The following is a 72,089-nucleotide window of genomic DNA, read 5'->3' as shown; positions in this document are numbered from 1 at the left end:
TGACCTCCCACTGTAGATCTGAAATTCTTGCTCACAGTAATTGTTGCTTCTTTTGGAAACTTCGATCTCCCTCAAATAACCTTCTCCTCCCTTTGCTTGCCTTTCCTTGAGTCTTAGGACTAATGAGACACCCCAAGAGACCTTCTCTTTCCTTTCCTTCTCTTCTTCTTCCAAGATCGAACAAGAGATAGTCCCAACGTAGAAACCCTAACTTCGACCTTCTCAAGAAAGAGAGATCTACCCCAAACACTTTGACTTCTTCGACTTCCTCTTCTTCGTACCCTCTTGTTTGACTTCTTCTCTTCCTCTTCTTCGCATTGAATGAGCTGAGTGAATGTGTACAATGGAGGACGAGTTCCTCTCTATATATAAGCTCTTTCAAGGGGTAGACGTGGCTCTTCATGTAGGCCGACTTGATCTTGGAGGTATTTTGACACTTTAAAGACAAAATAATTTTTAATTCACAAGATACAATGTGCCCATAAGGTCCTCAATATATGTAAATGAATCTTTAACCTAGGACAAGCCCTAGAAGCACTCAATGGGTGCTTGACCTATAAATTAAAAGAACTTGATCATGAAACCCATGCTCCAATAATAATTTCTTTTCATTTTATTATTTACAAGAATACATTTCATACTTATGAAGACCGAACCTAGTTACACATTTTTCAACGCTACCTCTTAATTAGGGAGGTATTCATAATATGTACATGGTCATTTTTAATCTATGTGAATCTCATAAAAAGAGTCAAATTGGTAACCCATCTTTCTAGCATCATATCAACCAGCGTTGTTACATAGAAAGGCCTTGACTAATAACTCTATCCACCTTATTAGAGCAAAATCCTGGCTAGACCAATGATTCATAGACACCATAATCATTGACTCACAAGGTTCATACTCAACACGGGGGTTCACAGAGTATGACCTTCCTTTGGATTATTCTTATCTTTGATAGCTAGTCCTCACAGAATATTGGTCCATGACTACTCTTGTCTTGAATTCCCTACCACATTCTCAAAGAGTATCGAATGCCATATGATTACCCAATCCTCCATTCTTTCTTCCCAAGTGAAGACAAGAATGTAATGTCTATATCTCCCTCTCAATTAGGGAGGATACATCGACCAAACCAAGCTTGTCCCTCAAATATGTAAGCTTCTTGCTTGGAAGTGACTTTGTCAATATGTCAGCGACCTACTCATCAATGGAGATGTATTGTAGCTTTAACACACCATTTTGTACTAGCTCTCGGATATAGTGATACTTGTTGCTTATATGCTTTGTCTTTCCATGAAACATTAGATCTTCAGACAAATGTGTACAACTGGTGTTATCACAACGTATCAATGTAGGGTTCATTGGTCCTTCAAACAGATTGTATAGCAGCTTCCTCAACCATATTGCTTCTCTGCTTACTTCAGAGGTTGCAACATATTCAACTTTAGCACTACTCAAATCAATTAAGTCTTGTTTTCTACTCATCCATGAGACTATGGAGAATCCCAAACTAAAACATCCTCTTATAGTGCTTCTTCCACTTGCTCATTGCCTCCCCAATTGAAATCTGTATATCCAACTAATTGGACATCATTCCTTCTATCATACTTTAGACGATAATGGATGGTTCCTTGTAGATATCTTAGGATATGTTTTGTTGCTACCCAATGATCATGCTTCAGCTCCACTTGGAATTGCCTCAGAAAATTTACTACAAAGCATATGTTTGGATGAGTATTCACAAAGTACATCAATGAGCCAATGAGTTTCCTATACTTGGAAGGATCCACAAGGCTAGATTCGGAACTCGTTAGTCTCTTCAAATTTGTGATCATCGGAGTAGTCATAGGTTTGTAGTCCATCATGTCAAACCTTTTTAGTAACTCGATCATGTACTTTCCTTGACCCAAATAAACTTCATTAGGTCCTTTCCAGACTTTTAGTCCCAAAAATTAATGCATCAGCCCAAGATCCTTCATGTCAATTTTTTTTGCTAGTTGCTTCTCACATTCTTCAATTCAACCTTCTACACTTATCAAGAGAAGATCATCTACATACAGAAGAATGATTACCAGTTAACCATTTACAACCTTAATGTAAAGGTTAGAATCAATAGAGATTTTTGTGGAGCCTATCCTTTGAAGGTATGCATCAATTCTAGCATACCATGCCCTTCGTGCTTGTTTGAGGCCATATAGTGCTTTCTTTAGTTTGCAAACATATTCCTTTATATATTTGACTGTGAACCCCAAGGATTGCACTATGTAGACTTCTTCACCTATTATGCCATTCAGAAACGCAATCTTTACATCCATTCAGTGGATGTTCCATCCCATCGATGCTGCCAGAGAGACTAATGGTCGAATCACTGTATATCTTGTTGTTGGAGAAAATGTCTCTTCATAGTCGATGCCTTCTAGTTGATTGGAGCCTCTAGCCACAAATCTTTCTTTATACTTATCTATAGTTCCATTCGCTGCATGTTTGATCTTATAGATCTATTTGGAAGTAACCAAGATTTATCTCCAGGCCTAGGCATGATCTCCCAGACTACATTTTGCATTATAGATTGATACTCTTCATTCATGGCATCCTTCCATTCTCGATTATTTACAGCCTCTTGAAAGGAGAATGGTTCTGCTTCTATAAGTTTTGTCATGAATGCAACATATCCGAAATATCTCTTCCGTTTCTTGCTTTCTCTAAGTGAGCTTGTGACTACTCCATGACCTTTTGCATCAAGTAGTGTAGATTTCAACCAATTTGTTCTTTTCCTTGTTTCAGGGATGACCATAGGTTGAACAAGTTCCCAGGGACCTTCTTCTTCATGGTGTGATTCTTCTTTTCCTTGTTCAACTTCCTCCTCAAATATTGGAAGTCCTTCATCATCAAAATCTATGGAAAGTTCCTTTGATCTCTTGAATGTTATGCTCTCATCAAATATGACATCACAACTGACTTCTATGTGATGTTCATCTCTCAAGTAGATCCTATAAGCTTTTAATGAGTTTCTATACCCAAAAAATGTGCCCTTCATGCCGGAAGGATCCAGCTTCTTTCTTTCGTCCTTTGGTATATGGATATATACAAGACACCCAAAGATTTGGAGATGATCTACATATGGTTGCTGTCCAGTGAACACTTCTTCTAGAGATTTTTTATCTAGAGATCTGTGGGGACTTTGATTCAGAATGTAGACAGTTGTCTTCGTGGCTTCTCCCCTCAAAAACTTAGGTAGATCTTGATCGTGTAGCATTGATTTTACACTTTCTTCAATGAATCTATTATTTCTTTCTGCAACTCCAATTTGTTCGAGATTATATGGGATTATCTTCTCCCTCTTAATCCAGAGTCCTTACATAATGCTATAATCTCATTGGATGTATATTCTCCTCCATTATCATATCTTAGCATCTTTATTCTCCTTTCTGTAAGGTTCTCCACTTCAACTTTGAATTCTTGAAATTTTGTGAATACTTTGTCCTTGGTTTTCATTAAGTAAACCCAGGGATTTCTTGAATGATCATCTATAAATGTGGCATAGTATAGATGACCTCCAAGTGATTTAGGAGTCATAGGACCACATTCATCAGATTGAATGAGATCCAAGATTTCTTTTGACCGTGAAGCACTGCTTCCAAATGGTCGCCTAGTATTATGACGCAATGCACATCCCTTACAGACAGCTTTGTAATCCTCTTTTCAGATTAGGAATTCCATCTACTATGGAACATAAGGTTGGAAGGATTTTAAAATGTAGATGACCCAATATTCGATGCCAAAGTTCACATGGGCTAATTTCAATGTGAACCAGTGCTTGAGCCACAGGAGACATCAATATGTAGAGTCTTCCTTCTCAAATGCCTACAAATTTGGCTTGATCTATACTTGAGTCTTTTCCCAAGACAATGACCTTTCCATCAATGAAGGAGATTGTATCACCCTTGTCTTCTAGACTTGAAATAGAAAGTAAATTCTTGTGCAAACCTGGAACAAAGAGAATGTCGTTGAGGTGGATGTTTCTTCTGTATTCTAGTTTTATGGAGGTTGATCCAACACCTTTTACGGGATATCTCTTGTTGTCTCCGAGTTTCACTGAATAAGCAGACTTTCATTTTGATAATTTCTTCAATCTATTGGAATGGCCATTCATGTGCCTTGATCACCACTGTCAATTACCCAAATGTCTTCATCTTGAAATGGGTCAGAGAGAGCCAAGAAGAGACCTCCATCCCTTTCTTTGATTGATACCTTCTTTGTAGAGAATAAGAAATTCCAATCTTCCTTAATATCATTCTTGAGATGGCTTGCAATCTTCTTGATGAACTTCTCCACTATAGAGGAGATGTTCATGATGCCCTTAGATAACCTTAGCTATGATAACATGTTGAGAATTCAATAGGGTAGTAAGTAGGATAATTCTCTTAACTTGATAATTATTTGTGTTACCTTTTTACTTCTTAGATTTGTTCCTTATTATTACAATGTGTGATACATCAAACATCTACCAAAATAATAAGAACAGTGACATAGAATGTAGCATAAATACTGTGGTTGAAGCAAGAAACACTGATAGCTTGAAAACTTGAATGTAAAAATACACATGGTATTTAATAATAATAACTTATTAATATATAAAATTGTATAAGATGATATAAGATGATTTGAATGTTACAATGAAGCCCTGCTTTTATACCTCAGTAGGTAACCTTTCGTGAATGTGCATGTCTTTTAGACATGCCTTTTCACCTAACTTATGACTATTTAACCTGATTAATATTTAATTATTTAATATTTATATTTATTTATTTATTTAATATTTATATTTATTTATTTATTTAATTGTTATGAATTATATTCATAACATAGCCTCTTCCTTCGGAAGCTTTGTCCTCAAAGCTTTAACGTTGGGGGTTTTCTTCACTTAGTGTATGTCATCTCGATGTATGTAACGTGACCTTCCTCTCGTCTTATAGCTAATCAGTGATATTCCTTTGGATTTTTTTTTTAAGTCTAATTTTTTTTAACTCTATATTTTTTTATTTTTATAACTCTATAATATTTTTTTTTTATAACTTCAATATTTATTTTTGTAATATAATAATTATTTTTTTCCTGATTTTTTTAATATAATTTAATTAATTAAAATATATTAATTAATCAAATTATAATTAAATAATATATATGTTATATAATTATATGATATATAAATAACTATATATATAAATATAATCATATAATTAAGCTATATATAATTAACTATATATATATATATATATATATATATATATATGAACCAAAAACGCCAACGCAACGATTTGGTTTTGACACGCCTGCTAAGCGAGATGCCTGTTGATCGAAGGGTTATGCCTCTTGCTCTGGTGGAGTGAGTTCATTCTAATGTTGAAAATCTTCGCACATTTTGCTTCTTCTTTTGTCATGCTTGCACATCCCCTTGTCATGAAGTTGTTGCTTTCATCTCCCTTACTATCGATTTCCTTTTGACATGTTTTAACTTCTGCACATGAGTTTTCTAAACGCTGAAATGCTTCTTGAATTTTTACTAAATTGTTCAACGTAATCAGGGTGTGAACATAATGGCACATTGTGTGGCGAACAACGTTCAAAGACTTGCATGATTATATCGTGTGCCATGGCTCTGATACCACTAAAGCATAAAAACTATGGCTGAAGCAAGAAAAATTGATAGCTTGAAAACTTGAATGTAAAAATACACGAGGTATTTAATAATAATAATTCATTAATATATAAAATTGTATAAGATGATATCAGATGATTTGAATGTTACAATGAGGCCCTGCTTTTATACCCTAGCAAGTGATCTTTCCTGAATAGGCATGTCTTTTAGACATGCCTTTTCACCTAGCTTAATGACTATTTAACCTGATTAATATTTAATTATTTAATATTTATATTTATTTCATTTATTTAATTGTTATGAATTATATTCATAACATAGAATATAGGTGAAAGTCAGGGCCAAAACCCTTCCTCTTGAGGGAAAACCCATAAATCTCTTATCTTCTTATAGATTTTTCAATTAATGAATACCATGACCTAGTGACTCAAATAAATATCCTCCAAGATCAAGATCAACTCGGCCTCCTTCTGTAGTGACTTTGACGTCCCGCTGTAGATCCGAAATTCTAGCTCATGGAAATTGTTGCTTCCCTTGGAGAATTCGATCTCCCTCGAATAGCCTTATCCTCCCTTCAATTTCCTTTCCTTGAGCCTTAGGGCTAATGAGACACCCTAAGAGACCTTTGATTTCCTTTCCTTCTCTTCTTCTTCCAAGATTGATCCAGAGTAAGTCCCAGTGCACAAACCCTAACTTCGATCTTCTCAAGAGAGAGAGAGAGAGATCTAGCCCGAGCACTTCAGCTTGGTCGACTTCCTCTTCTTCGTACCCTCTTCTTTGACTTCTTCTCTTCCTCTTCTTCGCATTGAATGAGTTGAGTGAATGTGTAAAATGGAGGACGGTTTCCTCTCTATATATACGCTCTTTCAAGGGGTAGACATGGCTCTTCATGTAGACCGACTTAACATCTCCTTATGCCGACTTGATCTTGGAGGTATTTTGACACTTTAAAGACAAAATAATTTTTTATTTACAAGATACAATGTGCCCATAGGGTCTTCAATATATGACAATGACTCTTTAACCTAGGAAAAACCCTAGAAGCACTCAATGGGTGCTTGGCCTATAAATTAAAAGAGCTTGAGCATGAAACCCATGCTCCAATAATAATTTCTTTTCATTTTATTATTTACAAGAATACATTTCATACTTATGAAGACAAAACCTAGTTACACATTCTTCAATGCTCCCTCTTAACTAGGAAGGTATTCATAATAGGTACATAGTCATTCTCGATCTGAAGAGATCTCATAAAAAGAGTCGGATTGGTAACCCATCTGTCTAGCATCATATCAACCAACATTGTTACATCGCAAGGCCTTGAATAATAGCTTTATCCACATGATCAGAGCAAAATGTTGTCGAGACCAATGATTCATAGACACCATAATCATTGCCTCACAAGATTCATACTCCACTTGGGTGTTCACAGAGTATGACCTTCCTTTGGACTATTCTTATCTTGGATAGCTAGTCCTCACAGAATATTGATCCACAACTACTCTTGTTTTGAAGGCCCTACCACATTCTCAAAGAGTATCGAATGCCAGATGGTTACTCAATCCTCCATTATTTCTTCCCAAGTGAAGACAAGAATGTAGTGTTTATCTCTCCCTCTCAATTAGGGAGGATACATCGACCAAACCAAGCTTGTCCCTCAAATATACAAGCTTCTTGTTTGGAAGTGACTTTGTCAATATGTCAGCTACCTGCTCATCAATGGAGATGTATTGTAGCTTCAACACACCATTTTGTACTAGCTCTCGGATATAGTGATACATGTTGTTTATATGCTTTGTCTTTCCATGAAACACTAGATCTTCATACAAACATCTACAACTGGTGTTATCACAACGTATCATTGTAGGGTTCATTGGTCCTTCAAACAGATCGGATAGCAACTTCCTCAACCATATTGCTTCTCTGCTTACTTCACAGGCTGCAACATATTCAACTTCAGCACTACTCAAAACAATTGAGTCTTGCTTTCTGCTCATCCATGAGACCATGGAGGATCCAAAACTAAAACATTCCCTTTTAGTGCTTCTTCTATCTTTCTCAATGCCTCCCGAATCGGAATTTGTATATCCAACTAACTGGACATCATTCCTTCTATCATAGTTTAGACAGTAATGGATGGTCCCTTGTAGACATCTCATAATATGTTTTGTTGCTACCCAATGATCATGCTTTGGCTCCACTTGGAATTGAATATGTTTGGACAAGTATTCACCATTTACATTAATGGGCCAATGATTTTCCTATATTTGGAAGGATCCACAAGGCTAGATTCAAAACTCCTTATTCTCTTCAAGTTTGTGATCATAGGAGTAGGTATAGGTTTGCAGTCCATCATGTCAAACATTTTCAATAACTTAATTGATGAGCCTCAGTATTGCAGCAAGAATGTTGCAACTCCTAGTGTTACCAAATTTACTTTATCAACCCAGCGTTTCATACAAACTTGGAGGTGAAAGTGTTATATACACAACAGATGCATCATTCTACTCATGTCACTTCTCAACTGGGGCACTTGGACATTCAAGTTCCATACCATTCCTCTATTGGACTACAGGGATTCTAACTACTGACATTGGAATGTAAAATTAGTTCTAGTGTAGGAAAAGTAAATGCTTGTCAATTCAGGAAATGAAAGTTGCTAACTTGTAAATGCTATGAAATGACACAAATCGCTTGCAGGAAGGAAACTATGCTAACCTTTCACTTGATCATCTAGTTACCATAACTTCTTGAAAATAGGACGTTATTCTATCATTTCAAAATCCAAACATGCATGCATTAATTATCTCATTCACACTTGCAGAATAGATAAAAAGTCCTAATTGCTAAATTCAGAAATATAAAAGTTAATTCTATCTGATCTTGCGGGAGGGAAAGGAATGACAAGGTTGGTCTAGGTGGCACTTCTGGTCATGGAGTCCAAGATGAGGGGTTAACCTACACCTACACTAGGCTATACTACCATTTCAGGTCAAAACAAGAAGATGCAGGTTTGCTACAGGAAACTACTACAAGATGTCTTGTACTGCTATAGGAAGTTGGTTGATAGTTTTTGGAGGACAAGAATGGTGAGATGAAGTGTTGGAAGGGTGCATGAAAGTTGTGGAAGGTGTAGGGAAGGTGAACATCGCCCAAGGCCAAGCCCAACACTCCCAGAAGGTCGACCTGCCTAAGACAGCGTGCTCATGGTGGCTGGAAAACAGAGGTTTGGAAAATGGCTAGTGTACATCAACAGAAGGTATAGGAGACCTAGGTAGAGTTGGTTGGAGGTGTCCCTTCCTGCTGATCAAAACTTCATGCAATAAAACTGTCTCTCTTTTCATTTACAAATTATTACATGTCAACATGGAAAAGATGAGTTGAATTTAGAAAGTCTAATCTAACTATTGTTAAAGACTAGATCTGTGGAATAGACTACCTTCTAAGATACAACAATCTTAAGAAGCAACCTAACAACTGAAAATATTTCCAAGGAATCATAAACAGTTATCTAGCTAAGAATGAAACTTAACCTACACAATGAATAAAAGACAAACTTTGTTTTTGGGCTGTGAGAGTGGGGCCCCTAATCATGATCCCATAACGGAGATGGGATAGAGGTCACTATCACAAGATTTTCTGGTAAATTTTCCTTCACTAGACTATAACACTAATCTACTCTTTAAGCTAATGAAAGCATGGATAAGCAACAACTTTGATCAACTTTCTAAGCTAAACATAAAACAGAAATAAACTTCAACAGTAAATCAACATTCTAAGCTAAGAATACATATACAAAAGAGAGGAACTTTTGCTGCTAAGGTTGGGCCCTAACCCAAGAGCTTCAGCCCTCTGAGTCAACTTAGTGCTAGATCAAAACAAAATTTCTCATTATCATAAAAATGTCAAATACATCATAACAATAACAGTCAAATGTGCCTCAGTTTAATGGCCTCGAATCTTCCACTGATTTAAGGAGTTAAGGAAGGAGACCACTTTCTATAATCTCTCTTTCTGCACTCAAGTCAACTCAAAAACTACTCCAATTTCCTGCATTTAACAAACATTAGGCCATAGGACATAGTAACTCACTTTTATTCTTCTCACTAAGGAAAATATAATAAAATCTATAAATAAATGTGAGAAAACACAATTTAATAAGCTGGAGAGTGTAAGGATCGCGAAGAAGCATGGAGGTTGCGAAGTAGGGTGATCTGGCTGCAGGAGGGAGATGACAATACAAAATTCTATCATAAGTATGCAAATGGCCGGAAAGCTATTAATACCATCTGGCAGCTCTCGAATGAGCAAGGCCTCCCTATAAACACCTTCCCCCAGCTGGCATCTTTGGCGTCCTCTCATTTCAAACAGATCTACAGGGCCCCCCTAAATGTAAATCTGGCCGAAATCATTCAAGTAGCCCAATTATTCCCTCGATTTGTGGATCAGGAGGAGGGAAGGGAACTGACTAAGGAAGTCACAATAGGCGAATTGGAAGCCACCCTCAAATGGTTTAAGAAGGACAAGAGCCCAGGGCCAGATGGATGGTCGATCGAGTTCTATCTAGCCTTCTTCGAAACCCTAGGGGCAGACCTCCTCAAGGTAATTGAACACTCCAGAATAAATGGTAAGATACATGAATCCTTCACCTCTACTTTTATCGCCCTCATTCCAAAATCTGACAATCCATCCACCTTGGACGATTATAGACCTATATCCTTATGCAATTGCATCTATAAGATCATGGCTAAGATCATAGCCAATCGAATGCGGCCCATTCTATCCACCCATATATCACAGGAGCAATTCGCCTTTCTACAAGATCGACAAATACATGAGGCAGTGGGAACTACCCAGGAGGTCTTGCACTCTCTGCACTCCAAGAAAATCAAAGGTATGATACTAAAAGTTGACCTCTCTAAAGCCTTTGACAGAGAAAACTGGTTGTATATTAGAATGCTTCTAACCCACCTAGGGTTTCCTTTTGATTTCATTAAATGGATCATGAGTTGCATCTCTAACATACCATTTAGTGTTCTAATCAATGGAGCGGCTTCACCTTTCTTTCATTCTGAAAGAGGCCTTCGACAGGGCTGCCCCCTATCTCCACTACTTTTTCTCCTGATAATGGATGGACTCAGCAGGCTTGTCAAAGAAGAGTTCAGAAGGGGAAGACTACAGGGGATAAAGATCACGGAAGGGTGCATATTGACTCATCTGCTATTTGTGGATGATGTCTTGTTATTTCTTAATGGAAGCATAGGGGATTTGACAATCATGAAGAACACATTCGCACTATTCCAAACAGCCACTGGTATCGCTGTAAACAGCAACAAGTCGACGTTGACAAAGGTTGGATGTTGCCCATATGAAATTCATTATGCACTGCAAAGGTTCCAGTACACTCTCCTTAGATTGGAAGAAGGGCTCAAATACTTGGGCTACAAGCTGAAGCCACTGGGGTATAAAATAGCAGATTGGACATGGCTTATTTCCAAGATGGAGAAAAGACTAAATATTTGGTACTACAAATACCTTTCCAGGGCGGGCAGACTCATACTCATTAAAGTCGTCCTGGAGGCCACCCCAGTCTATTGGATGTATCTGGCATGGATTCCTAGAGGTATACTCTCCATAATCCAAGCCTTCTGCTGCAGATTCCTTTGAAAGGGACAATACACTGATAAAATATTTGCAAGGGAAAGTTGGAGGCCCTAAATTTGCACAAGAAATGGGGAGATTGGGGCATCAAGAAATTAGAGGATTTCTCCACTGCTCTGGCAGCGAAACTTGGGTGGCGAGTTGTTACATCGAACGGTATATGGACAAGGGTGGTTGTATCAAAATACATTACCCCTTTAAACTTGATGGACTAGCTAAGCCAACCACAAAGGCTTTGCTCAAGGGTATCAATTATATGGAAGGTTGTAATAAAATCTCTGGACATTATCAGAGTTGGCATCACATGGAAAATATAGTCTGGAATGTCTATGAGGATTGGAATGGATCCATGGATTGGATGCAGGAATGCACACAGGTTGCCAGATGAACTCAGATCCTTTCTCAGGGATATCAATATTACCCATATCGGCCACATAGCGGACCCTGAACACACCACTCTATTTCAGCAAGCCTGGAAATCGGCCCAGAGAATTAACATCCCACAACAATGGACACAACAGTGGAATGCCTTCATCGGGGCCCTCACTGAGGCTCACATTCGGATTGGCGAAGGAGAAGATGAGGTTATATGGGCGCTCTCGAAAGCTGGTAAATATACCCCAAAGGATGGATACCTTGTGTTAGCCGAAGAACGTCATCCACAAGCCATAGAGTCATGGTGGAAGCATTTGTGGAAGCTTAAGCACCCCCCCAAGAACAGACTCCTCATGTGGACCATACTGAAAAACAAAATCCCCACTGGGGACAACCTTCTCAAGCGAGCCCAGCACGGCCCTTTTTGGTGCCACCTCTGCAAATGTAACAATGAATATGCCTCACACCTATTTATTGAATGCCAGGCCGCCCAAGACCTTTGGCAATCGATATTAGCCATGATTCCATCCCCGACCAGGTGGCAAGGTTCGACTGTAAAGGAGGCCTGGACATCCTGGTGGTCATGCGCTGCCCCAACAAAGCTCCGGAATCTCCCTTTACTCATCTGTTGGGGACTATGGATCGCCCGCAACAAACTCATTTTCCTGAATACCTCTCCACACTGGCCTTCCATTGCATCCCGTATCCTATCCGATTACTCCATCATCCCTGATGACGAGGAGACGGCTCGACCCCGAACCATTGTACCCGAATCCATAAATCATTCAAAGCCCTGGGCTTTCTTTGACGATTCTGCACAGGAGGAAGGATGCGGTGGAGGGGCCATTCTACACCTCACAGCTTCCCATTTCTACCATATACAAATGGGATTAGGTTGGGGTACGAACAACTTTGCAGAACTATCCTCTGCAAAATTCCTGATACAATTTGCCCTGGAAAACCAATGTCGAGATCTCCAACTCTTTGGGGACTCAAAAGTTGTCTATGAATGGTTAAACAAAAGAACTAGATGTTCTACATATACTTTGAGACATATTCTGGATGAGGCTCATTGACTTATTACATCTTTTGACACATTTTCATGCCATCACATTTACAGGGAACGAAATGCAGATGCTGACAGATTATCCAAAGAAGTTGCGCACAGGCCATCCGACACTTGGATGATCCAGGAACATAGAGAGGGGGCTTTCTACCAGTACTACCATCGGCCTTTCATGGACATAGATGTTTATTAAGCTCACAGGGAGCTTGGCTTATGTTTATAATTTTGCTTTTAAATTTCCATCTGTAAATATTCATATGTTTCATTTACAGCAAGACCTATATGGACACGTTACATGACTACAGTTATTTTTTTTGAAAAATAGTATGTTGAATACTTCAGAAAATGATGCCTCCCTACGTGGACACAAGGCATCAACATTAGATCTATTCTGGAACCTTATTTATCTGACAGGCATTTCCTCTTACAGCATATGCTTTTTGCATATACAATATGTAATTTTCTCACTTAATGAAAATTATGCTTTTTCCAATGGGAAAAAAAAATAAGCTAGAGAGTGGCATTGTGACCCATATAGTTTACCTATTGATGAGCCTCGTCATCACCCCCTACTGACATCACGACTGACTTCTATGTAATGTCCATCTCTCATGTAGATCCTATAATGTTTTAATGAGTTTCTATACCCAACAAATGTTCCCTTCATTCCAGAAGGATCCAACTTCTTTCTTTTGTTCTTTGGTATATGGATATATACAAGACACCCAAAGATCTGGAGATGATCTACATATGGCTTCTTTCCCGTGAACACTTCTTCCAGAGATTTGTTATCTAGAGATCTATGGGGACTTCAATTCTGAATGTAGACAGTTGTCTTTGTGGCTTCTCCCAACAGAAACTTAGGTAGATCCTGATCATGTAGCATTGCTTTTACACTTTCTTCAATGGATCTATTCTTTCCTTCTACAACTCCATTTTGTTCAGGATTATATGGTTCTATCAGCTCCCTCTTAATCCCAGACTCCTTATACAATGCTATAATCTCTTTGGAAGTATATTTTCCTCCATTATCGTATCTTAGTATCTTGATTCTCCTTTCTGTAAGGTTCTCCACTTCAGCTTTTAATTCTTGAAATTTTGTGAATACTTCGTCCATGGTTTTCATTAAGTAAACCCAGGTCTTTCTTGAATGATCATCTATAAATGTGGCATAGTATAGATGACCTCCAAGTGATTTAGGAGTCATAAGACCACATACATCAGAGTGAATGAGATCCAAGATTTCTTTTGTCCGTGAAGCACTAATTCCAAATGGTCTCTTGGTATTCTTACCCAATGCACATCCCTTACAGACACCTTCATGATCCTCTTTCAGATTAGGAATTCCATCTACTATGGAACTTAGGGTTGGAAGGATTTTGAAATGTAGATGACCAAATATTTGATGCCAAAGTTCACATGGGCTAATTTCAATGTGATCTAAGGCTTGAGCCACAAGAGACATCAATCTATAGAGTCTTCCTTCTCAAATGCCTATAAATTTGGCTTGATCTATACTTTAGTTTTTTCCCAAGACAACGACCTTTCCATCAATGAAGGCTATTCTATCACCCTTATCTTCTAGACTTGAAATATAAAGTAAATTCTTGTGCAAACCTAGAACAAAGAGAATGATGTTGAGGTGGATGTTTCTTTTGTATTCCAACTTTATGCAGGTTGATCCAATACCTTTTACGGGGTAGCTCTTGTTGTCTCCAAGTTCCATTGAATAAGCAAAATTTCCTTTTGATAAGGTCTTCAATCTATTGGAATGGCCAGTCATGTGCCTTGATGCACCACTGTCAATTAACCAAATGTCTTCATCTTGAAATGTGCGAGAGAGAGTCGAGAGAAAGAGATCAAGCAATGAGGTTGATGATGTTAAGGTCTCTTGAGTCTAATGTCTATGGGTGAGGGGGGCGAACTAGGCACTAGTTCGTTGTCAGAGTCTTCTAGAACCCTCTACAAGCTCCGCTACATGATTCCGGGGGGAATGCACGGACAAGGATGCTCCTAGCATCTAAGGTCGAAAGAAGGAAACTATGAATGGATCTCTAGTAGCTCCTCTAGATCTGGGAGGTAGCTAGACAAGGGAGAGGTGCTCTACACTGGATCTTTCTGGAGTTGATCTCTCTAATGCTTTAAGCATGTGTGGCATAATGTATAGACCGACACATTCGAGTTGGTCTCAATATTATAAAATGGTCTCCCAGAGGGGGAGGCTAAAGAGAAACTCGGGGTCTCACCATCTTGTTGTCCAGTGCACTCTAGAGCTCTATCTATCCTTTGTTGCCTTGATTTAATGAATCAACAAAGGAGTATGAGGTAATAAACCTGGTCATCCTAGGATGAGGCAAGTTGTGCAAGAGCTAAGATCTATGGCTAAAAATCTCCCTTGATGAAGAGGGCTAAGCATACGTGATCCAGCTACCAAAAGAAAGTAGAGATGCAACCTCCCAAGTCTTTAGAGGTAGTGATAGCATCCCCTAATCTCATAGTATAGGGGACACCAAAAATGAGGTGCATCTTGATCTCTGACTCCTGAATGTGTTGCACCTAGTAGATCCTATCAAATGGTATATGGTGATTTGTCTCTAACCAAAGTCAATGGGAGCCGACATGGCGAGTGCATCCAATGTGTGCATGTATAAGGGAGGAAAACAATGATTCCATCACGCAACTCTAAAAAATGCTCTAAGTAGAAAGACATCTTCAAGCCCAGACTCCTTAGAGATAAGATTCAACTGACTTGACTATAAAATCTATAGATATACTCTCTAATACCTTCATTTAGTATCCGTCTAGTCAACAAGAGATGGCGTGGTGCATCAAGGAAGAATCTGAATAGGGAAGGAATCTAGGGAGATAATAATCGACTGAAAAAGCCAAGACACCTTCAAGAACAAACCTCGCACTTAGCCAATTGAAGGATCCGAAGTAAGAGCCCCTGAGGAGAAAAGTGCAAGGTAGGGGTATTGCTCTCGCCTAGTGGCACAATCTCAGAGAAATCACACTTTATGAAGGAAAGAAACCAAGCAAAAAATAACCTTGAGGTGAAGAGGGTGGATGCCAAACTCTATCTGAATGATGGGTTGTTGAAATATCCGCTTACATCAAATGATGCACCTAAGAAGCAAGGTTTATGCTCTCTCCGGCCTAGTCCAAAAAGAGTGTAGCAACCTTTGTACACAAATCTCGAAGCCATAGAGAAATGTGGGTCTGATAATCACCTTCATGAGACAGGATTTAGTTGAGATGTCGTGAAATTTCCCGTCTCTCAATGAAGGCAAGAGAACCATGCCCTTTACTAAGCCAAGGTTGGAGCACTTGTCGCAAACCAAAACGACGTTCCCTAAACTGTATTCCCAAATAAGTGTAAGATGTGGTGATCTCAATCTTTGTCCCCCATTCATAGAAATGTATATATGTAAGAGGGTTCTTCAAGCAATGAAAATGAAAACCTTAGTTTTACTCAAGTTGACCTTCAGTCGTTGGAGGTCACAAAAACTGTCGAATGCATCGATCTATCTCTATAAGCCCCCAAAGTAGAGGCCAACAAGACCAAGTCATCAATGAATAAAAGCAAGTAGATCAAAACACAATGTAAAAGACAGCCATCGTCCTCCAGGATATGCTGCTGAAGGAAGGACTCTAGCACATCAATATAGATCCCAAAGAGGGTCGGTGAGAGAGGACACCCATGTTTTACCACGATGTTACTCTAGATGAAGTTGGAAAGGCCATGTGCCATCCTAAGGCATTTGAAAACTGCCTCGTACAATATCAAGATGGCTGCCAAAAGGGTCTTAGATATGCCCATGTCGTGTTGTCTGTGGAATAATGCCTCCCTCAAGACTATGTCAAATACTTTTCAAGAGTCTACAAAACAATTGTAAACCTTCAAATAGTAATGACAAGCCTCCCCAATAATGGTTCGAAGTGTGAAGATGTGATCAATCGTCCACTAGTTGGGGCAAAAACTTGCTTGTCCTCTAGCCCTAAGATGACAGCTCTCTAGCTCCTTGGAAGGCCAGTGTAATACTATGGCATAAAGTTTAGAGAATGTATGTGATCCTCCATGACAGTCCAGTAGTTGTTTGGGTAAAAACGACTCCCTGGTTTTTGGAACGAATGAACAATGTGTCTGACCTGGCAGGAGTGGGGCACGGAAGCCTGAACTGCCACATGATTAGATAAATCAGCAATATCAGAAACAAAGGACTAGATTCCCTGCTTAAGGAATTTGACCTATATTCCTTCCTCATCAGCTACTCTATTGATACACATAGCTCTCACTGATCTCCTAATGTTCTAATCAAACAAAAGGTGGCAAGTAGAGGGGTGAGGAGACGTGGGTGGGAGGTTGTCCAAGAATATCATAACAGGAATTGGTCGGGGAAAACATGGTCTGGGGTAAAGGTCAAGTGAAATGGTATGGGATCGAGGAAAAAGGGTACGCCAAAAGGCTTTCTGGGAGTGGCACAGAGCATCACAAAGTTACAGTCACCTCCAAGAGAGAAATGCAGTTCTTCAAGGCTTGTGCGTGCTCAAAGAAAAAGGTATCAATGTTGTGGGGGACTCATCCATTGTTATTAGAGCCCTATCTACACAGATTGCACCTCAAAATATTGTTCTGGTCGGTCTCATTCAAAGATCATCATCTCTGGCCAAAGATGTCACCAAATTAGTATTCTTTCAAGTGTTAAGACCTCAAAATAAAAATGCAGATCACCAAGCCAATGTTGTGTCCAAGTGGAAGAAGGTTTATTGGTGTCACTAGAGGCAGAGATACAACATACAAAGCTATCCCATGACACTGATCAACCAAAATTTGAGCTTCTTCTTGAACAGGTTTAAGTGCATGTATGTTGGAAGGGCAGGTGAATTACTACATTATTAATTCCCCGCCAGCATATGAGGCAATGAGGCACAGGGAGATGGTATTGCCTCCTGCATGTAGGATTTCATCCTGACTTTACGGGCAAGTCTTAGTGCATTGATCATTAAATTCTTGTTTGGATCTTGTAGTTATGTAGTGCTAAGACGGGAAACCCAAAGCCACAAATGGCAGGGAAAGGCTCTGCATACTGTAAATTTGCTTATCCCTCCAGCTAGAACAATATGCATTGGATGCAAGTTAGTGGAAAACATGGCTCACTGCAACTGTGCAAGCAAATGCTGTGTGCTTTTTGAGTTGGCAATGGTGAAATGAGGAATGAAGAATTGTCATAGCTAAAGAGTTCTGTGGTGAATAATTCTATGAAATGGAATAGATGGGAAGAATATTGGAATGAGAGGTGACAAATTAGAACAGAGAGAAAGGCAGAAGCACAGTGCAAACCACCACACAACTGATGACTCTCCATGAGTTTGAAGTGGAAGTGATGGTGCTTATGCACTCACAGCGACAGAATTTAGAGCTGGAACTGATGCGGCAGTCTTTGGTATCTCCAGTTGACAGATTGACAGTAAGTATAGCATTTGTGCATCCGTTACACTATCTCCTCCTTCAGCTTTCGTCGCCACTGGGGAATCCTCAACTTTTCTTTCTGCTGGGGTCAAAGAAAAGGCCAGGCATATCATGAGCAGGCATCTGTTGAGACTTTCATTTGCTGTGAAAAAAACTTGCCCTTTGGGATAGTCGGACATGGAAAAGAGCACTGGTGAAGCAGATATGTTTTGCTGCACTATTTTTCTTATGCATCGGTTTGTAAGGAAGTACACCTGTCAGATATGAAGAAATAAAAATAGAATAGGCTTAGGTTATAGTATTTTGTTGGACAAAATTTACAGTTTTCTTCGAAGGTTTTGGCCAAAACTCCATAAATTATGTATTACAAGGCTATTCAGTTTATCACAGCTGCTTTTCCAAATACAAATATATGTCTCCAAAAAAACTTGTGTCCTGAAGAAAAAGTTCATATATTTAACTTCAACGTAACCTAACATGTATGTCTCGCATCATATGCAAGTACACTGCCCACGTCGCCTGTTTATTCTGCACCAGGTGCTATAAAACCCTCCCTTGTACCATACCCAAAATGCCTCTAGCAGGACACAATTTAATGCTTTCCACTGTCACCCAAAAAACAGTATAGGTTAAAAATGAAATTTGAAAATGCTTCCCAAAATATTGCATCATAATTAATTTGATTTCTAAAACATTGTATTTGTTCTGGTAATAATGCAACTCAAAACTTGAAAGATTTCATGATCATGTTGACCCTAATTTTACTCCTGTAACCTGTTTTTTCACTTTCTGTTTACATCATATCGCTGTTGAGCAATCGTTAAGATTGGATTTTACTAGGTTCATTGCTACTGATTTTGAGGTGTTATGTTTGTGCAGGGAATGATACCAACTGACACAGACAATTAAAAGGTTTTTTTTAACAAATTCCATGACATAAGAAATTGAGAGAGGAACACCCAATGATTATTAAAAAAGCATATAAACAAAAATATAATTAATAAAGGAATTAATGAGAATTGAACCTAAGCTGCGTGGGCTGTAAAAGAAGCCTTGACCGGAATGAAAATCCAAAACCCCTCTGCATTTCTTGGAGCTAAAAGTTGTCTGCATACTCTACTTTAATTCTGCACCATGTAATGCAAAACTGTAGAAATATCTTCACGAATCATAGCGAGAACAACTATGCAAACTACATGCTGCAGTGCATGTTCAAAACTATTCATGCAGTATTAATTTCAGGAACATTTGAGCATTGCTTGATTAGTATATCTGAATATGTGAAAGACTTTGCTGAGTCGTGACATTTCACAAGTATAGACAATCAGACTCATAGGGTTGCAAGAATGTTCTAGAATTTATTGAATATAAAGGCACGTGAAATGACCAACGACCTATCAGCACAAACAACTTGGATGGTTGGACATGTCACTATTTTGTAACACTGCGTGGATTCTATTCTACAGAACCTTGGTTCTTGGCTTCGAATACATTCTAGCCATTGCAGCCCCATCAAGAATTAGAACACCTGCAAAAGTTTAGCAAGTTTCTCTCGACATTTCAAGAAAATTTGGATCAAAATGGATACAAAATAAATATGAGCATATCGGAATGGTAGACACCAAAAATTTAGGACAGCAATCACAAGCAAGAACATGTGCAAAAGTTTAGCAAGTTTCTCTTCACATTTCAAGAAAATTTGGATCAAAATGGATACAAAATAAATATGAGCATATCGGAATGGTAGACACCAAAAATTTAGGACAGCAATCACAAGCACGAACTTGCTACATTCAAAATGGAACAAAGTGAATGGCTAAACTCTTAATTTTCATATCTAAGACTGAGAAGCCTGCATGGTAATCTCTGATTTTTTTAGACTTACAAGTTACAAGGCACTTAAATGAAATACACGGGATGGTAATATATGACTTCAATAATAATTCCTTTTGGCACATGACTTATTATACCATCTTGCCCTCCAAATTGAGGTATGAATGTAAGAGCTTTAATATAAGGGTATCCCTGATATTCAATATGCTGCAAAGTGAAATATCCTGAAAGAGAAAAGCATAAATTCACTGGTTGACTAATAGTATTTTTAAAACTTGATTATAAAACCTTCTAGCTTTCCTTCTTGATCATGGATTTGTTCTTTTCTGCTGATCAGGATAGGTTCATTGTTTGTTCTGTTGGAAAAAAATTTGTTATTGATGTCAAAGGGAACACTAGTTCATGAAGAAAATTACACCAGCCTAGATCCATCTTAACTCTGGATCTACCAAGTGCCGAGAATGATCAAATTTCTTTTCACTTTAAAAGAGGTTTGCATCTCAAGAAATTTAATCCCTCTCCGCGCTTGGTAGATCCAGAGTTAAGATGGATCTAGGCTAGTTAAATAATTAATTACAATTATAAATATAAATATAAATATAATTATTAATTTTTTATTTTTTTTACGGAGTCAAAATGTTAAAGATTACAACATCTCTACCATATGGGATCAAATGTTTACATAGGAGTTAAGTTTACTTATGAACCTCAAATATAAAGAAATTTTTTAATAAAAATTGGATCAGGTGAGAAGAAATCTTGGATAAAATATAATATTACAGTATTATATGTTACTCAATATTTATTACCACCCCCACCCAATAAAAAGTGGCCAGAGGTGGGGGGAAATACTAGATAAAATATAATATTATTACATTTTACCTAATATTTCCCATCACCCCCAGCCTAAATATTACATTTTACTGAATAATTCCCCTCACCCCTGTTAATTTTATAGTTGAGTTTGTTTACTTTTAAACTTCAAATATAAAGAAGAATTAAAATAAGAAGTAGAGCAGTTGATGGGAAATATTGGGTAAAATGTAATATTATAGTATTATATTTTACCCAATATAACCTAGTAAAAAGTGGATGGAGGTAAGTAGAAATATTAGATAAAATGTACTAATTACATTTTACCTAATATTTCCCCCGCCTCCTTCCCTCACCCAATCTCACTTTCATGGTTAAGCTTATCCATTTCTAAATTTATGATCCTAGATCCATCAAAGCTCTATAAAATCATTATTACATTTTGTTAAAATTGGCAACTAGGGCCAAACTTCATGTGGGTCATCTTATTCATGGATGATGATATTTTTATTAGATTCCTCTCGTCGAGAGGTGTAGGATTGATCTAAAGATCATCCGATTCCGATAAGTATTTATGGAGATATGAATTTATTTTGATTATGGACTAATTGTCAAAGTCGGCCAGCAACTTATGTAGGCTCAGAAGCCCAACAGTGGCATCTATTCAACCCCAACATTTTGCATATAAATACAAGGAGTATTCTCCTCATTTGCACACTTCACTCTCATCACATCTCTCTCTCTCTCCTACGCAGAAAAGAGTCTCTTCTCTCTCCTGCGCAGAAAAGACTCTTCTCTCACACGTGTGGAAGGAAGGACGCAGATTTTAGGGCTGCAACTGCAGATCGGAAGTTTGACCAGCGTTGACCATCATTCTCTCTCTCTGGACTGCGCAATAGGTGAACCTGACTCTCTTTGGAAGGCCGCATTTTTTGGTGAAGGAATCAAGGCAATTCGACAGTCGATTTGCAAGATATTGACTACCCTAGTTTAGGGCTGATCTAGGGTTTGTTGTTGCTGATGTAAATCAGATTTTTGTACTATTTCTCTTTGCTGAATTATTGAAGATAAAAGAAGATTTGATCAAAGGGTTTCCCCATATTGGGGTTTGTCCCTGGCTAGCCACCACATCTTGTGTCTCTTGTCTTGGCTTGTTTTCTGTCGATCGTTTAATGTTCTATCTGCACTTTACTTAATGTACATGTGATTGCTAATCTGTGGATAATAATAAGAAAGATAAATAAAGTGCTCTAAGCATAGAACATACCATAACTTAACATGGTTTCAGAGCTGAGGTGAAGACAAAGCCCGAGTAAGAGCAAGAGCAATCACCAAAGAGATGATTGGCAAGGCTATCCTAAAAGAACTATGGGATCCTCAACACTCTTCCCCGCCGAAGACAAGCTCCATGAGAAGTCTGACTATCACAAATGGAAGATGTCTCTCGATCTGACTTTAGAAGATCAGGGAGTGTTGGACCATGTGAGAGACAATATTGTTGAGCCTCCATCAAATGCACCCGTTGCTGCCAAGAACAAATGGAAATCTGGAGAATTCAAAGCAAAGAAGATCATCCGAGACTATCGACAAATGCTTGGTGGCCTATGTTTCTGAGCTGAACACCTCCAAGGAAATCTACGATAGACTGGTGAGTTTATTTAAAGTTAATGATGCAAATCAAGTTCTGCTTCTTAGAAATAAGCTGAAGGAAATTAAGAAGGGCAAAGATGAAAATATGCAAGCATATTTCTTAAGAATCACCAAGATCAAGAACGATCTCCTATCTATTGGAGAAGTAATTCCTAACAGGGAAATGGCACTCACAACTCTTGGAGGACTACCATCTGAATGGTATGTATTTAGGACTACTCCCCTCAACAATAATGTAACTCCTGGATTTGAAGAATTAATGACAAAATGCATTCAAGAATAAGCAAGGATGGAAGAACAGGAAATGCCCGCACTTAAAGGTCCTCCCGCTACCTTTTCTTCTCATGCTAAAAGAAGAAACCATTCCAAAAGTAAGACTGGACCAAAGGGTGGAAAAAGACGATGTTATCATTGCAATAAACCAGGTCATTATGCAAGGGAGTGTCCTGATAAAAGGAACTCATATCGGGATGATGATCAAAATCCCTCTCAAGGCAATCAAAGAAATGGCAAGTCAAATGGCCGAGATAAAAGGAGTGCTAGAAATCAAGGAAGAGGACAACCATTCAAGAAGGCAAGAAATTCCAGGTATGAATCTAACACTGTTGACAATAAGCAGGATGAATATTATCTACCAGCTGCTCTATCTACCTCTGCTCCTCCAGACTCGCTGGGAAATTGGCTTATTGATAGTGGTGCCTCAAGGCACTTCACTGGTTACAAAGAAGTTCTCCATAATCTGATAGAGAAAGAAACCAACCTGGAAATTGTCCTTGGAGATAATATGAAATATCCCGTAAACGGTGTAGGCAATGTCTCTCTTAAATTGAATCAAGGTAATATAATCCACCTACAGGATGTATTATATGTACCTGATCTCAAAAAGAACCTGGTTTCCATTTCGGCAACGGAAGACAAAGGCTACAAGGTGGCTTTCAGCGATGGCAAGGTACGTGCATGGAAAAACAATATTAAAAATGCCTTCACTTTTTGGTTTCGAGTTGATTCATTATATCAGGTCGGAGGAAGTTCGCTAGGTGTCATGTCTTGTGACACATCTCTTCAGTCCGAACTATGGCATCGGAGGTTTGCTCACCTTCATTATAAAGCTCTACCTGATGTAAGAAAAATGGTGACCGGGATGCCCGAGTTCAAATTAGAGCAGGAAGGTGTATGTCCCGAATGTGCTGAAGGAAAGCTAAAAAGGGGACCACTCCCCTCAAGCCAAAGCAAGACCTCTGATATATTGCAGTTAGTTCATTCAAACATATCTGGTATGATCCCTGTGAACTCCTTGGGAGGATATTCATATTACCTCACTTTTAAAGATGACTATTCTCGCAAGACTTGGATATACTTCTTGAAAAAGAAGGATGAAGTGTTCTCTTGGTTTCGACACTTCAAAGCCTTGATTGAGAATCAAACCGAAAAGAAGATCAAGATCTTAAGGACTGATAATGGGACTGAATATGAATCTAATGGGTTTCATGACTTTTGTAAAGAGGTTGGCGTTAAAAGGGAGACTACTACACCATACACTCCTAAACAAAATGGTGTGGCGGAAAGGAAGAACCATACAATTGTGGAAGTTGTCCGTGCTATGCTCCATGATCAAAGACTTTCGAAGTTTCTATAGGCCGAAGTTGCAAACACCGCCGTATATGTACAAAACTGATGCCCCCATCAAGCATTGGGTTCCAAGACTCCCGAAGAAATGTTCACCGGTAAGAAACCTGACGTATCTCATTTTAGAATTTTTGAAAGCCCTGTATATTTTCATGTGCCGAAAGAGAAAAGGAACAAATTGGGTGCATCTGGAAAGAAAGTTATCTTCGTGGGGTATAGTGAAAATACTAAGGGCTATAGAATCTATGTAGTCAGTCAAAAGGAAGTCGTGATTAGTCATGATGTCACCTTTGACGAAAATATGGCTCCCAGCAAGGTGAACAATCTTCCTACTGTGAGGAGCTCTCAAGAAGCTGACATCAGGGAACTGAAAGAAAAAGATGATGAAACAATGCTCGATGTGTAAGAACCCATGGATCCTATTAATCCTCCTCCACCTGAGCCTTCCTCTTCTAGGAAGAGGCCTTCATGGCTTAGGGGGACACTTAATGATGCTAAAGGACATGCTGCACCCTGAGGGACCTTCCGTGAAAGTAAGAAACCAAACAGGCATCAGGGATACCTAACCATCATGAGCACGATCATTCAAAATGAGCCTTCATCATTCTCAGATGCTGTCAAGCATCAAGTATGGAAGGATGCTATGACCGAAGAATATGAGTCTATTATGAAGAATGACGTCGAGAAGTGGTTCCCAGACCCCTGGACAAGACAATTGTCACTTCTAAATGGCTTTACAAGATAAAGCATGCAGCTGATGGACGTACGAAAAAGTATAAGGCTCGTTTTGTCGCTCGTGGCTTCTCCCAGAAGGAAGGTATAGACTATGACGAGATATTTGCACCTGTTGCCAGAAATACCACCATCCGCTCGATCATAGCCCTTGCGGCGTCACAAGAATGGAAACTACATCAGATGGATGTTAAGACCGCGTTCTTGCATGATTCGATCAAAGAAGAGGTCTACATGGAGAAACCCGAAGGATTTGAGATTTATGATCGAAAATCTCATGTGTGCAGGTTAAAGAAGGCCCTCGATGGGCTGAAACAAGCACCCCAAGCATGGTATGAGAGGATCGATAGCTACTTGATGACATTGGGATTCACTAGGAGTGAAGCCGATCCCAACCTTTACTTCAAGGTTGAAGATGACAAACCTCTCATATTGGTGTTGTAGTTGACGACCCCTTTCTAACAGGTGCAGACCCTCTCATTCACAAATGTAAGAGGGAGTTGGCTTCTGAATTTGAAATGAAGGACCTAGGACTGATGCACTATTTCCTAGGACTCGAAGTTTGGCAGAAGCCAGGGGAAATTTTCCTATCTCAAGGAAAATATGTGGTCAAGATATTGGAAAGATTCAGTATGGTGGACTACAAGCCCATAACTACCCCGATGGAGCTTGACTTCAAAAAGTTAAGCGGTAGTGCTGTTGGACCTGTTTTACAAAATGCCACTGAGTATCGTCAACTCGTCCAAGCATTAATGTTCTTAGTGAACTCCCGTCCGGACATATGCTTTGCAGTCAACATGTTGAGCCAACATATGGTTGAACCTCACCACATACATTGGATTGGTGCCAAGAATCTGTTGAGATATCTTTGTGGCATAATTACTTATGGGTTAAGATACACTGCCGGAGATGTGAGACTACTTGGATATACTGATGCTGATTGGGCAGGCAGTGTGGTGGACCGTAAGAGCACTTTCGGGTGCTGTTTCTCCTTGGGATCTGCTTCGATATCTTGGATGAGTAGGAAGCAGAAGTCAGTGGCTTTGAGCACCGCTAAGGCAGAGTATATTGCTGCTAGCATGGCCTCCTGTGAGGCAGTCTGGTTGCAAAAGCTCTTCAGTGAGCTATTTGGATTTACATTGGATACCACCGTGATTCTATGTGACAACCAGAGCGGGATCCGTTTATCAGAAAATCCTGTAATTCATGATTGCTCCAAGCATATCTATATCAGGTACCACTATATTCAAGATATGGTGCAGAGAGGAGCAATAAAGCTCCAACATATCGGTACAGATAAACAGGTCGCCGACATTCTGACAAAGCCCCTAGGAAAGGTCAAATTCCTGGCTTTCCGAGAACGACTTGGTGTCGTTCAGAGACCCTCTGATGAGGGTCAAGTATGATGTACTGAGCTTTGGGAGCTCTAGGGGGGGCACGGGGTACTTCTTGGAGCGACATATGACCATAGGGTGACTCACCATTCCCTATTGGTGCACTTGATACAGGGTAAAAGGTTCAACCTTCCCCTGTGACACCCCGTGACGACTATGGAACAAGATGATTAGTTCTCCTGTGGGCCTGGATGATGTGTTCTCCATGGCAATTGTGGACAGGATGATTCGCTCTCCTGTGGACAGGATGATTCGCTCTCCTGTGGACAAGATGATTCGCTCTCTTGTGGGACAGGATGATTCGCTCTCCTGTGGACAAGATGATTAGTTCTCCTGTCGAGGCATCCTACCCATGCAATCTGGGACTCATGGGAAGTACCTCTCATCTGATCAATGAGCAGGGAAATGAGGATAGGGACCATAGTAGTACCGATGGACGCATCGTTGTATCTACCGTACTCCCTATGCTAGGATGACCTTCATTGATCTGGGATCAATGAGACTGGTCTAGGACCAGTGAGAGTGGTACACACTCTGAGACTGACTTCGGGTCAGTGGAGGATGGTATGATACATCCTCGATCATTTCTTCTTCTTCATAATTCGAGCAAAGCAGAGCAGAACCGAGCAAAGCAAAGCAGAGCAAAACCGAGCAGAGCAAAGCAGAGCAGAGCAGAGCAAGAAGGGTCAAGCCATACAGGTCAATGCATTTGATGGATGGACAGCAGTGATGGTCCGACAGATTGCAGATGAAGTTCTCCCTAGTTGAGAGGGAGTGTTAAAATTGGCAACTAGGGCCAAACTTCATGTGGGTCATCTTATTCATGGATGATGATATTTTTATTAGATTCCTCTCGTCGAGAGGTGTAGGATTGATCTAAAGATCATCCGATTCCGATAAGTATTTATGGAGATATGAATTTATTTTGATTATGGACTAATTGTCAAAGTCGGCCAGCGACTTATGTAAACTCAGAAGCCCAACTGTCGCATCTATTCAACCCCAATGTTTTGCATATAAATACAAGGAGTATTCTCCTCATTTGCACACTTCAATCTCATCACATCTCTCTCTCTCCTTAGCAGAAAAGAGTCTCTTCTCTCTTCTGCGTAGAAAAGACTCCTCTCACACGTGTGGAAGGAAGGACGCAGATTTTAGGGTTGCAACTGTAGATCGGAAGTTTGACCAGCATTGACCATCATCCTCTCTCTCTGGACTACGCAGTAGGTAAACCTGACTCTCTTTGGAAGGCTGCATTTTTTGGTGAAGGAATCAAAGCGATCCGACGGTCGATTTGCAAGATATTGACTGCCCTAGTTTAGGGTTGATCTAGGGTTTGTTGTTGCTGATGTAAATCATATTTTTGTACTATTTCTCTCTGTTGAATTATTGAAGATAAAAGAAGATTTGATCAAAGGGTTTCCCCATATTGGGGTTTGTCCCTGGCTAGTCGCCACATCTTGTGTCTCTTGTCTTGGCTTGTTTTCTGTCAATCGTTTAATGTTCTATCTACACTTTACTTAATGTACATGTGATTGCTTATCTATGTATAACAATAAGAAAGATAAGTAAATTGCACTAAGCAAAGACATACCATAACTTAACACATATATATTAAGAGAATATATATTATAGATATTATATTAAAGTGATTATAAAAGAAGCCATTAGAATGAAGAAACAGCTATTGGTATGTACATTGCGCGGTTTTGCTTAACCCAACTCTTCTTAATATCACCTTCCTGAATCACCAAATAGCCTCTAGAAGCGCGATGAGTAAGTCGGGCCATTTCTAGCAGGCCACATGCATCCACAGATCCCGATCCTCTATTCGCTAGCCACAATCACATGGGCAACACTGGAGCTGACACCAAATCCTATCCATGTAGTAGCTACAATAAACAATGTACAAACTACACACACTCTCATGGACAACGTAGGGATAAACAATAACATAAATCCGCTCATAAATTATATACTATTCTCTTTCCATATTCTTGGTCTTGACAGTGGATCAACTCGAGCAAATTTTTATGGATATTGTTGAACTTATAACAAAGTTTGGGACTAATTCTTGAGTTGAAGTTGAAGACAAGCTTTGAAACACTATTGAGACTATAATTGAAGCATTGTTAGAGCACTACTAGAGCCTTGTTGGAGCAGCGTGTAGAGAACCTATAGTGCAGACCTTTAAGCCAGATTTATACTCAATTTTGGAGCAGCCCCTCTCTTAATAGAGTTAAAATCCTTGAAGCCATTGTTGGAGTAGTTGTTGAAGAGTTGTTTTTGTGCAATGTTGGAGCAGACTTGAGACTCTTGTTGAAGCAGCTTTATTGAAGACTTGTTGAGTTGATATCGATCTCTTGTTGGAGCAGACATCATTGAAGAATTGAAGACTTTAAAGAAAGTATTTCTTGTAAAGTTTTTTGGTTTGAACAAGTTAGAGCTTAGAGGTGTTGAACGGATTGGAGTCCTTATTTTTGACCAAGTTGGAGCTTGGAAGTTGTTGAGAGGATTAGAGTCCTCATTTTGACCAAGTAGGAGCTTGGATCTGTTCAAGGTTGGAGCCTTGAAAAAGTCAAAGATTTTGTTGTACAAGTTGGAGCATGATTTGTCGTACAAAAATATTGGAGTTCTCACTATTTTGGTTAATAAAATTATTTTTGTTTTATCTCGTGTTCTGGTCTATTTTGTGATAAAAATCTTAACTGGCAAAAAATAACAATTGAAAAAAATACTAATTCACCACCCCCCTCTTAGTGTTTTTGTAATATACTTAGGGGGGATAATATGTGGTACAGAAAGAGGTACCCAAGAGAATAATGTAATGTATTAATGTGAGGATGATAAATAAATGGGCCATAACTAATAAATAAAGTGGTTAACCCAAATTATGCAAGGGACCACAAGAAGTTAGAGAATAATGTGATAAGTCCATGGTATTGGATTTATGGTAGAGAGACCCATGGTATTACATGTATGAAGCCTATATAGAGGCTAGAGACTCTCCATTGAGACATATCAAGGATTGTTATATTGACAAGCATATGGCTTGTGGAGTGATCTCATTCCTTAAGGAGTAGTTGTATGGTGTTATCCTACCTCAAGGGTTTGATTAATAAAGAAAAGCATTTATATCTTATTTGTGTATTGGATCTTGAGTTTATTTTATCGGAGAATTTTAATATATTTGCAGGTCAAATCTACTACAAGTGGTATCAGAGCGCTTTCTTGGGTAGAGTGGAGAAACATAATTTTTTTTTTTTTTGGGGATCTTTTTGGGCAACGAGTTTGCAGATCAAATCTGAAAATTTTGGTGCAAAATTTGCAAAAACAAATAGTAGATCTGAATTTCTTGCAAAAAATACCCAATTTCGAAAGAAAAAAATCGTCTGAATCAAAGTCTAGATGAGGGAGATATCGCTGATTTAAAATCAGTTGTTTTGCTGAATTTTTTCCAACAGAAAATTCATGGACTGCGGCTCTCCAGTAATTTTTTGCAAATTTTGTGCAGAATTTCAAAAAACTAATTACAGATCTAAGATCCTCTTGAAAAATCACCCCATTTCAAAAAAAAATAGTCGAATCAAAGTCTGGATGAGGGAAATATCATTGATTTAAAATCAGCGCTTTTTTCAAAAAAAATTGTGACGATCGGAGTGCAGCGCAAATCTAAGTTCCTAGAGTGCCCAGCTCGTGATTCCAGTCACACACAAAGAGGCATAATGGTCATTCCATTTCTGAAAATAGGTTATAATTAGGATTTTGAGCCATATTGACAAAGTTGTGGCCATTTTAAATTTGTCGAAAAAAGTAGGTAAATTTTTTCAAAACGCTTATTCTACTTCATGTCTTCTACTGAGCTAATTTTTATAGGAAAAAATGATGGTCCCACTATTGAAGAACTTATACAATATCGCTAGTCTCAAGGTCCACTACTTTGGAGAGTCTACATAAGGTATTATTTGGAAGATGAGGCTGCTATATGGTGGAAGTCACGTGACAACTATTTTTTGAAGACACTTTCTCCTAAAGAAATTGAAAAACTCATTTTGGACAAATGGTCTCATGCTAGAAAACAGGATAATGAAAAACATAAGGGGTTATTTCTATGTTGCACGAAAATTCTAGGTACTAAATGTTTCGAGTTGTACCCGTACCCAAAACTTCGAAACTCGCCCAAAACTCAACCATCATGTAATCATCTATGAGATTTAATATAGATTTGGTTTTCCTTCTAAATTGTCATCTATGGGTATTATTCCGTTTTTTCTTGTAAGATAATGTGTTATTCACTTATTTATAAATTTATTTTTTTATATATATACATACATGACGTTTCAGTGAACGTTTCCACTGACATTTCTATTTTTGGGAGGTGACGTTTCTAAACGTATCCATTTTGGAAACTCTGAAACGTTTCGGCACTTCATGCAACTTAGGGCTATTTTCTGCTGGTATCTCCTTATTACAAGTTCATGGATGTATTCAGAAGGAGAAAATCATTGTGTCTATCAATCCTAGTTGCAAGCATAATTTTATCAATGTTAATTTGGCAAAAACATTACAAGTTCCAACAGAACATATGGAAAAAACACAGGTTGATAATGAGGATGTTCAAATTTATAAAGATTTGAAGATTTCTATTAATAAGTATGTGTTGCATTCTTATTTTTATATTTTAGATATAGATAATGTGGATGTTGTTTTGGGATACCCTTGGATGGAATCCATTGGTACTGTCATTATTAATGTGCAAAAAAAATTCCTGAAGCTCTACCATAAAAAGAAGAAAATTACATTGCAGAGTATTTCCATTAAGAACCGGGCAGATGTTGTGGATGCAAAAGCAAAAAAGATCTAATGGCACTGAGATATCAAATGATGAGCCTTTGATGGTAGACAACCAAACACAAACATCAAACCAAGTACCAAATAAGCACCAGACACCACTCAAGCACCAATAGTGGAGAAATTAACAAAAGATATACCATCAGACACCACTCAGGCACCAATAGTGGAGGAATTGACGAAAGATATACCATCAGTTCAAGCTTCAACATATCACCACCCGCATCACCCAGCAAGATAACAACTAGCAAGGTGGAAACAAATTAACAACGACCCCTGGACGACACATAGAGAGATGCAACGATCCACCCACAGCACATCCACATCCACACAAAGGAACCGCCAGAACCACCTTCCATGTCAAGCGAGCGAGGCACTGGATAGATAGAGTGTTCACCTTTCTCTGGGATGGCTAGATACACATGCATGGTACCAGTGAATTACTCTTTTAGAGTAGATCTTATTATTTGTGTTCTTCTCATGTTTCAGGGACAAAACATGTTTAAGGGGGGTGAAATGTAGTATACCTAGGGAGATAATATGGGGTACAGAAGGAGGTACCCAAGAGAATAAGGTAATGTACTAATGTGAGGATAATAAATAAATGGGTCATAGCTAATAAATAAAGTGGTTAACCCAAATTATGCAAGGGACCACAAGTAATTAGGGAATAATGTGATAAGCCCATGGTATTGAATTTATGGTATTGACTCTTGAGAGACCCATGGTAATTACCCATGATATTATATGTATGAATCCTATATAGAGGCTAGAGACTCTCCATTGAGACATGTCAAGAATTGTTGTATTGACAAGCATATGGCTTGTGGAGTGATCTCCTTCCTTAAGGAGTAGTTGTATGCCGTTACCCTATCTCAAGGATTTGATTAATAAAGAGAAGCATTTCTACCTTATTTGTGTATTGGATCTTGGGTTTATTTTATCAGAGAATTTTAGTATATTTGCAGGTCAGATCTACTACAATTTCCAACAATTGATATTAGAGTGAACTTCTTCAAAGAACAGCCTAACAACTGGAAGAAGGATATTTGAATCACAATGGCTAATAAGGATGCTAGGGTCCGCCAATTTGATGGAACAATTTTCACCTTTTGGAAAGTTAGAATGGAGTTCTATTTAATATCTCTTGAAGTCGAAGTTTGGTAATCTGTGACAGATGGATACAAGATCCCATCTCCTCTTCCAACATATCCTGACGGGAAGAAAGCATATGTGGCAAATGCAAAGGCTTTGAATTCTATAGCAAGTGGTCTATCAAATTCATAATTCACTAAAGTGATGAATATTAAAACAGCTAAAGAGATGTGGGACAAGCTCATTAGCATCTATGAAGGAGATGATAAAGTCAAAAAGGCAAAGCTCCAAACATTTAGAAGGTAGTTTGAAAGTCTCAAAATGAATGAAGAAGAAGACATTGTTGCTTACTTTCTCCGAGTAGATGAAGTTGTCAATTCTCTCAAAGGACTAGGTGAAGACATCAAAGAGAAGACAATTGTCCAGAAAATTCTAAGATCACTTCCAGACTGCTTTGATGCCAAAGTCAGTGCCATAGAAGAATTGAAAGACTTGGACAAATTGAAAATGGATGAGCTTCATGGAATTCTTATTGCATATGAAATGAGAACAGGAAACTCAACTCACAAAAAAGTTACTTTCAAAGCATCATAAACATCAAGAAATGGGAAGAGACGTGATTGCAATATTGAAACAAAATTGACGCGATTTGTCAAAAACGCAAGTAGCCTCTCATTTGTTTTAAATGTGACAAAATAGGACATTATGCCGCAAGTGTCCTTTCAAGGATGACTATGACGATGAAGATGAACCTAAAAGGACATTCAAAAAGAAAGGTTAAAACAAGAAGAACTTCTCCAAACAAGACAGTGATGATTATGATGAACACGAATCTAAGAAGAGAACATTCAAGAAGAAAGGCTCAAACAAAAGGATTTTCTTCTCCAAGCAAGATAGTGATGATTTTGATGAAGATAATGACAATGGGAAAAGCAAAGAAGTGTTATTCATGGCCTTCACGGATGACACAGACAAACCTGAAGAGGAAGAAGAAGGAAATGTGGATGAATTGTTGATTAGTGCCATTGAAGAGAATGAAAAACTAAGGAAAAAGAATGGAAAGTTATCACAAGAAATCATATCTCTCAAAACTGAAAATGAAGAAGCAAAGAGGATGGAATAAGTATTGAACAACAAGCTAAGAGAAAAGGAAGAGACCTGCGAGAAATTAGAAGTTGAAGTTGTCTCTCTAAAAAGGGAATTGGATAAGGTCAACAAAAGCTTGAAAAGTTCTCAAACCCTAGATGTCATCCTCAGCACTCAAAGACCACAACATGACAAATCAGGACTTGGCTATACAGGTGAATCCTCTAATTCAAAGGAGAACACTAGTATCCATCATGAAGAAGAACCAAGAAGCTATGTTGATGCTCTTCGCAATCATCCAAGAAGTGAGAAGCGGTTCAACACACCAAAACGACCTTGCAATAATCCAAGGAATGAGGAGTTTTCTTATCTAGAAAGAAATGTCACATCAAGCCAAGCTTATATCAACAGGGATCAAACTATTTTCCTTGGTCATTGTTTCCTTTGTAAAAATGTTAGTCATCAAGCTAAGCATTGCACGACTTATGGAGGTAATAATGTTGACTCAATAATGTATGGGACTAATTACCAAAATAAGACTACTGATTCAAGAAGACAAAATCAGGTCAAGATTTACAATTCTTTGCTCCTCTTTCAAAGAATAGTCTAGAATGCTGCAAATGCAATAATCCAAGTCAGGTAGCACAAAATTGTTCACTAGAACCAAGAGAAAGGATATGGATAAGGAAGACTAGAGAACCCACCAAGAGAAAGGATATGGAGATGGAAGACTAGAGAGCCCACTCCTGAAAAATGTGGCCTAGCTTTGTGTGCACAAAATGAGGAAAACAAATGGTTTATAGATAGTGGATATTCTAGGCACATGACTAGTGATCAAAAGAACTTAATCTCACTAAACAATAAAGATAGAAATGTGACTTTTGGAAGTGGATCAACTAAAATTGTTGGAAAAGGCACAATAAGTCTCATAAATGGTAAAGGCAGAGCACAAAATGCATTATTTGTTGAAGAACTCAAGCACAACCTTTTAAGCGTCAACCAAATATGTGACCAAGGACATGATATCAACTTTAGTGCCAAGGATTGTGAGATTAGGAGGTCTTCTTCCGGAAAACTTGTGGGAAAAGGAGTAAGAACAACAGATGATGTATACATTCTCAGTGAAACTCAAGAAGAAAAATGTTACATAAGTAGATGAAAGTTAGTTATGGAACAAGCAATTAGGACATCTAAACTTTGATAATTTGGTGAAGACTAGCAAAACTCAAGTAGTAAAAGATATCCCCATAATATCAAAACCTAAAAAGGCTATTTGTGCACCATGCCAACATGGAAAGGAAACAAGGACTAGCGTCAAGACAAAGGAATGCTCGTCATCAAAGCTTCTAGAAATCATTCATGCAGATCTCTGCGGACCAACTAGAACTCCAGCTCTACAAGGAGAAAGTTACTTCATATTATTTATTGAGGATTGTATTAGAATGATGTGGGTACTTCTCATAAGATTTAAGTCAAAAGCACTAGAATGTTTTAAAAACCTTTGAAGCAGCAGTTGAAAATGAAAGTGAGTCAGGATCAAATGTTTAAGGACAAATATAGGTGGAGAATTTACCTCAGTGGAATTCAATGAATTCTATGAAAAACATGGAATCAAGAGAGAACTATTTGTTGCTAGGACTCCACAACAAAATGGAATGGTTGAAAAAAAGAACATATCCATACAAGAGACTACAAGAACAATGTTATTGGCAGTGGATTTACAACCTAAATTTTGAAGAGAAGCAATTGGGGTAGAAATATGTACTGTGAACAAGGCACAACTCCAGACGAATAGTGACAAAACTCAATATGAATTATGGAAAGTAAGACCTGCTTCTGTTGGAAATTGGGTTCAACGCTCCCTGTGTGTTTCGCGACATGGACTAACTGCCTCTTGTGAATCCTAACTCTGGCGATTGTAGCCGAGACTAATTTCTATGAGTTTTGGTCTAACAACAATCATGATTCCAACAAGTGGTATCAAAGCGGCAGGTCTCGAGTTCGAAACTCACCTGGCTCACGTTAGGGGGGGATTGTTGGAAATTAGGTTCAGCGCTCCTCATGTGTTTCACGACATGGACTAACCGTCTCTCATGGATCCTAACTCTAGTGATTGTAGCAGAGACTAATGCTCACAGGGTTTGGTCTAATGGAAATCGTGATTCCAACAAGGGGTTATGGGCCCACCATGCTTACATTGCGCCATTCTAATGTGGTTGTCATTGATGTCAACCCAAGCAACACTAGGAGATGCCCTGCCTTTGTTGACCAAAATGACATGGAAAATCACAGCATTTCGAGCCTAAATCATCATTGTTGGATTCTCCTCGTCGAATCGATACCAGTGTTATGTGGCACACCACGAGAGCCTTCATGGTTTGGGAGTTATGCTTATTTGAAGATGAAGGACCCAACTTGTGGGCCAAACCCGAAAGGGAGATGATGTGGCAATCCCTCATTGGCCAGCATATCACTCAAATCAAAGAAGTAGGGCATTCATCAAATTTTATGGCTAACATATCCCTTAAAGGGCTTCACAAACTATTTTATATTTAAAAGGCATCTTTGACTTCACCAAATTTAAAACCTAACCCCAAAAAGGAAGTCGGCTTCATCCTTGGGCTTCAATTTAAAAAAAAAAACAAAACAAATTTCAAATAAGGATTTCCCTCCTAAAATCCCTCAAGTGAGTTGACATATTCAGTTCCCTCAAAAACTATATAAGTCATTCGATTAGCCATCCTTATGTAAACAAATTAACGAACATCATTTGAGGTGATGAAGTTCTGAAAATTATCTCGGCCCCTATCGTGTATTACTAGATCAGAGAAGAGGGTTTTGGATATTTTGCATTGAGGTTTTTTTATTGGGATTTGTTGGGCAACCTTCTTGCAGGTGGAAGACTGAAGTTTTGTGGCTATCTTTCTGTGGTTTTGGCCCCTGTTAGGGCAGGGTTAGCAAGGCAGCAAGAATGATGTTACACCGAGTGTCATCAGTCCTGAAGCAGCCTTCCATTTTTGTGTTTTAGATCTCCGAAGTGTGTTTCAGGATTGCTACAAGTTCGAAATTCCTTTTGAACAGGTTTAAGGACTAGAATGATGCCCTGAATTCCATTGTGTGTAAAAGCCTAATCTAATAGGCCATTCGGTCCTCCTTTGGTCTTGTTGTGGTATGCTTGCTTTCACCTTTTGTGGCAGACCTTAAGTTAAGGACAGCTAGGAGTTTAGACATGATTTGGAGCAGAGGCCTAATAGTTTCATCTTTTGTGGCAGTCTTAAGACAGATTGGTGAAGAAGGTTTTGTCTCTGAATCAACTATTGTTTGGACTTTTGTGCACCTGTCTATTACTCCTGTGGTGAACATTACCCCTGAATATTAGTCGGTTTGTTGTTTGATGCTTTGAAGCAACAACAGTGATAGATTCTCAGCGTATATCCATGTTGACAGTGGGCTACAGTGTGTTGACCTCCATTCATTCTTCTCACGGTATACTTCTTGTTGCAAAGGATCGAGTACGATTTTTGTTCATCTTGATGAATGGCACCTAAAATTTGAATAAGTATTATGTACCTGCGGCCCATTGAAGTTCATCCAATGGATTTTTATTTTGGGGTCTACTCCTGAAGCTCAGTCGAAATATGAAGTGACTTCTATTTGTGGCCCCTCACACAGATTTGAAGGTGTTGACTATAACTGATGGCAAGAAGGTTCAAACTCTAAGCATCTACAGTACTCATTGATCAACTTTCAAGGTACGTTAGACTGTTTTGAAAATCCCTAGCCTGTGCACATGCTAAGGAAAATTTGAATTTTCTTATGATGTGAAGGGGTATCCTATCTGGAAGAATATAGAAGAATTACATTTAAATTAAGTTGAGCAAGGGTTTTATTATCACTACAATTCTACAAAAGTAAGGACATTTCGTCAAAGGGTTTCACTGCCATTTACAACAGTCTTATTAGAAATAAGTGTATTTTCTTGTTCCTCTTATTTCATGACTATAATGGATGCCATAAACTGTTAATTTTTCTCATAGGGCTATATTGTTCTTTGCTTACAACAATTACATTACATCAATTACACATTGAATTCACCCCACAACATTAAAACTATCATTACATCATATGCAATTATGTAGAAAGAACAACAATGCAACAGAACATAAAGGAACATCAGAAGAAAAGCATGCACCCATAGAGACATCAGAATTGGTCGGAGACCAGGGCAAAACCCCACAAGGGGGAAAACCAAGAATTCTTCTTCTTCTATTAGATTTCATCGAAAGTTCAGCTAAGATACAAAGTACAACACTACATCGGGCCTCCAGAGGGCCAAACCAAGTCAGCTAGAAAGTTGTTGCCATAATGCATCATAAAAGGAACACATCATATATCAAGTGTGCATTTATATGAAGCTGCCATCAATACTATCTTGTAATATATCAAAGGACTGAACAGCCTTGAGGGGACACAGCCATATAAAGTGTTCTATTACATAAACCAAGAAAATGATGTTGCCAAATACTATTAACTAGACCAGAGATATTAGATTTCTGCCATCAGGGACACAACCATCTTACTGTATTATACATTATAGGGGTAGGATCACTAGAGACCAGATCTCAACATGTATCGATTGGACAGATCATAGGATAATTGGTTTTGATGCCATATATATTGTGATGCCAACCAAATTATAGATTGTGATTAAACATATTGCAGAGGAACTTATCATATATATTGTGTATCATACAAATCGTTGAGGAACATAATGTATAAACTGTGAATCGATCCCACCAATATCAATATTGCTCTGCCATTCTAACGTGATACCACACTTGTAATGCAGAGTAACCATAACATTGATAATTGTACATAGGAACAGTGTAACTTACCATTCTGCAGAGATGCGAGACTGTGACCATTCCAAGAAGGCTATGCAAGAGAACAACGCGAGGTCACTTCGTATCACAGAAATGCCATATCAAGAGTGCGAGATCTTTGTTTTTACATAGATGCATACAAAGGGCACGAGATAATCTTAACGATGTCGTTCCAAGAATATGAGATCACATGCCATTAGAGTCCATGGGATTATTTCAATACAATAATACCAACCAACACTGTGAATTCAACAATGTAAGAGACTTGTAGTCATTATAGAGATTTTATACAGACAACAACACGGAGAGCAAGAGTTATGTCCTGTAGCGATTCTGAGAGAGATAGTTGAGAGCCTTTTGGATGAGCAAGATATTACAACAAAAATCATGTAGTGTGAAGAGTGAAACATTGTATCCATGATAATCAAATGAATCCATGCAAAGTGTCCACAACAATCAACTGAACCATAACCTTGTTCGAAGAATATGACCCCTTCTCTAGCGAAGAGCGAGACCCTAGATGCGAGGAGAGCGAGACCCTAGATGTGAGGAGAGCAAGACCCTAGATGCGAGACCTGAACTGAGAATTGTAGCACAAGAATTTGACCTTAAAGATATCCTACGACATGAGCATAGAACGATATGGTATCCACTAACCATTGGCTCGGAGCTTTTCCTTTTGATCTCCATTCCATGCCAAATGGTGGAGCTTTGACATAAATTTATAGCTGAATACATTAGAGAATAGGAGCCTTTTGAATTGAGCTGACATAGGTAATTTGGAAATTCAAATTTTGAATTTTTCCCTCCAACGTTAGCCAACTCAAATTCCTTTTATTCTAAGAGCCTTCTTGCAATAATGTTTCGTATGCTTAATCAAATGAGAGGAGTGCTAGGGAATTTCTCCCTACCTGCCAAATTTAACACTCCCTCTCAGATAGGGAGGAAATTTCATCTGCATCGAAAGCCTTAACTAGAATATCTCATAACAACTGCATCGTGACGTCTCTAGAGTGAACATCTCTCAATCATAAGAAAAGGCAGACATTTGTATCATTTATAAGACCCATCTCATATTGTCTCATAAAAGAATAACCAATGGTATGGGAGATTAGCCCTCCAAATCCTATAACGACTCCAGGTCAAATCATATGACCTCCATCTTAGCTATATCAACAAAATATCCATCACACCTCATCCTTTACTCATCAAATGAACAATCTCGATGTAATAGAAGAGGCGGAAGAAACATAATAAGGGAGTCCATCTTGACCCACATCATAATAGGAGAGCCCAGCTCAACCCTCTATTCAATAATCAATACAGTCATCTGAAGTAGAATCATCATTGTCATCAAGTCATATCTCATCTCAACTCATCTTTGCCCATCTTCATCTAATAAGCAATCTCGAATCCAAAAAAAAATGTGACATAGAAGGGGAGCCCAGCTCAACCCACAACAATATCAGAGAGCTGAGCTCGATCTAGAACAATATCAGGGAGACCTGCTCAACTTGGAACCACATTGGGGAGCCAATGCTACCACCCGGAATCCAATGACAATGAGGAAGGTCCTATGGGACACTCTCACCTCAAGTCATCTCTGCTGAATATTCTTAAGTCTAAAGAAGAAGAAACATCATAGGGGAGCCCTCTGCTTCCACCCTGTATCCAAAGACATTGGGCGAGATTAGACCTACCCCAATGCGTACGGATCACACTCTATCCCAAAGTCCTTGACAATAGGTGAGATCAACTTACCAGAGGTAAGGATCACACTCTACTCTATTGTCCTTGATCTTCCCATCTTGACCCGTGAGAGCCAGATAGTAGAACACCTACATCCACCAACTTGGGCGAGATCCACCTACTGCAAAGGGTAGGGATCACACTTTATCCCAAGTCCCTCATCCCATTGGCCAGATGGGGAGGTTATCCCACAAGGTGGGCAGGATGCTAACTGGGGCATACTCTAACTAGGGGGGATCCCAAATCTCACACACCCTATCGGTCAAAGGTCCCTCATCCCCAAGAGCCTGCAAACTCAATTCCTCACCTTGGGAGCTCAACCAAGGAGGAAGAGTAATGCTTAGTGTCCTCAATCAGCCCAAACCCTTGTCCAAGAGGGTCACATCCATCAATCCATGTTGCTCTCTGAAGATCAGAAACACATCAATGTGCTCGTATCTAGTATCGGCTTCAAATAGCTCACTGAAGAGTTTAATCACACTGCCTCATGCATTACCAAGAGCAACAATTCTCTCTTTTCTTGTTCATATAAGACATCAAGTGTCAGAGCAAAAATATATAGCATAAAGAAAAAGAATATCATATTCATCTTTTCTCCCTCTTAGGCAAGAAAGTAGTAATGACACACGTAAGCTTGTCTCATATAGCAACTTCATCTTAATTCATGAAGATGTCTCTGTCATAGCTATGTATGAGTAGACTTTATCTAGCTCGGAGTGCATACAAGGATCCATCTAACTAATTGCTTATCACGGGATCCACCAAATTTAGTAATAGTAATCCATCAGCATGTCACAAAAGCACTTCTATAAGAGAGGTGGATCCTGATAATGTCCTAAAGACTTATTTCATTTTGCACTCATGGGACTTCCAATCGTTCACTACAAATAAATAGTGCATGGTAGGATCTAATCAAGGATTTCTCCCTTTGATTAGGAAGCTTCTTCACTCATCATAAAGGGATACCTTATTCATCCTTTTCTCCCTCTCACTCAAAGAGGCAACAACCACAACTAGCAACATTGTTCTTAGTTCATGAAGATGTTTCTAGCTACATATATATATCCAGACTCCATCTATGTGAGCAACACAAGGATTCATCAAATCTAGCAACAATAATTCATCAATGCAATCTAGTGAAAAACACTTCTGTACAGGAACTGGCTCCTAAGCCAGTCACATGTGCCAAAACCCATAATATGCCATAGTCAAGTTCAATACAAGCCCATGCTGAGCTGTCTCATTTACATTGTTTCACGACTGATCATACCAACAACAATTTTCTTTTTCAAAAGTTCTTTTATATCAATATCAACATCATTGTACCCATCAAGTATTCAGTAGTGTGTATATGACCCATCGCTACAAAGCATGAATAATTTGACTGTCGACTCATTATGGGATCCATCCAATCTCAGTTTGAAGAGTAGTCTCTCTCAACAGCTTTAGTATTATACCAAACTTCTATCAGGATACTTCATCACTTCCATTCTCAAGAAAAACTCCCTCTGCTATTGAATGCAGAGTGGATCTGTTCTTGCAACCTTGAACAGGGGTTGAAGTCTCGCAACAGATGGTCATCAATCTAAATGTACCAATCCCAAAATCATGAGACTCTTGCTCATGCATCTCAGGGACCAGAAGAGGCTCTAGGTCTGATTCTTCTTTAAGAACATCATTTCATTTGGCCATACTACATCAAACCACATGAGCTAGAATCTCATCACAATAATGTGAAAGCATCTGGTACTACAACATCTTCGGAAAATCAAAGGGTCCTTGCATGATATAGAATCGCATATCAGACAGGTACATGATAGTGAACTCCTTCTGGTAATCAATCTAGGGATTTCATCAAATTTGAGCTCATCTTGATTTCAAATGTCCTTCCAATTGATGTTAAAAGGTTGGGTCCTTACATCTGTTTGATGTACCTACTAGCTTCTAAGAAAGAGAAAGAGCAATAAAATGTACCAAAACGAGATGCAGGACTCTTACTCAATTCAATCTTCCTTATCTTCTTCCTACATCAGCTCCCTCTCGATCCTGCCTCCATAGGACACCCATAAGACACTATACAGCGTCATCTTTGGAAGGAGTTCAACCTGTATTCCTGATTTTATCAGCAGTCATGTCCTATTTATCAAAGTACTGAAACTAGATCATATCCTTTCCTCGGGTTTTTTTTTCTTTTCAGAATTTGTCATAGGTATATAATTAATTCAATGGCTTCTTCTTGATTGCTTCTTATGCTCGTTGTTATTGCACATCAAGGATACTCCTAGGGTTCCTACCAAAAAAGAATATTTTGCTTCACATTAAGATTTATAGTGTAAAAGAACATAAGCCATGGTTCAAGGATTTTTGTCAAACCCTAGCCTTGTCTTGAATTCCTAGGGTTTCCTTCAAACCCAATTCTTCTTTTAGGTCTCTGCCATCTGCTTCTTGATTCCAGCATGGGTGTCCACTTAGGCGTGATCATGGCTTTTCTTCAGCCCAACTCTGAAACCATGTTAAATTTTCTCATAGGGCTATATTGTTCTGTGCTTACGACAATTGTATTACATCAATTACACATTGAATTCTCCCCACAACATTAAAACTATCATTACATCATATGCAATTATGTAGAAGAACAACAATGCAACGGCACATAAAAGAACATCAGAAGAAAAGCATGCACCCATAGAGACATTAGGATTGGTCGAAGACTGGAGAAAAACCCCACAAGGGGAAAAACGCAAAATTCTTCTTCTTCTTCTATTAGATTTCATCGAAAGTTCAGTTGACATACAAAGTACATCATTACATCAAGCCTCCAGAGGGCCAATCCAAGTCAGCTAGAAATTTGTTGCCATAATGCATCATAAAAGGAACACATCATACATCAAGTGTGCATTGATATGACGCTTCCATCAATGTTATCATGTAATATATCAAAGGACCGAACTTCCTTGAGGGGACACAGCCATATAAAGTGTTCTATTACATAAGCAAGATAATGATGCTGTCAAATATTGTTAACTAGGCCAGAGATACTAAATTTCTACCATCGGGGACACAACCATCTTACTGTATTATACATTATAAGGGTAGGATCACTAGGGACCAAATCTCAACATGTATCGATTGGACAAATCATAGGATAATTACACTCGATGCCATATATACTATGATGTCAACCAAAGCATAGATTGCGATTAAACATATTGCAGAGGAACTTATCATATATATTGTGTATCATACAAATCGTTGAGGATCATAATGTATAAACATTGAATCTATGTTGCCAAGAAACGTGGGTTCGGGGACGGGTACAGGAACAGGTACGTCATTTTTTGAAACAGGGTGCGTGGGTTCATCGAGGGTATATTATAATTTATATATTAAATATATAAATATTATATTATATAAATTATAATATATATAAATTTGTATATTTTTCAACTTTAAACAAGAAAACTAAAATATTTATGATTTAAACTTTAAATATTTAAACAAGCACATCACTGAACATTCAACATTCACAATGAGTTTTCAAAATTTCTAGTTTGATCTCAAGTGCAAATTGGAGTTTATATATTAATAAGAATCATGATATACGATCATTGTCATACTACATTCAAAATTTTCCTTAAGGCATCTCCAAACAAGAACTAGGAAATTTTAAAATACTGAAACAAAATTAGCTAATAGTGAATAATGGCTTCATCAACATCCATGTCATCAACATCCATGTCATCAGCATCACTCAAATCTTCAGTTAGCATGCTCTCCAGATAGGAATCACTCTCATCTTGAGGCTCTTGCTCATCCACAGCAACTGGAGGTAGCTCAATAAGGCCATCTGGTTGTATCTCCTCATCCACACACATAGCATCATCTGTGTATTGGTCCCATCTCTTGAAAGGACCCTCCTTGTACCCAAGGTCTTTTCGAGATATGAGACGAAGTGTGCTATGAATTTCCACTAAGTTCTCTGCCTTCTTTGAGCCCAACCTATTTCTCTTTATTGAATGGATAAAGGCATAAGTACTCCAATTCCTCTCGCAAGATGAACTAGCTACCTAGAATATTAGGGAAAGCCCATTAAATTAGTTAAAATTTTAAAAATAAAAACTAAAATGAACCCCAAGAAACCCGATTTTGGGGTTCCAAGTACCCATCATTAGGGTTCTCCGTACCTATCAAGACAAAAGAACCCAAACTTTTTAATGGAGAACCTGGTTCTTCGTAGAAGAACCCGGTTCTTATGGGTTCTTCTCAAAAGCACCTGTACCCGAATCCGGTACTTGGGTTCGAGAACCCAGTACAGGTTCGAGAACCCCACCCCCAAGTTCGCGAACCCGTGCAACATAGATGTGAATCGATCCCACCAATATCAATATTGCTCTACCATTCTAACGTGATACCACACTTGTAATGCAAAGGAACCATAACATTGATAATTGTACAAAGGAACAGTATAACTTACCATTCTGCAGAGATGTGAGACTGTGACCATTCCAAGAAGGCTATGCAAGAGAACAATGTGGGGTCACTTCTTATCACGAAAATGCCATATCAAGAGTGTGAGATATTTGTTATTACAGAGATACCATACAGAGGACGCGAGATAATCTTGACAATGTGGTTCCAAGAATATGAGATCACATGCCATTAGAGTCCATGGGATTATATCAATACAGTAATACCAACCAACAATGTAAGAGACTTGTAATCATTATAGAGATTTTATACAGATAACAATACAGAGAGCGAGAGTCATGTCCTATAGAAATTCCGAGAGAGACAGTTGAGAGTCTTTTGGATGAGCGAGATATTACAACAAAAGTCATGTAGTGTGGAGAGCGAAGCATTAATCCATGCGAAGTGTCCACAACTATCAATGGAACCATAAACCTGTTCAGAGAATATGACCCCTTCTTTAGTGGAGAGTGAAACCCTAGATGCGAGACCTTAATAGAAAATTGCAGCGCAAGAATTTGATCTTCAAGATATTCTGCGATAGGAGCATAGAACGATATAGTATCCACTAGCCGCAAGCTCAAAGCTTTTCCTTTTGATCTTTATTCCATTCCAAATGGTGGAGCTTTGACATAAATTTATAGTTGAATTCATAAGAGAATAGGAGCCTTTTGAATTGAGCTAACATAGGTAATTTGGAAATTCAAATTTTAAATTTTTCCCTCTAACAGTAGCCGACTCAAATTCCTTTTATTCAAAGAGCCTTCTTGCAATAATGTTTCCTATGCTTAATCAAATGAGAGGAGTGTTAGGGAATTTCTCCCTAACTGCCAAATTTAACATAAACAAACAAGGGTTCCTGAGTTGAACAGAACAAAGATACCTTTTCTTACAATCCTTGAGTTTGGAATAAACAGATTGGTTAGATCTGGCAATCAAGATTTTATTAAGCATCTTTAGACAAAGGCATTAGCTTATTGTCAACAACAAACAAGTCTTCATATTCGGTAGTAGGGCTTCAGTTAAGCGTTTCAGAGATCAGCAACAGTGAAGCACAGCTACAACATACTAAGAACAAGTAAAGGCAATTCTAACATCAGCTAGTAAAGGTGTCCAGCAGTAAGATTTTCATCATTGTCATTATACATCTTAAGGGTATTGGCATTAAGGAGGATTTCACTATTGGGGTTTCGTGTTAGGAATTCATTCATTGTAAGTGGGTTATTGTCCCTGGTACAAGAGCCCACAATAGTTTGCAAAAGTCTATTCATTGTAAGTGGGTCAATGTCCTTGGTACGAGAGCCCACAATAGTTATCACATTCATTATCATTTTCAAGGTGGTTGGGTGGTGCTAGGAAGATGATTGAAGTTGTCGGAGCTTGAAAACACTTCAAGGTGGTAGGGTGGTGCTAGGGCAAGTTGGAGCTTACAAGGCATTGGAGCATCGTTCCAGTGGGTGTAGGTAAAACAGGGTGTAGAAGCATCATTTCAGGACTTGGAGTTGCCTGATAAAACTAGAGCGCGTTCTATAAATTACTAGGGAGTTGTCGCTTCCCTTTCAGTTGGAGTTGTAGCATTGATGTACTCGTAAAATTATTTGAGAAGCGTTCGGTGGTTTTTCTCCCAGAGGGTTTCCACCTAAAAATAATGGTGTCTATTGTCTTTGATTCTATGCACTATTGATTTATGGTTTAATCTGATGATGAAAATAATTAATGCTCTAAAAAAGAAAGATTAACTAATTGTAAATGAAATATTGATTCGCCCCCCTCTTAGTATTTCCAACAGCTTCAGTGAAATATTTCAAAATATTTGGAAGTAAGTGTTTTATGAAGATCAATGATGACTCACCAGGCAAGTTCGATTCTCGAGTTGATGAAGGAATCTTTCTTGGATACTCTACAAGAAACAAAGCCTACAAATGCTACAACAATTGGTTGTGAAAGATAGTTGAAAGTATTAATGTAAAGATTAATGAAGTTATTCTTGAAAAAGAAGTTGAAATTAATGGAGAAGATCCTATCCTTGGAGATCCAAAAGAAGATGTTGCAAAAGAAGAAAAGGAGCCGGAAAATCAAAAGGAACCATCTCAAACTCCATCAAGGGTAAAGTTCGTTCAAAAACATCATCCAGAAGATTAAATTATTGGTGATGTAAATGATGGAATACAAACTCGAAGAAAGATAACACATACACCAAAAGAAATGATATTGCCTTACTATCCACAATAGAGCCAATGATTTTCACTCAAGCAAGGACCCTCACTGGATAAAAGCAATGGAAGAAGAAATGTATCAAATTGAAAAGAATGGAACATGGGAGCTAGTACCTTTTCCAAAAGAGAAAAAATGTCCTAGGAACCAAGTGGGTATTCAAGAGCAAGATGAATGAAGGACAGATTATCAGAAACAAGGCAAGGTTGGTGTGCAAGGGGTACTCTCAAATTGAAGGAATTGACTTTGAAGAAACCTTCGCTCTAGTTGCCCAATTAGAAGCCATAAGGATGTTTTTGGCATTTGCTTGCTCTAAAGGGTTCAAAGTTTATCAAATGGATGTAAAATCAGCATTTTTAAATGGTGACCTAAAGGAAGAAATATACATGGAACAACCAGAAGGGTTCGACTTAGCAAAAGGAAAAGACTTTGTTTGCAGATTAAAGAAGGCCCTGTATGGATTAAAACAAGCTCCAAGAGCCTACTACTATGCTAGACTTGATCACTATCTTCAACAACAAGGCTTCAAGAAAGGAGTTGCAGGAAGCAATCTTTATATGAAGATGGACAAAGACAATCTGCTAATCACACTAGTATACGTGGATGATCTGATTTTTGGAAGCAACAATGATGAAATGAGTCAAATTTACCCAGAACATGTCAAAATAATTTCAAATGTCCATGATTGATGAGTTTTCTTAATTTCTTGGATTTCAAGTAACTCAAACTAATGCAGGTTTGTTCATATCACAAGCAAAATATCTCAAAGATATGCTTAAGTGATTTGGGATGGAAGAATGTGCTATTGTAAGCACACCTATGATTACAGGTTGCAATCTAAGTAAAGATGATGAATCTCCTATGGTGGATGCTACTCTTTACAAATCAATGATTGGAGCTCTTTTATATTTGACAGCTTCACGGCTAGACATCATGCCGGCAGTAGAAATGGTGGAAAGATTCCAATCAGCCCCGAAGGAATCTCATATGCTAGTTGTAAAGAGAATACTCAGATACCTGAAATACACTCTTGATTTTGGATTCTTGTACCCTAAGAGCACAAATCTTACCTTGGCAGCATATACTAATGCAGAATGGGCAGGAGGCATTGATGATCAGAAGAGTACTAGTGGGAATGCATTCTTCTTGGGAGACTGTCTTGTATCTTGGCTTAGCAAGAAACAATCATCTATATCTCTCTCCACAGTTGAAGCCAAGTACATAGCAGCAGCAGATTGTTGTACACAAATCCTATGGATGAAGGAAACCTTGAAGGATGTCAACATAGAAACAAATCAGCCTATCACCATCTACTGTGACAACACCAATGCAATCAACCTCTCAAAGAATCCAGTCATGCATTCAAAGACAAAACATATCCCAATCAAGTATCACTTCCTCCGAGAATAGGTTGCAGAGCAGAACATCAAAATGGAGTATGTCAACACTAAGGAACAAATTGCAGATATCTTCACAAAACCCCTACCTCGAGAAGCATTTGAACATCTTCATCAAAAGATGGGGGTCATTTATCTTGCATCCCTTTGCTATTGATGTCAAAGGGAGAGAATATGACAGGGGGAGCAACACGATGACAGGTGGAGCAGCATGATGACAAGAAGAGTAGCATATGAGGAGATTATTGTCGATGACAGGGGGAGTAGCATACGAGGAGAGTGTTTCCATCAATAACAAAAGGGGAGATTGTTAGAAAAATTATTGTTATTGATGTCAAAGGAACACTAGTTCATGAAGACAATTAAATAAGCTTGTAGAGCATTTCAAGCTATTTCTAACAAGTACTTACTTGCCCCTTAACTCCTCTTAGTTGATAGGAAATTGAATTTTTAAATCAAGAAATTCATGTTTGTCTCTAGTGCAAGTTGGCCTCACCCAACAGACAGGTCAGTTCAACATAGGTTTGAACAAGTATAAATAGGAGTTATGCTCCTCCATTTCATCCATCCAATTCGGCCAAGAAAACCAAAGATAAGGAACTCGGACCTAGAGCAAGAAAAACAAGTTCATATCTCATGAACTTGGAGAGAAGATAAAACAAGTTTTTCATGATTGTTATCTCTGGTTTTCCATGATTGTTTGGATCATTGTTTGGCAGATCTCTATTCTGTTTTGGAGACATCTGTTTGCTGGATTTGTTGCCTTGTTTAGTGAAGAGATTTCAGCCCTTGAAGACTGTAACTGAAGCACTTGGAGCAGACCTCTCAGAAGCACAGATTTCGGCCCTTGGAACAGACCTCTCTGTGCCACAACTCTCTGCCTCTTGACAATCCTACAATTAGGCCCTGGGAGCAGACCTCTGTAGCTCGGGCCTGAGGCAAAGTCTAAACACAATTTGGACCTGTAGCAAATCTTGTTTTTGGTCCTCTGTGGCATATTTTTGGCCCCGTGTAAAGCATGAGCAGACCTCACTTTCAGTCTTGTAGTCACTCAGACCTGTGAAAAAGATACGCTTCAGCTCTGTAGCCTCAGACTTCGGTCCTAAAAAAACTTGCACACTGTGACAGACTTGGCACATTTGGACCTGTGGAGATTTCAAGTTTTCGGCCTCTAGGAAAAGAGCTTCATTCACAGACTTGAGCAGATTTTTATGGATATTGTTGAACCTATAACAGAGTTTGAGACTAGTTCTTGAGCTGAAGTTGAAGATAATCTTTGAAACACGATTGAGGATATAATTGAGGCATTGCTAGAACACTACTAGAGACTTGTTGGAGCAGCTTGTCGAGGACCTGTAGTGCAGACTTTGAAGCCAGATTTATACTCGATTTTGGGGCAGCCTCTCTCTTAACAGGGTTAAAGTCCTTGAAGCCATCGTTGGAGTAGTTCTTGAGTTGTTTTTGTGCAGTGTTGGAGCAAACTTGAGACTCTTCTTGAAGCAACCTTATTGAAGACTTGTTGAGCTGATATAAATCACTTGTTGGAACAGACATCCTTGAAGCATTGAAGACTTTAAAGTGCGTATTTCTGGTAAAGTTTTTTGGTTTGACCAAGTTGGAGCTTGGATTTGTTGAAAGGATTAGAGTCTTTATTATTGACCAAGTTGGAGATGGAAGTTTTTGAGAGGATTGGAGTCTTCATGTTGACTAAGTAGGAGCTTGGATCTGTTCAATGTTGGAGCCTTGAAAAAGTCAAAGATTTTGTTGTATAGGTTGGAGCTTGTCAAAGATTTTGTTGTACAGGTTGGAGCCTGATTTGTTGTACAAAAGGATTGGAGTCCTTATTATTTTTATTAATAAAATTATTTTTGTTTTATCTTTAGTGTTCTGGTCTATTTTGTCATAAAAATAAAAACCTTAACTGGGATAAAATAGTAATTGAAAAAAATACTGATTCACCCTCTCAGTATCTCCAACATGTTCCCTCCATCAGAAAGTTTTCCAATCAAGGGATTTCTGCAAAATCTAGATAAAGATATATATATATATGAGAGACTTATCACTGTCCAGATGATATGGTCGAACTCTAAACATGTTGTATATTAGATTGTTGTTAACGGACTTAAAACTGGAATAGCAAACAAAACCTGGAAAAAATTATTACCCTAAAACCCGGAACGTGAAAAAATCATAATCTATATCATAAAAATGGTATTTTTTCCACAAAATTTAAGGGGAGCAAACAATTTAAACCGTAGAAACTAGAAAGAATAACTTACCTTGGATTATCAAAAATCGGAGCAGCGGCCACCCTTCTCCCAGTCACCGTACCTGGTGGGCTCTGGTCCTCTGGGGCCTCCTCTCTCACCAGTCTCCGGGTTAACATGCTCTCCGCCTTCCTCCTCTTCCTCGCTATGATTTCCGTGCGGTTCTTCTTCCTGTTCGTTTTCGTTTTCATTGGAATTAACAGGATCCTGGACTGACGAGCAGAAATACCTCGGCATGGGTTTGAGATTCGATCCCTTGACGTCGGAGACAATATTTAATATGAACTTGTGTGATCCAGGCCTTCGGACTGTAAATTCTACTGAATTTGAAATCGAATTTGATAAGGGAACAGGATTGCACGAGAACATATAGCGCAGGTATTTATGAGAGTTTCGCAGAATTGCCATAGTGAGATCTAGGGGGTTTGAATACTCTCAATGAAAAATATTTGGAGAATTAATTTTGCAGACGGAGGGATGGGCACAGCTTCCGCTTCTTATTACTCCCTTCTTGGGAATGTGTTTTTCATTTGCGTGTCGTATTGTGACGAATTAGTTTTCACGAGCTCTAAATTTTGATTTCGCTTGTTAGTTTGTTTTGAATAAAAATTTATGTGAATAATTTAATATTAAGAATTTAATTTTGTTATTTTTTATTATTATATAAATCTATTTATTTGTAAAGTGATTGGTTTATGTTTTATTATGGGTTTTTGAGTAGTTTTCATTTCTACTATTATCAATTTTTGTTTTTAAGATTTATTTCTTTTTTATTTAAGTTTTGATTTTGATTTCTTATTATTTATATTTTCATGAATTTTAGTTTTTTCTCTTTATTTTTAATTTAAGATAGTTTATTATTATATTAAAAATATTTTTTAATAAATTATATAGTCACAGCTTCAAAACCAAAGGGTCTTCATAGACTTAGTAGTCAAATCGCAGAGGTGTATCCCTTGTCCCACAAACAAAGGATCTTATACACCAATTTGGTGTCTAGCTAGGTTGTGACCTTAAAAGTCGATATATATATATATATATATATATAAACATATATATTGAAGTGTATATATGTTAATATAAACTATATTAGTTAATCATATTTCTTAATTTTTGGTAATTGACATTCAACAATACAAGATTTTATTAGTTGTTTTATTTTTGTGATGAATTATTTGTCTTTATTATTTTTAGTTTAATTGAGCTATATTTAAGCTAAGTTGCACATACTAGCTACTATGTAGCCTTTGTTTAATTACATTATAGAGAAATATTTTATAATTTTTTATTTTTATTTTTTTATAGAGTAACCCAAATTATTATAATCAAATTAATATATATGCAAGATAAATTGGTATTATTTAGAAATTAGTATAATCAAATTAGTATATGTAAGTGGAGTCATCACTATTATTCAATAAAAATCACTTTATGTGGAATTACTTTGTGAGTTGTCGTTAAGGGGGAAAGCTTTCACTATTGCAAGATGTATTTGGGTCTTGGGCGGTTAACCAAGCAAAAGCAATTTTAAGACATACTCTAGGCAAAAAAATATTTCATGCTTATTTAAAAACAATAGTTATATTAAATATTGGATATTGAAGTATTACAAAAATCCATTTATAAATAATTAGTTTGTAATGTAAATTAGTTTTGGATTAAATGTTAGGAGTTAAAATGGATCTTGACTAGTTTAATTATTAAAATAATTAATTTTTATTTTATTAATAACTATAACTATTAATTATTATTTATTTATTTATTCCCGAGAAAAAATCTGGGCAAATCCACCTGAAGGGATCACATCCCATTCGTCAAACTAATCATAATGTACCCCAAGGGCATCGAGGATAATTGACCCTATGAGCTCCCAATGGCGAGGTGCTTTAGCAATGGGACTTCGACAAATTGAGCTAACCATGACGACTTCTTTTTCTTTTTTTTAACCAATTCAAAATGTTTATATAACATATTATGACCTTACAACATCTTTTCCATACTATGCTAGAGAATGCTTCTCATCACAATGATAGAAGCAAGAAGGAATAACAGGTTCCCCCATCGTAAGTGCTTCATCACAATATCACAAGAGTTAATTAAAAGATGTGACCATTAAGGGAAGTGGGGGATGATCCACCCACTTGGCAATAGTATTGGAGGAGGTCTCATGCACACACGACAATGGTCTTAATTATATTGGTTTTCATCTGGAGGCAAATTTTGGCAACCTTTTATACTAGGAATCATCATCATGCATGTGAAAAGTATGACATTAGAGCTCTCACGGCGGGGAAAGCAGTGAGTGTATGGATAATTGGCATCATTATGAGGTTTGGGTAAGAAAATTGACAATGTTTTAGTACTATTACTCTTTGAGTACTCGGTTCTCCTAGCTTTCTATTCTTGGGGCCTTTTAAATGCTCGAAAGATGGTATTTTCCTTATTATTGTTAAGATTATTGTCATTGTGAGTCTATGTTCATGTGCTTTGGCTTGTACAAGTGTTGTCTATCCTAGGCATTCTCATATGGTTTGGGATCTTTCCTAAGATTTAGTTTCAGTTTCAATTTTATGCAGGAAAGTGCAAGCTCTATTCTAGGTTCTTGATAGAGTTTTATTTGCCTTTCCTCTCTAGTTTCACACTCAGGGGAGTTTGTGGCTTTCATCTCATTCCTAGGTCTCTCATTTGGATCTAGTTCCTCTTTGGATCTCAATCTTGGTTTTTCCTACCTACAGTAGTTAGTTTGTACCCCTCTCATATGTTGACAACACTCCTTCTTTCCTTTATCTATGGTTTCCTTTTCAGGGGTTCTTTGGAGTTTTGTGCCTCCCTCTACTCTTTGGCTTCGCATTGATTCCCCTAGTGCTTTCAATGTTTCTTTCTCCTAGGTTCATGAAGGCAGTTTCTCATTATAGTGTTGGTGTCATGATTCCTTTGCCTCTCTCTTTGCCCTCACTTTCTAATCTACCTTGGTTTCATGTCCTTTCATGATGTGATGCCAAGAGTTATTAGGTTTGGGGGTCATCGAGGGCACAAGGCAACTTAGCACCCTTTGGGTTCAAGAGCTTGACAAATGGAAAAAATATCAATGCCCATTTATTTGTAGAATACTCATACTTAAATCATAAGAGAAATTCAAAATGCAAAGAGAGAGGCAAGGATAGAAAGAAGATTCATCTTTGATGTTGAAGGAGAGGAGGAGGTGGGAAGTTATATTCCAAATATTGGGAATAATATAACTAGACAAACTATATATATATACACACACACAGACACCATTGATCTGCATTGGTAGTTAAATAAAATAATGGGAAAAGTGTTGGTTGAGTGCTAAGAAACTCAACAAGAGATCGTACTTTACATTAACAAAGTGTAGGCACACATGATGAAGCTTAATGACAAGGTGTGAGTGTTGGCTACGAAAATAGCGGATCTAGAGTTCTCCAATTCTAAAAATCATACAAATGTTCTAAACACCATGTGGGTGAACTCACCATCTAGATAAATGTTCTCTTTAACAATTTTTGTTATGCATAGTAGTAGGTAGCAGCAAGGCTACAAGCATAGGATATGTAGGCACTCAATCTTTCAATAGATTACAAGACTTTTTCAAACTCTTATATTTGTACAATTTTGTGATATTAGTTAGACAAAATTTATGGACTAAATCTTTATTATCGTGCTACTGGTCTAGTTTCACCGCTAGTAGGCTAGTAGTCACTAAGAGATCATTGTGTATTTTCGTTATAAATTATTATAATTCTCTTCCTAATTTACAAAAAAGGAAAAGTCTACACTTTTCATAAGTTGTGATTTTGAGAATTAGTCCATGTAGTCACCATAATCACCACACAATTAACAATTTGTTAGAGAACGATGAAATATATAAATATCTAAAGTAGTTCCAATAACATTACTGATTAGCCATATTCACTTGGGATATGGATATATATATAAAGAGAGAGAGGAAGGGAGAGAGAGACATGTCTTTCCCTAACAACCACCAAAATAACTAATTAAAATTAATCGAAATAAATTAATAGTAATAACCATTTATATACAATGTGCTAAAGCTATATATTGCTAACCATTTATATGCAGTGGGAGCTCACAAGGGATATGGATCACAATTATGATCTCTGAAAGAGCCTTTATGGGAGAGAATGAAGTGGATTTTGAAAATGATGATTCAAGCATGTGCGACATTTTCTACTTTGACTAGGATTTTGTATGGATGTACGAGAATAATCAGGGAGATCTAGATCCCCTATTGAGTTAGCTAGTCGTCATTTAATGGAGTTGTAAGGGGAAAGTTCGAGGCTAAAGGATCTCATTCAAGGTAATGGTGACAAGGAGTACCAAATTAACTTCTCCTTGCTTCCCTAGGACCATCTTTTGTGACACTGGCAAGTTCCCTCTGTGGACAGAGGCAACCCCTCTAGCCCTAGAGTGGGTCTAATCACAGCAGAGACAATACCAAAGCAAATTTCCTTAGAAAGTTGATGCCATGAAGGCTTACCTTCAAACTATCGTTCGATGGAGTTCCTGTTGTGTTGCTCTAGCTTTCCTTCTTCTAATCACTTGTACCTGAAAATGATATACAGAACACAACCACGAACATAATAGAGTACGACAAAAACTATCTACTTAAATATTCAAGGAGCTTCAATCTATCATTACGCATTTCGACATACGATATAGGAAATAAGTTATTGATTTGTATTAATATAAATCAAAGTAGAACTTACAACCAAGCCTTGACGTCGTAAGCCTCCTTGAAAGGTCTTGTCAGTATGTCCCCGCAAGCATTCACTCGTATACTATCTCCCAAAAGATGAACAACTCTCTCTCCTACCCAAAGGCTAATGCTAGAATACTCTTATAATCAAGTCAACTCCACTCAAAACCATCCCAAGCTAAGTTACATGAGAGGCTACTTCCACACTCTAGCAAAAAACTCTCTACTCTTACTATTGAATTCTTGGACTCTGGAGCTACCAAAAATTAGCTAATCTCAGTCATGGAGGAAGTATTTATAGGAGGAGGAGCTTCCATAAAAGATGGGAGAAAGAGCTTATCTCTTTGAGAGGTTGCACAAAAGGTGGAACAACTATCCCAAAAGAGAGAGGTGAGCTCATCTGATCCAACAACCAACCCTAGGATCGCCCATGAAGCTATTACACTTTGAAGCTTCGACGAGTCGTTTAAAAAACTTGCCAAAAGTAGCTTGTCGTTGTTGCAACACAGAGACAGAGCAACGACTTCGCTAGGGCTAGTTCAATCTTAGCCATCTTCGCAGGTGGAACAATTGTTGACCCGTGACGACCCAAAAACATAGGTAAAAAGGGGTCTACTCCAGGAGTAGTGAACTGAGGTATACTTCCTGAGATGACAAGGAAGACAATGACACATAATTTGCAACATGACACAAGGCAGATGTCAATAACACGGATTGGCAGTGTCGAGGATCAGGGAATGCGGGGTCGGTGACAAATTACTGTGTAACACCTTTCCTCTATCATTCCTTCTCTAAAGTCCAACTCCAACCCTCTTCTCATAGAACTCATAACTCCCTAAGTTGAGAATTTATGATTGAATCTCTCAAGCCTCAAAGTCCCTCACTTTGAGCCTTGAGGGGGTGTGAAAGGCCAGATGAAGAAGAAGTGTGTCAAAGTACACAAGGATAAAATTAAGGTGGTGGTTAGGGAAGACGTAAGAATTTCATAGATCCTTGAGCTATTAGACACACCAATTGTGGGGATATTTTGCATAAAGTCATGACACAAATCTCTTGGGGGATGGATTATCCAAAATTGGGCTATGGTGGTTGATTATTTCCTAGCCTTCCATTTGTTAGAATGTAGATGGATTGGTTTCGAGTTCAAGTCCAAGGAGGATCTCTCTTCTCTCTTGAAGTGTAGTTGAAGTTAGAGCCTTTCAAGCCTTTATTTAAAAAGATGGGAAGTGAATTTCAATCCTCACGAGGATCTATTATTCGCTTCCAAAATTTGGGTTATTTTGCTAGAGATTCCTTTTCCCTTCTAGACTTCGAAAGCCCTTGAATTTATTATAAATAAGATAAGGCAATTCCTGCAATTAGAAAATGATTGAGATGTCAAATGGGATCATCATTGCTTGTGGATCCAAATAGAAGTAGACTTAATGGGTGTCTTATTGCACAAGATTGAAGTTGTTTAGGAGGGTTCCTCTTAGGTTTGGAGAATTGATTATCGAAGTATCTTGTTTAGATGCTTTAGCTGCCATGAGGTAGGCCACATTTAGGCTTAGTGCAAACATGTCTCATCTTAGTCTCTGTCATAAAAAATTATGTAAGTTTGCAAATATCTAGGTTGGTAATGAGGAAGCAAGCCAAGCAAAGGAGAAGGTGAATTATAGTCAATCAGATTCTCTAGTGTCAGTGTTGGTTTCTCAAGTTTAGGATGTTTGTATGTGAATTGTTGACTTCAATCATCTGAAGGAAAGTTCTATGGGTAAGTGCCTTTCCCTTGGGATTGAAGGTAAATTCATTTATAATAATGGAGTGTCACCTTCCCTCTTGTCTCTCTCCTCTTTGATTTGTCTTGAGACTAAGGGCAATTCTCCCCAATGCTCCAATGAAGCAAAATCATCTCGACATAATCACCCTTATTCTCAATCAGAAAGGAGTCCTTCCAAGGGGACTAATAGAAGTTCAAAGACTAATCCAAAGCATGGGTATGAGTCTACTCTCACGTTGCCCCCCTCCTCTTCAAGGGTCATTTACCTGCATATGGAATATATGCCCTCCCCTTTTGAAAATGGCTATGTGAAGTCCACTATAAAATCATTTTATCACCTCCAGTCAAGGCATAAGAATATGAATGAAGAGACAATTTTAGGGTGTTGAGCCTTTGAAAAATACTCAAGGGTCTTAGATGGGTAAAAATCCCCACCTATCTCTAACTCAAGTCCAAGATGAAGATGACATTTGCAATGGAAAACAATCCATTGTTGATTGGACTCTTTGAGCAAGGAATGCTCGGGTTAAGGGTATCCCATGATTTGTCTTTCCCTGAACATTCGCACGATGGGAGTGCCCCTAAGATGAAAGCCTTTGAGCATATGATTCATGCTTTCTTGTGAGATGTGATTTTCTTTTGAGAAACCATGTGTGTTGGTATAGAAGCCTAGGAGTCCTTTTCTTCTTGGTTTGAGGACTAGTCTTATGCTTAAATGGATTTTGGTGATTTATCTGGAGGGCTTGTATGGCCTAAAATTATAAAACGAAATCCATGGTGGAGTTTGAAATTCATGCCCTTTTGGTTCCCTTTCATTTTATTAATACCTATGGACACTACTATGATTATAAAAAACAAAAACAAAAAACTACTGGGAAAATTTGGTATTTATAAGCTATCTCTCCTCATCGAATGCAATCTTTGGGGGGATCTCAATTTCACTCTTTTAATTAGAGAAATTTGGGGGTCTCATTCCTGCCATGATCCTTTAAAAGGTTTCTTCTGGCGCTTATTGGAAGATTAGCACTCCGTAAATCAAGAGCCCTCAAAGGTAATCCTCACCTAGAGAAACAAGAGAAAGGGGGCTAATCGTATTACTAAGAAACTATATTATTTTCTCATTTCTAAGTCGTTTCTTGAGGGTTGATGACTCACTAAATGTTGGGTAGAAAGGGGGGGAATTTGGGACCACCTCCCCATATTACTCAAGTTGCAAGCTAAAGAACCAAAGCTTCCAAGCCCTTAAAATTTAGCCCCCTTTGGCTTATAGAGGAAGAACATCGATCCCAGGTCTCCTCATAATGGAATCATATTTGAGAAGATATTGATGCTTCTTATATGAAGCAATTGGTAGATAATTTAGCTCATGTAAAAAAGGTACTAAATGCTTTGGAACTCTCATTCAACAAAAATTCTCAAGCCCTCCTCACAAAAAAAACAGAGGATTAACAATATAATGGTGGAGAAAATTACTTGTCCCTTCTCAATGGAAGAGCAGGCAACCCCTAAATCTATGTCGACTCTTAGGCATGATCTGCTTGTGAAAGAGGAGTCAAAGTGTGCCTTAAAAGCAGGGTAATTTGGATTGATAAAGGCAATAGCGACAATTTTTTTTCCACAAATAAGCCAATTACTGAATATTTGAATAATATCGAGGACATTCAAAATTTGAAAGGGGTCATTGTCTCTTCATTTAAGGAGAAGGTATAAGCAAGGAAGACCTACTTTGGCAGTTTATTCAAGAAACCTTTTGGTTAACGATGGACAAAATATTGAAAATGATTAATGTATTCCCTAGGATCTTCTTAGATGAAATGAATGATGCTCTGAAGGAAGAAGTGATAAAAGATGAGATATGGGCCACTCACACATGTAGAAAAGGAAGAGCTTTCAGTTAAATTTTATTAAGCCTTTTATGAGTTGAAAAAATATGATTTGTTAAGAGTAATTTAGGAATCTTAAATATACGGAAAAACCATGAGATATTTCGACTCAACACATTCGATGCTCATTCCTAAGAAGTAAGACACCAAATCTTTCGAGGAATTTAGGCCTACTTTTTATGTAATATTATTATTGAACTATTTTATGTATTGCCCCAACTAGGCCTAACCCATCATAATTCTTCATCAATCATTCATTCTTGTCCTTTCTCTTTCAAAAGTTGTGTACTTCATAATATTTCCAAATCCTTGTGCATAACTTTTCACCTTGGATAAGAGCTTCATACTCGACACACTGTTGCTTCACACCTCCACACACATTTTATCCTGCATTACTCTCGTACTTATCAGTTTTGTTATCTTGTGGAACATTCCGCAACATTTTCTCTACACATATCCTTTTCCACATAACTCCCTCCACATGCTCAAGTCCATACAATTCTCATCCCTCCACACATCCTACTTCTATGCACTCTCGTTTTTCTACACAAATGCCTTTTTTCGCAGTATAATGTCACTTATGCTTGTAAAAGAGGTCTTTCCACTCATAAGCTTTAAACAACGAAATTCACAAAAATACTCATTTTCTCCCTTCAAGGCTAATCAAAGTTCATCTAAGAAACTTTCATCCAAAAAGTAAAAGGTTGTGATATGGTGTTATGCAAATCAAATCCTTCACAATTATGTGAAAGACGTGCCCTTGATTATTAACTTCTAATTATGATTTTCACATGTTAGATGAAGGTGGTACGCGATGAAGGGTCGTATTATTAAATGTTATTCATAAACCAATCTTTTAAATAGGTAAAAACTTTGTAATATGACACTTGATCAATCACGTATATCAAAGTGCCTTAAAGAAAATAGAAATATGGCAAGTAAATGAAGGAGCTCTTTTATGGAGATACAACTAATTCGCTTGCCTGATTGGATAAAAACTTCCATTGGTTATCATCATATCAGTGGCATTTGAACTAGACACCTGTTAAAAGCATAGCCTTCGTGCAATCAAACAGGCTACATCATGTGAACACTATAAAAACACACATGAGAATACACAAAGAAGAACAAGGTTTGGGAAGGAATTCCAACCAAGTTTCTAATAGTCTTAATGTGTATTTATACATAGATGGTATCGTTGGAGCGATTGTACCTATTATCAACCAACCATTCACTTTACATTATACATTTACCAAGTGTTATTCACATTTTCATAGTGTATTATGTATGATGATAAACATAGGCCTAAGAGGCCCCTCAACATCTCCCCCGCCCTCAATTCATCGCTCATCCCGAGCAGGGATGCAACAATGTCTTGGACCACTACTTCTTTATAGAAGTATCCTTATTGTACATCAACCATGCACACCAGTCTACATAGGTAAATTAGTTGCAACAATCGCCAGGTGGATAGGTAGATGCACGTGTACAAGGCTTACTGCGAATTCTACTTGTTTGATGGCCACTTATGGCAAATCTTAATTGTTCACATTCATTACAGTCTGTATACCATATAGATTGATACTCCAACCAAGAACTATCAGGCAACTCCTCTCTAATTCAGAGGCATCCTTTTCACTCCCTCTACAAATGAGTCCAGTGTGTGATTGTCATTCATGTGAGTCTTTCATTCAAACATCAAATAAACGAACATCTACCATATCAACCATCTTGCTTTTTACTTTCATCACAACCCAATAAGAATTATATCTTCATACTGGGGGGATTAATCAATGTAGCATTATGTTGTCACCGTCCTTATCACTTCAACTCTTTATGTGTATGTTTTGCTTATCTCACATTGTTTTAAACTGCATCCTTTCACTCCTCACCTCCTACAAGTATTTCTATCAAAGAGTTATTTATGTTGCCGCTCTGCCAGTTTTGCTGCAAAATTATGTATGTTGCTTATAGATGCTATGTTATCCTTGTCTTTTGTTGTTTTCCTTTTTATGGCCTCTAATTAATGTTGATGTGTTGTTGCATTAACTAGGTTGATTGCTTGCTGCTAAGAACTGATTTCTTAGGGTATGCAATTACTTTTATGAAGGACAACTTTGACATGACTAGAGAGACTAATTTGTGACATTGTTGGGCTTTTTTTTTTCTTTTTTCTTTTTACAATAGTTGTCTATTTGACATTAACTGGTGTCAGCAAGAGGTTGATCTCATCAATATAATATTGATTTTGATTACAAAGGTGGAGAAGATCGCTTGCCTTGAAAAAGGCTCACATTTCACCCTCTCCTAACTTATGACTCCAACGACTGACTAAAAGAGTCAGTCGATAACTTGACTCAGCAATGCTTCATCAAAAATTTATGTACAAACTCATTACATGGTATGTTATAATTACAAACTCTTGATTTGTTAAAAATATTATGAATCAAGAGAATCATAAACTAGAATAAAAGCAACAAACAAGATCATATCCTATAATAAACATGAATATCCCAATCAATAAGCACATTCATCATCTATGATATTAGCATAACTCTTTTACGCAATGCTCTACCCAGCACATCTCTTTGGCTCTGTTTAAAATTTTGATGATCCCTAGTTGATTTTCCATCGCACAAATTTGTGTGTTACATCATCGGATAATTTCCTTATGATTTAAAACATTCATAATTTCTTTCTAATTTAAATTTTTTTATATACAATGTATAACTTTGTAACACTAAATCAATAGAAAAATCACACGCACTCATTTTCTTGGGAAGTATAATATCATTGGTGTTGTTTCCATAATCAAATATGCATTCTAGTCATCACTCTTAGTCCACCCTACATTGACACAATTCCCTTGTCAATGAAGTCGATTGACCAACAGGTTGATTAATTGGCCAAGTTGACCATCCAAAAAAAAAAGGAATTGGCTTCAGTTGAATTGTATTGCATAAGCTACGTGGTTGACCTACACCAATGCAACATGGTCAAATACTACTTCTAAGTTGATGACTTCATAAACATCCTTTATAAAAAAAAATAGGTGTGCATTTTGACAATCACTTGATAGTAGGATTTTCGTGCATTTCCTCAACAATGAGCATTTCTTAGTTGATCGATCATGTCCAAGCATGTGCTATTCCCAAGCTTCAAATTTTGAGTCGATAAATCAACAGTCAAGTCAAAGTTAGAGTTGACTCTGTCACATACCCTCTTGAAGTACCATTTCTCCCATTGTGTCATTTTCTTCTTCTTGTGGTATTATATAACATAGTCACAAAGTTTATTACTCATGGTCTAAGTTAAGAAATGATCCTTCATTCTCCACATATCACTTTGTACTTTATGTAGTGTAAATCCCACACCAGTATTCTAGCAACCTAAATCGACAGGCAATTTGAGGTAAGTCAATCATTTCATATGTTGATGAATTCAATTAGTCGAATTGGTCGATTTTTCCTTTCCTTGATTTTTCCATCATGTGTCATGTGTCCTTAACTTTTGCATCCATGAATTCAATATTTCCTTTAAAATAACATCCTCTTGGTAAGTAATCATCATGGGCACAATCAGTATTCAGTTGCATTCAATTTGTAACCACCCTTCCCCACATTTACCCACTTTTACAAGCCCTACGGGTAAAGGTGAAGTTGGGTGCTACTATGACATGACTCAACCTCCAAGTTCCAATTATGGAAGTGGGGCCGACAAACTGACAACTTTACCGACATCCCTCAAAGACCACATACCACTCAGAAGGCTGCAAGCTAGGTGGTCAATCCCTGAGCTGGAACGCTTTTTCCATTACCTAACACCCCAACTGCATGCACAACAATGCAAGGGCGTGGTTGTAGGCCTGCGTCCATGCAGTTATGCCTTAATTTCCCCAGTTTAGTGGCTATGGTCTCAATATTTGAGCCACTTTTATAGGCTAGCCTCCAAACCACTACCCAAAACTTCTTGTAACTTTCCATAATCATATTTCACATAACGACAATGCTAAACATTCAAACTTGAAACCATAACTTGACCTAGACAACTTAGAACATACTAGACATTTCGTCAAACATATGGTAAACATGTGAGTTACAAGTCATGAATGCATATTTTATCTTGAATCTCTAAACTTCATTTGAAAATCATCAAGAAGGTCTAGTACCCTCTCAATTAGCTGCAACAACACTTGTTAGCCCATGCATTAATCAACCATTCAAATACTTATCAAATCATGAACAAGAGCCATAGCTAGAGCACATCATAGAACCATGCTTATAACCAACATATAAACAAAATATTAACCTTGACAGAACAACCATCAAATTAGCATAATAACAAGTACAAGTGCTCATAGATTACAATAGGAAAATAACTCTTATTAACCTATGCAAAAGCCAACCAAGTTAGAGACTACCACATACCACCCAACCATAGATTGAGCTAAACAAAATATTTCTTTAAGCCAATCACCCCCGTGCCATATTCCAAGCATTAATGTGGTATCTCATGGGATAAACCAAGACATTGTCAACTAGGGACTCCAAATGTTAAACCACCTCCACCCTCAAACTATCGTGATCTCACCTAAAATAGCTCTAAGATCACAAAACCAAATCGAACTTGGATGCCTCTGAATTTATTCACCATACCTTGATGAATTTTCCTATTTCCACCCACTTGTCGAGGGCTTCGCAGAGAAAACCATCTCCACCCCCAAACCTTGGGAATTTTCCTTAGACCACCTCACCCGGTTCCAAAACCTTTCAGCAATCCAAAACTCAACTAATAATGAATCCCATCACACCATGGCCATCCTGGAAATGGTAAGGCAAAGATGAAACCACTGTCAAACCAGACGAAATCCATGCCAAAGACAACAAATGAACCAAATAAGCAAATGCATGTACCATACATTCACACCTTGGCTAGGAAATGACACATGCAACATGTTACCTACAAAGTCTTTCTGCTGAAGTTGTTGATCCAACCTTCTCCTTGTTCTCCCTTCTTTTCCTTTTCCTTTTCCTTCCTTCGCTTTCATTTTCTTGCTTTCACCTCTTGGTGCTCTCTCTCTCTCTCTCTCTCTCTCTCTCTCTCTCTCAAGCCAAAATTTGACAAAAGCTATAACCAAACTGTCAGATGTTGTGAATTGATTCTCTGATGGATTTTTATGATTGATGTCTCATTTTTCTTCATTTTCCTTAATTTTCCTTAGCATGCAAATATATGTCTCTTCACTTTCATTTTCTCTTATTTTCCTTATTTCTCATAATTAAATGGAAATTATTGCCTCTTTTCCTTTTCTAATGCCTTTGTCAATTTCCATAGCCATAAATAAACCAAAAGTGATGCCCGCTATAGTGCTTACCCAACATTCAACTTGGAATATGTGTCCCACGACCTTGGTCTTATTTTTCCTTTATTATCTTCTATTACATGAACTTTAACTCGAGGTTATTACAAACCCCTCCCCCTTAGGGGAACACCGTCTTTGGTGTTATATGACACCTATGACCAACAAACTGCTGAAAACAAAACATACTGCCCATGGAGCTTTATAACATAGCTCAATGCCATATTTTCAATGAAAAACTGCAACAAACCATGACAAATATGACAATCATACCGCTTATTGGAGCTTTATAACACAACACATTGCAGTGTCTGCAACCACACACATATATACATAAATATACCAAAAACTCATTTGCTTGAACTAGGAAATAATGAAGGATACAAATCCTACATCTGATTAACCATCTCCCATGTAGCTTCATCGGGCCCAAAGTGTTTCCACTACACTTTAACTTTCTCGATTGCTCGATCCCAGAGAGTGAGTTGTTTCCACTGCAATATGCACTAAGGTTTTGGCTAGAAATCTCCCTCTGGTTCCACCTGTAATACAAACCATCAATCACATGATCAACATCTTGCACATATCTCTTAAGCAACGAAACATGGAGAACATTGTGGACTTTCATTGTTGGCAATAGTGCAAGTTTGTAGGCCACTCATCGAATCCTCTCAAGGATATAAAAAGGACCACAATACCAACATGCCAACTTAGCACATGACCCAATCCTCAAGGAGCTCCTCTTGGGCTTGATGCGCAAGTGCACATGCTCCCCAACCTAAAAATCCTTAAATTCTCTGTGTTGATCTGCATAAATCTTCTGCATTTCATTTGCTACATTCAAATTCCTTTTAATATCCTACATTTATTGTTCCATCTCTGCCAACATATCTTGTCCAATCAGCACCTTGTTCACTGGATCACTCCAATTGATAGAAGTATTAAAACTCTGCCCGTAAAGAACCTCAAATGACTCATCTTCAAGGAATCCTAATACCCATATTATATGCAAACTCCACCAGTGGAAGATCCTCCTCCCACTTCCTCTATCAATGCATAACATATATCCTTAACATGTCCTCGATAATCATGTTAACCCTCTCTGTATGTCCATCTATATGCGGATGATAAGTTATATTGAAAGCTAACTGTATCTCCAAGCCTACAAACAACTCCTTCCAAAACCTGGAAGTGAACTTGGCCTCTCTGTCTGATATCATCTTCTTGGGAACATCATGTAATCTCACTATCTCCTTAATAAAGATTTGAGTTACCTTATTAGCTAAATTCATAGATTTAAATACAATGAAGTGAGCTATCTTACTTAACTTGTCAACCACAACCATGATGAAATCATGTTGCTTCGATGTCCTTGGCAAACATGTAATGAAGTCCATGGAAATGACCTCCCATTTTCACTCTAGAATCAGAATAGGTTGTAATAAACTAGTTGGATGCTTACACTCTGCTTTTACCTGTTGACAGTCCAAACATCTCGCAACAAACTCAACCACCTCTTTCTTCAAGTTTAGCCAATGATAGAACTTCTTAACTACTGTCAATGTCTTCTAATATCCCAGGTGACCTGAATACGACTTGACATGAAACTCCCTCAAGATAAGCTTCTTAAGCTCACTGTCACGCGACACATATATCTTGTTCCTGAACCTGACCAAGCCATCTGTTGTGAGATGATACTCCTCATCCCTATCACCTTCACCCTGTTGTTGTAACTTGTGCCTCAACTGCTGATACCTATCGTCATGCTACCCAGCCTATAAGATTGACCCCTACAAGTTTGTCCCATAAAAACTCATTGTTACAATGTGATTCACCTACACCGTTCTACTGAGAGCATTTGCAGTCGTGTTCTCCCATCCCTTGATGTACCTAATCTCAAATTCAGACTCACTGAGAGTAGCCAACCATATAGCTTGCTTGGAATTTAGACTAGGTTGGTGAAACAAGTACCTCAGTCCACTATATCACTCATTAATACAAACCTCCTACTGAAAAGATTTTGCCTCCCATCTTCAAGGAATGAATGATAGTTGCCAACTCAAGATCACAAGTCACATAGTTATGATCGTGCTCATTCAACTTCCTTGACTCATAACATACCACCTTTCCTTGTTGATTCATGACTCCACCAAGTCCTCTCTTGCAAGCATCTGTACATACCATGAACTCTTTATCAGGATCTGTAATCTTCAAGGCTGGAGTAGTTGTAAGAAAACACTTCAACTATTCAAAACTAGTTTCGCACTCCTCATTCCATTCAAACTTATTTCCTTTTCTTTGCAAAGCTGTAATAGGATAGGAAAGCCGTGAGAAGTTCCTGATGAAACTCCTATAATAACCTGCTAATCCCATGAATCATCTGACCTCATCCACATTCCTAGGAGTTAGCCACTCCATAATGGCTCTAATCTTTTCCCGTTCCATTGTTATACCTTCCTTGGAAACAACATGTCCCAAGTAGCTTGGCATACAATTGATGCTCTCTAAACAATCTCAATATTGTTGCTACGTGCTTTGCATGCTCTTCCTCATTCTTAAAATATATCATTATGCCATCAATAAACATTATCAAAAACTTGTCCAGATAAGGACCCAACACGTTTTTCATCAAGCACATGACAGTAGTTGGAGCATTAGTAAGACCAAAAGGAATAGCCACAAACTCACAATGCCCATACTTGGTACGGAATGCGGTCATGTAGGTGTCATCTTCTTTGATGCACACCTGATGATATCACGATCTCAAGTCAATCTTTGAGAACGTTGTTTCTCCCTTCAGTTGATCAAACACGTCATCAATCCGCGACAAGAGATACATGTTCTTGATCATCAATTTGTTCAACTACCTATAATAAATGCATAACCTCAAAGTACCATCTTTCTTCTTCTCAAACAATATTGGTGCACCCATAGGCGACACACTTGGCCTTATGTATCCTTTATCAAGGATTTCCTTTATCTGTAACTTCAATTCCACCAACTCTAGAGTGCTCATCTTCTAAGGTGCCTTTGATGTTGGTGTTGTTCCCGGTACTAACTCAATGGAGAAATCTGCTTCCATATAAGGCAATAACTCTAAAATTACTGCTGGAAATACATCCTGAAACTATTGCAAAACCTGATATCTCCTCAAAACTTCATCATCATCAACATCCTTCCCTTTTTCACTGGAAATATGCACTACAAACAATACACACACTTTCCTACAATTGCACTTTGCCTACATAATTGTAACCATTCTCACCAATGTAGGCTTCTTCTTTCCCTATAAGATTCTCTTCTCTCCATCATCATCCAAGCACTCAATAACCTTCTCATAACAATCTACCTTGGTCTTGTGAGTAAACAACCAATCCATACCCAAAAGCATACTGTATGAACCCAATGGAAGCACATTTAGATGTGTTGATGTAGGCATACCATTCAGCTCAAATGCACAAGCTCTCACCCAATGATGAACTCTTTTCTTGGTCCCTATAGCCAATTGCACCAACCAAGACTCTACATGCACTTCTTTATTCAAGCCACACTTATCCACCAGGTCAGGACTAACATAACTATAATTAGATCTAGGATCAATCAAAATGGAAAAAACTCGATCACAGAGCTTACCTTCCATCTCAATAATGGATGCTTGATGACCCGTCTACCTATTATCGAGTGTTACATAGATCTGAGGAATGTTATGACCAACATCCCCAACGATATGCACCTCCTAAGAACTATAGATCTGAGGTCTGCCACTATGATACAATAGACAAGCCTTCTTACGATGATCTTTGCCACAAATCCAACACTACAAGGGTTCTCTGCCACTACCTGTATTCTTTTTCTCTCTAGGCTAAGGTTCATGTCCCTTCTTAGCTATACAAAACTTTTTAGGAACAACGTTTTCTTTCTCACTTGCATCTTGAGGTATTTCCCACTTCGAAGGCCATTTTCCTTTAGCATTGTCATTTCCTTTCCAATCATGCTTAGGATCATACGTGCGCTTTGACTACTCGTAACAATGCTTCAATTTCCCGATGACTTCCTCCAATGAACGAGACTCATCATACTCAATCCGATCCTTCAAATCTAATGGTAGTCCATTGATAAACATTTGAACCTTCATCTTCTCATCCTTGAGGTAAGGCACATACCTTAACAGCTCCATAAACTTCGTCATGTCCTCTTCATCTGTCATAGATACCTCTTAAGCTCATGGAACTCCTTTTCCTTTCCATCATAATACCTCTCTGACAAGTACTTCTTCTTGAAGAGTCTTTTGAACGCATGCCATCTCAATTCCTCTATCTTGATGCCTCTGACATGCTCTACATCTTCCCACCAAATATTTTCTTTTCATTTGAGTATGAAAATAACTATCCCGGCTTTCATGTTCTTTGTATCATGCAGCTCAACGAACTTCTTCATCCCAAGTAGCCATGCCTCTGTATATATTTTTGTTTCTTAAGCTCTCCATCAAATGTAGAAGGCTTGGCTTTCTTGAACTCATATGGCAAGTACCCCCTCTTATTCCTTCTATAAGGATGATGGCAATGATGACCATGATATCTATCTGAACCATAACTAGAATAGAACCCATGTCCACTACCTCTCCAGTTAGGTGTATCCAACCATCTGCCACCTTTGACCATGTCATCCTTTTCCAACCTATGCCTTGATCAAGACATGCTTCCATATGCCCCATTAGTCCTTTCTTCCTGTCCATAACTAATTCATGGTTGTCCTTGTCTCTATAAATTTGATAAGCTATAAACGATAACCACATTGACCTCATTTCTTTTCCTAAGCTCTAGAAAGTCTTTCCTATGACTGAATTATCCTATCATTATTTTCCTTACAACTTCTGATTTCTTCCTTTAATATTCTCAAGGTACCTACTATATCAGGAGAGTACTCTTCCCCATGTTGCTTAGTTGATTTATAAGGAGAATCACGTGAATAGTAATCCACCATTATGCTCATCAACTCTGATCATCTTCTTCCTGCAAACATACCATGTCGGATAAACCAAATGTAAACATAATCAAACATACCTTAGTGAAGTTTAGGGGAGGTTATCTCGTCTACACAAATCATTCCATATTAGCATGATATACATGTATATACTCATAATGACACCAACATATCAACCTATCAACATCATGCATGATAACTCAATTGTAACACTGACTATATAACTAACAACGATAGCCACTACAATGTATGCATAACAATCACATCTTGCCCATCCAGTCCAAGGGTTTAAACCTGGAAGCTCTAATACCAATCTGTAACTGCCTCTCCCCACATTTACCTACTTTTACACGCCCTCTAGGTAAATGTGAAGTTGGGTGCTACTATGACATGACCCGACTTCCAAGTTTCAATTATGGAAGTGGGGCTGACAAACTAAAAACTTTACTAACATCCCTAAAAGACCACATACCACTCAGAAGGTTGCAAACCACCCCAGGTGGTCAATCCCTGAGTTTGAACCCTTTTTCAATGACCTAACACCCCAACCACACACACAACAAGACAAGGGTGCGGTTACAGGTCTTCAACCTCACGCATAGGCCTGCTTCCATGAGGTTATGGCCTAATTTACCTAATTTAGTGCTTGCAGTCCCGAGATCTTAGCCACTTTTCTAGGCTATCATCCAAACTAGTGAGAAATCAATGCTTGTAGGAATTAGGGTTTGAATCTTATTTCTTGATAATTTCTTGAAGAGGGCTAAGTCTGTTGTAAGCAGTCGGGTCATGTAATCGAGTATTTTATGTAGTTATTTATGGTTGAGGCCAACGTATCATGTAACGTTATCCTGTTGAATTAGGATAAATGAAGAGTTAAATTGGTTTCTTGGTATGACGTGTGTATTTTCTTATGTTATATGGACCCTCTAAAACTTTGAATGCGTTGCAATTCTATGCACATGGTAGATTCATTGTAATGATTGATATAATGTTAACCTAAGTATATGGACACAATCACTTACAGATTAATGGTTAATATATACCTGACCATATGCTAAACCCTTCTTACTTTCGATCGCGGCATACCTCGGGTGAGACTCTTTATCCCTTAGGTAAGGTGAAAATGTTGGCGTTGTTCTAGACTCAGCGAACCATTGTTGGCCCTCTGTGCCCGAACCTAGGGTCTTTCCCTGACGTCACTTTTGTGCCAACAAATGGTTCCATTGTCGGGACCTTAAGTTACAAGAACCAGTTTGGAATATGGTGTCGGGGATATTAAAAAAAGAGAATAGGGATTGGTGGAATAAAAGAGTAGATCAGTTTATAGCAGAACAAGTTATTCAAAGGGGTCAACCGATTTCCAAAGTGAGTAGAGAGACTTTGTACGCTGAAGTTGCAAGTGACCAATATGAGATCTTCTGGTGTAAGTTTCCAGAAGACTTTTATAATTGGTTAAGAAGGCTAAAAGTGCAGAATCGATCAGAAGGAACGACATCATCTCGTCGCGACTGGACTCCTTCAGAACTTGTATCACTCTGACAATTAGACAGCGACCTCACAAGGGCAGTTGATTTTTGGGTATAAACTATAGTGGAGGGGTACATAGTCGAGTTTTCCGCAGAGAATTATCAATCCTTCTCAAGGGCAGAAGCGGTGTTCGAGTCAGGATTAAGAGGGAGGTTGGTGAGGGAAGTGTCGTTGTGGATTAAGATGTTCATGGTAAAAGAAGGGCTGCTACCCTTATCTACAACAATGATGGTAGCGTAAAACCCCAGTACTGGGGGAAGTACCTAAGGGGAGGATGCTACCAGTTGGGAAGAGAGATGTCGCTGAAGAAATGGATATAAAAGGATTGCAAAAAGCCAGAGACATTAGGGTGCAGAGGAGAGCGTTGTTAGCTGACAAGTGGCAGGCAAGAGTGGTTCAGACTCTAAAGAAGAGAAGAATGGGACCCCACCAAGTAGGAGTAGTGTCGGGGAGCTCAGAAGAGGGAAATAGAATAGAAGAAGTTGTAGGAAAAGATAAGAATGGCAATAGGAAAGACAAAATACAAGGTTTAACCAAGGGCTCTTCTTTACAGGTTGCGGGGAAGATAGTTGAGGGATAGATGTTGAGCAGTCACGAAGAGGAAATGGAAAAGGAAATGGGTAATGTCATGAAAGGGAGTACCTCTGGGGTAGCATGAGGACATGCTAAGTCCTTAAGTCGAGGAGAGATGTTGGTATCATCCTAAGACCCTTTTTCCTTCCCAGTTTCACATCATTTATCCATACATTTTCATCATTTATCCCTCAAAATCCTTGAATATTGATTATTAATTTTTCTATAGTTATTAAATTGCATAAGAATTAATTTAGGGGTTTTATGTTCCAGAATTAGAGGTTTTTGATGACTTGACTACAGGAAGTACCCACAACCTGTAATGAGTTTACCGTTTGACATGTGGCGCAGCGGATGAGCGAGAACGAAAAGCATGGGCGAAAAGTGGAATGTCCAAGGATGGACAAACACCTATCTTCCATCCAAATCGAGCCTCCTATGCATGCGGTCAACTTCAGTCAAAGCAGGGTACTCTGGCGCATAAAAGCAGCAACAGCATTGTTCTATTTTCATTTTGATTTTTTGTTCTTTTTGAAACTTATGGTATGGAAACATTTTGCAAAAAGCTATGTAAAAACGCGGCAACAGCACTATGTACATTCACTGCATCGATGACATGGCTGTATGTACGCATGTGTAAATACAGTTAGTTCAATGTTTTGAAGGTTAATTAATCAGTTGTTGAAACATTTGCTCAGAACAGGGTTTAGTTAATACACAGAACCGTTTACAGTCCCAACGTGTGTTCACTCTTTGGCATTGGTTGATTGCTGAACGATGGTAGTCGGTATACCCTTAGGCGCGGACGGGCCCTGCGTCCTTTGTTTGGTATACTGCTCTTCGTTTTGTTACATTTCATTTCAGTTTCTATATATATATGTTTGCACAGCGTTGTATTAGTTTCAATCTATATGCTTACACAGTGTTGTAATGGTTTCGATTTATGTATCACACAGGTTGCATCATAGTTTCGATT

General features: G+C 38.2%; 1 protein-coding gene across 2 annotated transcripts; it reads right to left on the bottom strand.

The window, feature by feature from the left end:
* Positions 1-18,506: 18,506 nt before the first annotated feature.
* On the bottom strand, positions 18,507-50,853 carry LOC149148559 (succinate dehydrogenase assembly factor). 2 transcript variants are annotated; one of them, XM_089445570.1, is made up of 2 exons: positions 50,304-50,850; positions 18,507-18,839 (listed from the first exon to the last, which is right to left on the bottom strand). In XM_089445570.1, the coding sequence occupies exon 1, from the start codon at positions 50,697-50,699 to the stop codon at positions 50,313-50,315; it is 387 nt and encodes a 128-aa protein (XP_089301696.1). In that variant the 5' UTR covers positions 50,700-50,850; the 3' UTR covers positions 18,507-18,839; positions 50,304-50,312. The 2 variants fall into 2 exon arrangements, with proteins under 2 accessions (XP_089301696.1, XP_089301697.1); XM_089445571.1 differs by lacking the exon at positions 18,507-18,839 and adding an exon at positions 19,298-19,762 and having other exon boundaries at positions 50,304-50,853.
* Positions 50,854-72,089: the final 21,236 nt, after the last annotated feature.

The sequence above is a fragment of the Pinus tabuliformis genome, chromosome 9 (assembly GCF_031772625.1).
Source record: "Pinus tabuliformis cultivar Carrire ecotype Pingquan chromosome 9, CPIR1, whole genome shotgun sequence".
NCBI lineage: Eukaryota > Viridiplantae > Streptophyta > Pinopsida > Pinales > Pinaceae > Pinus > Pinus tabuliformis.
Note: the sequence above shows the minus strand (reverse complement) of the source record. Positions and strands in the feature narration are given on the sequence as shown.

Bases quoted from the DNA above. Each gene is read 5' to 3' on its own strand.
- LOC149148559 (XM_089445571.1), bottom strand. From the start codon at position 50,699: ATGGCAATTCTGCGAAACTCTCATAAATACCTGCGCTATATGTTCTCG.